Below are 72,089 nucleotides of genomic sequence, written 5' to 3' on the forward strand. Positions count from 1 at the left end.
AGTGCTTCTAAATTTTTTCATCAAAGAACTCCGAACGGAAGAGAATACTGGGAAGCTGTTTGCTTCACAGAGTTTGTGCTCTTGCAGCATTTCAGTGTTTCCACTCATGTGCTGGGCAGTCTGTCATCAGCTCATCAACACTGCTCCCTCCTTCTGTAGTGTCCTCTGCATTGCAGAGAGTCAGAAACTACATTTCCCAGACTTTCCTTCGCTTTCTGGTTCTAAGTTGGAGTCCACCAACGAAGGAGAGGTGTTTCCATGAGATTAGGAAGGCAGAGAAAAGGAGAGGTCACCCTTCCTCAGTGGCTGCGGCAGGCAGAAGTGTGGGCAGGCAGCAGACACAGGCTTTGCAGAAGCTTCAGGTCACCTGCTCTGCTTGCTATCAACAGCCAAGTAGGTCTTTGAGACCAAGTGGCATCCGTGCTGCAAGCTGAGGCAGCAGGCGTTCCGGACGTTTCGAGATTCAGTTTGCCGCGGGCGGCTCCCAGGACGGCTCCTGAGATCTACCCTTGTTGGTGCTGCAGATGAACCTTCCCGCAGCCTCCCCGCTCTGAAGCTGGTGGAAGCTTCTCAGTTCCCACATCGTAACCCTTTTTGCTGCCCCCCCCCCCCCCCCCCCCCCCCCGCGCTCTTCCCAGGATTTCACAAGGGAGTGCCTCGGCAAACTGAGGCCCGATGGAGAGATATCGGAAAAGCTCCTTTGAGGGGAAGTCTCAGCAAACTGAGACCCGATGGAATTATATCGGTCCCTCCTCTTCAGTGGATTCCTTGGAGATGTGCGTGTGTGTGAAGGCAAAGTCCAGGCTGAAACACAATGGGAACTTTCGGAGAGATGGCCAGCAGGCTACTAACACACAGATCTTGAGATTAACAATCATTACCTCTTTAGAAGTTTACCAATAAAAACTACACGGTGGCCTGATTCGGGGTCAGTCCCTGAGACTGTTCCCCTTGGCCCCGCTTGCACTCTATTACTGGCTACTGTCTTTTCTTAGCCCTGCGCTGCCCTTCTCACTCCCCACAACCCACATTGTGCTGGACATGACAACTGAGCACTGATAGAAATGTTAAAATAGTTTCAATTACTGTTAAGAGAAAACAAGTTTTCCAAATGCTTTGTTAACTTAGCTTCCTCACTGTGTCTCAGATGGCTTTGCATGTTTGCATCCAGGCAGTTTCTTTAATATTTCCTGTGTTACAGTATTTCAGGACACAAAGTCTTAAATATGTAGGGAAAATGGTTTTATCTTCATTGACTTATGAACTATGACTGGACAGTTGTTAAATAGAGATGTCATGTATTTTGTCAAAGAAGTGGTACCTTGTACAAGTTCCAGCTCCTGTTCATTTTACTAAGTATATTTCCTTACTCAGAGGTCAAGCTCCTCAAATCTTATGGTAGACTAAAGAGGTTTGGAATCCACAGATCAGTTTTTTCAACTGATCATGAAAATTCGCTATTTTTTTTTTTTTAAGGAAAAACACTTGATGTTATTTACCACTAATGAGGAATTTTCATCATATTTAAAAGAACTAAAAACGTTATTTAACTCATAACTTACCCAAACAATTCTCTTTATCCCATTCTGAATTTTTTTTTTTATTGCAGAAAACTACTATGTAAAAAATTGTCAATTTTTATCTTTCAAAAAAATAAATGCTGAATGTTGCCCTTGTGAACCACTCTTCGCTATGATGATGGACAATGGCTTTCTTTATACGGGCTTCATCTTTTATTATGACATTTTTTCTATGTGAAGAAACAAAAGTTACACCAATTACAAAAATGATTCTGCACTTTCCTTGCTAAACTAAACTAATTCTGTGCAGGAAGATGCCTCCAAGTCATTTCTTTTTTTTCCAATATAAATTTGTCTAAAACGATTGATATTTAAAACTTCTGTTGTGTACAAAATTTTACCATTTTTAGCAAAAGCAGCAAAGACCCTGAAGGACCCAGTGCAACCTAGTCAAGGTGCGCTGTTCACAGCCAATGCAGATGCTGCCGACCAGGAAACCGGGCCAGGTCAGTGGGCCTAACACGAGGTGCTGCGTCCAGGGCTGCTGTCCTAGCTTGAGCTCCAAAGTGCCTGTATCTCTGTCTTCTTTTGGAGGTGATCTCATGTCTACTAAAAAAAGCAAGCTGCATTATGTTGAAATGACTCTGGTTATTCTTTTACCATCAATCACTATGCAAAACCAAAACACTGTCATATTTAATGACCAATACAATGGTCAAATACTTCATGCCACACTGTCATTTAATTTAAGTAAAGAAGCTATTGAAGCTCAATCAACATCATTCAAGCATGTATGTGAGGCACAGTAAAATAAACAATACGTGTTATATGATAAAATAAACAGTATGTGTCTTCTTCAGTTTGAGACTCTATTTGCCTCACACAGATTCAGATATGTTGACAATTCTAATTTTATTTTCCACAGTGTACACTTCTCCACCTTCAAAGTGATTCTAAAACTAACCTTAAGGAGAGCTTTAAGAATTTTTAAAATTTGGCTATTGTACTGTTTTACATTTTGTTTTTTCTAATCAAGATTACTCTTTGTGTTCTAAATATTTGTGTAAATTTCCCCCTCAAAATTACTGATTCTTAAAAGAATGCAAGCCACTCAAGTTCCTGTTTTTAGTCAGTCATTGATGTGTCCCAGTTTTAGAATAATTTATAAATGATTACCCTTTAAATAATGGTGCTAAAAATAAAATCCTGCCCCCCAAAATTAAGTGTGCTTGTTGTTATTGGGAACTTACCATAAATACAAGTAAATGCATTTACCTATATGATAATAACATTTTACCAAGTACAGCTGCGGGGAAAAATTGAAGTGATTTGTGGACTTTCATAGCCATGAGACAGTGGTATATCACATGAAACAGCATGCTTCTCTGCACTTACAAATAAAAACCATGTCCGAGAAGGCAGTATGGGCTTGCACTGACTTCAGCACAGATAGTAATTGTATGAATTCTCCTCCCTGCATCACCTATCCTGTTCACTAAAGCAACCCAATTCTGGTAAACGCAAAGTCTAGTTTCTGATTACTCACAGAAAAGTTTTGTACACTCACTTTTGTGGAAAAAAGTGAGTTCTACTGACATACAAAGCAGCTTTTAACTATTAGTGGCAAAACCTCTTAAGATTGCCAAAATAAAAACTTTGAGTAACCAGTACTCCAGAAAGATGGAGCATGGCTGCCCTGTGCTTACATGTCCTCCGTTGGGATTTCAGGTAGCACGGTGGCAAAAGTGTGAATTAAGTGTCAAGTGTCGGTCCCATGGAAACAGAATCCTCATAAAACAAAACTATACAGACACTTTCAAAATCATCTTTATTTTGGTTGTAAATATACAATTTACTTAATTACTTACTATTTCATTTGTTCCCATTTGAAGTTTCATAGCTTGCCATGTAAAACACTGCCCTCACTATCAAACTGCTTGCTATATAAGAACACTATAAAATACAAATTATAAACTAAGACAATCCTCTGTACAGTATTCAGATTAGTGCATTAAAACAACATTGATTTTAAAATGCAAGTGAGTTAATCGGCAAATATCCAATTCCTTTTCTAACGAAGGATAGTACAAAATGATATGCAAGGTAAACACTAAATTTTAAGTGCTGGGTGCTGAAAAACAGTAATTGTGGAAAACTTACTTCCCCCAAATAATTATGATCCAAGGATACAAATGTAGCCATTATTCTATAGGGTATAAGAAAAAGTAATTAATTTTCCATTATATAGCTGTGGAAATACACAGTGAAATAACAGGTTAGGATCTTTAGAATTCGAACACAATAGGTACTGATTTGTCATACTTTTCCTCCAAATCACATTAAACATTTATAGTGAATACACATTCCCCAGTAACTGTCAGACTTAAACAGAGCCTATGTAAAAACAATCTACTCTTATTATTTTACTAGGCAATCTACAGCAAATCCTTACTATATACACATCAGGTATATGAAATACAGTAGGAAGTTATTCACTGATTTCATTGAGAGTAATCAAGGGTCATAAGAGAAAACCAACAATAAAAGTTAAATATATAATATATACTGCTCTGAATGAGAAAAACAAAGCCAACACAAGCAATTATGTTAATTTTTTTTTTTTTTTAAGTTATTGAGAATATTTCTTTCACTGGCCCAAATCAAAATTAAACTTTAGAATTGTAATTGAAGTTACACAAATCTGGGTGCATATTAAATGTGACAGAGACAGATGCCCACAGAACACACCTTTAAATTTACTAATTCCAAAAACTAAGTCAACAACATAAATAAATTATAAATGAAAAACATATACAATGTGGACAAAAACCTAACAGTTATTACATCAAAAAGCATGGAACTTATGACAGCAGTGATATTTAGAAAAGCTTTCAGTATTAGAAAACATCAGATTTAATCGAAGGAAAACTTCCCCCCAATAAAAATAACAAAGTACGGGAACAATCATTTATGAAATAGCTTTAAAATAATAATAATAATAAAGAAAAATGATTACAGGAACCTTCCTACATAACTTAGATAATGTAGTGCAACAGTGTGCTCCTTTGTAATTTTAGCCTTTCACTCCCCATATAATTAAACCAATAATTGTAACTCCGACGACAAGGATAGAAATGATGATGCACAGGGTTTTTCTGGATTTGCGCTGCAGATGCAAAAACAAACAACATGTTTACAGATGTAGTGCAGCATCTCCATAGCAACTGAAAATCATTTTGTTCATTTCTAAGGTAAAATCAATAGTCATTTATTGCCCTCAAATTTTTGGCTGTAATTTTTTTCCTTCTCAAAAATCTCTTCAATATATATGACATTATTCTTTCAAAAAATATTCTTCTTGAGTTAATGGTACAATTCAAAGGGTAATTATTCAACTTTTGTTGGTAAATTTTCTGGGATGTAGTGGGCTTAAGAAGGAAGATACAGAAAATAAAAGTTACTGATCTAAGCAAGAGACTGAAGTTTACCTCTGTATGAAAATGAAGAGCAGCTTAAAAGTTTATACATTTTTAAGCTTTCACAAAAAGTTCTTCAAATTGCCAGTTATAAAAATAGTCACGGGGATATAAAATAAAGCATAAGGAACATAGTCAATAATATTGCAATAACTATGTATGATGTCAGATGGGTACTAGAATTATTGGGGTGACTGCTTCATAAGGTATATAAATGTCTGATCACTATGTTGTACACCTGAAACTAATATGATATTGAATGTCAACTGTAATTGAAAAATAAATTTAAAAAACAGTTGTCTTCAAAATGTGTTCTCCGAAAATATCACCAAATGTAAATGTTTGGCAATTTTTCCTAAGGTAAATTTATTCATTTCCAAAATCATTCTCATTGTTTAATATTGACAGAAACTGCATTCAAAATCTCAACATACAAATAAAAAACAGAGGCAAAAAAATTATAATATGTCATTTAAAATATAAAGGTTAAGAGTTTTGTTCCATTCTTCATTCCTGGTTGTAGATTTCTATATTTCTTTAATGCCTTGTGTATCTCACAGCAACATGCAGGAACCTTTTTTCTTACAGAGTGGAAAAATTTGTAAATTTACTTTGTGTCAACCAGAAGTACCGTAAAATATACAAAAAAAATGTATTTCTGACTCTGAAATTACCCTGCAAACCATGAATACTTTCAGTATTCCACATATTCACCTAATTTTTCAACTGAATACTCCTCATATATTAAACACAATTTCTCTCAAGTTTCAGTGTCATCATGCCTACGTATCTGCCCAGACTCCCCCTGGTTACCACTGACACACTACACGTAATGGGCCTCTGCGAACAGTTACAGGTGTTCCATTCCAGTACACCTGTTACCGAGGGCACCCTCCCCAGTGTGGGGTAGTGAGGTCCTTGGGCTCTGCAGTGGCAAGAGCACTTACCACCTTCCTTTAAGCTCCTATATAGTCCACCCAACCTATTTAGAAGCACCATATTTTACAAAGGAATGACTATTATCAAGGCTTCCAAGTAGGACAGTTGGAAAACTGCTCTCTTCCCAGCATTTGCAGCACATGGCCCTTTCCTCATCCCTTCAGGGCCTATGGAATTAAGGATAAGCACAGCGTGGGAAAATGTATTTCTTTTCCTCAGGGTGGCTGCCGGCTTTCCCCTCCACAAGGAAGAAGAAAAGTAAAACTTTTATTTATCTACATCTCCCCAAAATCCAAAAGTAAAAATAACAGTATGTAAGTGATGAATCCTGTTAAACACGACGTTTGAGTAGTCATAACTGTTGGCACTTACAGATGACCAGGTGTGTGTGTTCAACTATTTATGCATAATACCTACAGTGTATGACACAGTGACATTAATTCTGCAGAGCTGCATATCTAAATCGCATGCACAAAGACGGTCAACATGAGTTACTCTGCCAGTGAAGACAATGAGTTGTCACTCAGCAGTCTCTATATAGCTTCACTGTTCTCTACATACCACTAAATATGCAGTGATTTGTTCAGTGAAAAAAAAAGGCATTGAAACTAAAGCAAACTTCTAAGGTTAGTGAGAAAAGTGAAAAGCAACCGAAAATATCTAAGATGGTACAAATCTTGATATTTTATAAGAGGGTAACAAGGTCTGAAAAGATAATTATGAACAACAACAAAAAATGGAGTTTTAAAATGGCAGGCAAAAGCTAGGGTGCTATTTAGGGGTTTCTTAGGAGCCTGGTCTCATCCTTGTTGAATAACACAGGTCCAAATATTAAACAATATATTAATAGTTCATGGTCCCAATATTTATACAGTACTTTACACAAACTTTATATTTGACACAAATATATGGACCCCTTATATTAACCTGATTCACTTAGGAAATCAATTCACTCTTGGTGAAGGGTCTGCTGAATGCTGACAGAATACATACCCAATGGTCGAGGCCATTGCAAGCTAATATAATTTCCACAGGAACTGAAGAGATTTCTCTAAGACAAACATCTTTAGCTCTTTAAATCTACAGTGTCATTGACAAAAAAAAAAAAAAAAAAAAAAAAAAAAAAGGCGGGGGGGGGGGGGGGGGGGAAGAGGAAAGAGGGGGAGCGGGGGGAAGAGAAAAGGTAGAAGGAAAGTGAGAAAGGAGGGAAAAGGCTATCCAAGAAGTTTCTGAGTTGGAATGTCACAGTGACATCAGAGGCTGCCAGAAGGGCCTGGAGTTCTCTATTGCTCCCCTCAGGATTAAACACTAAACTTCCTACCCCTGTGGACCACAATTCTCGTTCAACCCTGAGAATAATCGCACAAATCCAGTTCTGACCCGACTGGCAGATTTCTGACCTGTCCTCCACGGGATCTGAACATCTCCACCCACTGATTACATACACATACAGTAAAAAGGCCAAGATGTGCAAAACATTGATTCCATTTAATATTACCTGATATTCTGCTGCCCTTGACAGTTGCTGGTTTGCTTGTTGAACATGCACCTCTGTAGTTTCAACGTTGGCTTCTATGCTATCTTTAAAAACAAAAGACACACACACACACACACAAACACACACAGAACTGTTAAACATGTGTTGGTGTTACAGTAATAGAGCTGCATAAATCACTCGATGTTATTCAAGGTAAGATTAAACATGTTCACTATTCAAAGGTTAATATTAATATCTGAACTTGTATTTAGGGTAAATATAGAGAACCGAAAACCATCATGTGTTTCGTGGCCATCCTTAACGTACTTCTGAGCCGACACCTAGCCCTCCCTCTGTCCATGCAGTCTTCTCAGGTGCTGACAGTTCTCCGCCTCACCCTCCTACGGCCTGGACCACGTGTGGCTGTGCAGCATGAGTCTTGAGACACAGCTTCAACTGTCAGTTTTAAAGCTCATGCTATCATACTTATCCACCCCTTCTTGTTACAGACATCTACAGACCTCATGGCCTTTTCTTCTCTTTCATTGAATGTTTTTGGCCCCTGACTCACTGATGTTCTCTTCAATCCTTTTCCTGTTATACATATTGGCCATTTCAATATCCAGTTGCCTACCTTCTAATACCCTGGCCACTCAGTTCCTTGAGCATACATTTTTCAAAGACTTTGCTTGTTATTGTTACCTTTTCTCAGACACTCACTTCCCTGATCATATCCCAAACCTTGTTATTACAAATAACTGCAGCTTCGTCATACTCTTCATTTCAAATCTCACGCTCTGACCACCACCTGCTATCTTTACAGTTCACTCCTTCTAATACCCCACTTCATAGATCCTAGTACTTTTCCACTGTCCCTCACATACTTCCTGTCCTCACTTCCCTCCTTACCTAGCTTGGACCCCATGGGCAGTCATTTATCATGACTTTGTTGCATTCATCCTCAGTTCCCTCATCCGTATACTTAGGTCACACTTCACGACAAAACCCCAACCTGTCTCATGCAGCTGAACATAGATGCAAAAGGGAATAACCTTCTATTTGTCAAAGTATAGGTCTTTCACATCCTTGGTTAAGTTTATTCCTGGGTATTGTATTCTTTTTGTTGCAATTACCAAGGAACTGTTTTTCTGTTGTTGTCTTTTTAAATTTCTTCTTCTGAGATTTCATTGTTAGTATATAGGAATGCAATGGGTTTTTGTACATTGATACTGTAGCCAGCAACTTTACTGTATTCGTTTATTGTTTCTAATACCTTTTAGTGGAGTCTTTAGGAGGGTAAGGGGGGAGGAGAGTGGCAGATGAGGGCAAACGGGGTCAAATATATGGATGAAAGGAGAACTGACTCTGGGAGGTGAACATACAATGTGATATACAGATGATGTATTACAGAACTGTATATCTGAAACCTATGTAACTTTACTAACCATTGTCACTCCAATCAACTTTACCAAAATAAATAATGAAACAAATAATCTATGCTGATTTATTTCCCTTTAAATTTGAGACTGCCAAACAAGCCTACCTCGTTTCCCTAACTCCTGAAAGACTATGTTACACTTTTGAGCATACTTTCTCCTTTCTCCTCAAACTTCTCATGCCTCTTCATGCACTTTCATTCTCAGCCAGTGACCTTGATTCTAGATCACTGAGACAAAAGAACAATCAGAAGACATTTCCACATTCTCCCTGGAGCCTACCCACCAACGACGTGCAACAATATACCTGGACTCTGACTTCCCTCCTTTGATGAGGGAGGACCTGTCCACGTTCCCAGCAACAGCCAACCTTTCTGTTTGTGCACTTAACCCCATTCCTGGTCACTTGACTCAAAGACCTCAGCCCAGCACGTTTCCTCTCTGTCACTTATCAACAATATTTCTTTCCCTTATGAATTATTCCCTTCAATCCTATAGCTGCCATCTTAAAAACAAAAAGCCAAACACCTCTCATTTATTCTACATCCACTGACAACTATGACTTCATGCTCTGTTCCACTTTCCAGCCTGACTCCTTAAAAGAGTTGTTTATACTTGTTATCTCCAGATGCTCTCTTCCCATTCTCTCTGGAGCCTACTTTACCATGCTTTCACCAACACAGTTCTCATCTGAAGTCACCTATGTCCTACACACTATTAAATTCAGTAGTCAATTCTAAATCCTCAGTTTACTTAACAGTAGCATTTGAAACAGCTGATTGGCCATCACTCTCAAAACACTTTTTCTACGCCACTCCAAAACAATACAGTCACTTGGTTTTCCTCTAAAACACTGGTTATTCCTACTTAGTCATTTTGCTGGTTCCTCCTCAGCTGTATGGGTTCTAAATCTGGGGTCAACAACTTTTTCTGTGAAGGGGCAAATAAATAGTAACTGCGGTTCATGAAATTTCTGTCATACCCAACTCTGCCTCTATTGTACAAAAGCTGCCATAGATAACACATAAACGAATGGATGTAGTTTGGTAATCACACTCTAAATATTTATAGGACCCAAAGTTAAATCTCAGGCCCCTTCTCTTCTCCATCTACACGTTCCCTGGTGATCGCATATAATCTCATGGCTTTAGATACCATCTATGTGCAGAGGACTCGAGATTTATATCCCCAGCCTAGACTCCTCCCCTGAACTCTACCTTCAACGCCTACCAAACCTTCAGTTGGGTGTCAAATGGTGCCTCAAACTTAACATACCCAAAATTGATTGATTTATATACCCAAACCTGCTCCAGTTACTGATTTCCTCATTTAAGAAAATGGCAACACCATTACTTTTGTGGGCCAGGACAAAACCTTAGAGTAATCCTCGAATTAATTCCATTATATCCATATCCAGCTAGTCAATAAATTTTTTTGCCTCTACATTTTCCAACTACCCAGAATTCCATCACTTCTCACCACTTCACTGCTTCCGTCTGATCCAAGGCAATACCAGTTTTCACCTGGATTCCTGTAATATAGCATTTTAAGTTGTCTCTCTGCCTTTAGTATTGCCCCTTTACAGTCTGTTCTCAAACTAGCAGCCAAAGTGAGTATTAAAACCTAAGTCAGACTGTAACACTGCTCTGTTCAAATCCCTCTGTGGCTTCCCATCTCCTACTAATAAAAGTCCTTGCAGTGATTCAAGGTTCTACATAATGGCATCCTGACATCATCTCCATCTTCCTCTTCCTCACGTCACTCACCAAAGATGTCAGGCATGTTTCTGCCTGAAGGTCTCTGCACTTGTTGCTCCCTCTGCCTGGCACACTTGCTCTTACTAGCTCCCTTACCTCCATGAAGTCTTCACCAAAATGTCACCTGTCAGTAAGGCCTTACCTGACTACGCTATGTATAGCAGCAACTTCCTCCGCTGCCAGCAGTCCCATCCCCCTACCCTGGCCTTACTTTCCCCATAGCACTTTTCACCATTGACTTACTTTTCTTTCTTTCTTTTTTTTTTCTTTTTAATTGTTTCTCTCCTTCAATTAGATTTTTAAGATCTAAGAAGGCAGGGTCTATTCTCTGTTAATTTCAGCTGAATCCCAATGCCTAGATTTCTGGCTAGACACAGTAAGCACTCAATAAATATTTGCTGGATGCATAAATAGTCTCTGAAATTTTATACTGTGATCTACTGGGGCAACAGAAGACTCTAAGAATGGACACATATAACAGCTATATTAAAGTATAGGTCTACGTCTTTCAACTGAACCAAATTCAGAAAACATGTTAAATGTGTCTTTAGACATACCCACAGATAGCTTCGTATTTCAAAACGATAAAAACAATCAGCATCTTGATCAGTGCTGACATTTACACCTGAAACGAATACTATTATTTAAAACTTAATAAAATAAAACTTAACGGGAGTCTTAGTCTCTGACTTAAAGACATTGTTTTTTTAAAAGAATTCTTAGTATCTAAGTAATATTACTAAATTAATCTACCAAAAAGCTCTGAAAACGAATGATCAGGGAAATGGCTACCTTTTCCCCCTAATCTAAAAGGCCAGGTAGCATGCAAAATTATAAATAGCACACATTTCACAAAACGTCCTTGTTGTGATGAGAATTAAGTTGGGCTAAGATGAAAACCAGAGGTCCTGGAAATAAGCTAGAATGATGTTACATGGTGCCTTCCATGACCTCAGCGGCAGGAGGCCTGATTCAATTTGAGGCTTCTGAGATAAATGAAGGTGGTCATTTCAATTACGAGGAGCCAAAAACAAGATCTGTTTTAGATGATACCAAGGGTGATGCTTTGTCTGTTGTAGACTTTGCTTTTGATTCCAGAGTGACCAAAAGGCAAAGAGGGAGCAGTAACTCTTGTCTGAGAAGTCACGACAGGTAGATCGTATGTAGGTTGCTTGCTCACACCTCATGAAATCTAATCCGTAGGGCTTACCTATCATATCTCCTTGCTCATGAATCATCATTCCCAAATCTTTAAATATTTCATTAATATCCATAATATCAGCCTAAGAGAAAAAGACACATATTATTATAATCAGAAATTCCGTCTCCAGTCTACAAAAGGGAGGAAACAACAACAAAAAACAAACCACCACTCATACAAAGAGCACTGACACATTAATTGTGACAATATCAGAAAACTATTTTACTATAAGCAATCCCAAGTAAGTAGACCTTGAATAACAGTACCCCGTTCTCTAAAATAAGTTTGTAACATTAAAAATATCAAGCAAAGCAGGATGAAAATGAAAGATGTATATTAGGGGAGGGCTATGGTTACTAAGCTTATGTTATACAATCTGATTAGTTTTGTTTTCACAAGCAGCATTTCCTTACAAGGGTATAAAATATTCTTGTTATGATATACTTCTAGTAAAAATGTACTCATCAATTTGACAATTTAAAAGCATAAAACATTAGGTGTAGATTGAAAGTCTCACATTAACAAATTTGAATATGCAATGGAATAGTGATGGATAAAGAAGTTATAAATTTACTTTTCTTCAATATATGATAACTATTATTTTACCTGAATAAACAGTAAAATTAAAATATTTTATTCAGGAGGGTTGGGGCAATTTGCACACTTGTCCTATGTCTTAGTTTCCCCACTATAAAATGGCAATGATAATGACATAGTTATAATCACTTCACAGAGTTTTTATGAAAACTCAATGAGACAATTAAGATAAAGAGTTTATTACATAGTACTTGGCACATGGAAGCCCTCAATAAATTGTAGCTATTTTTAGCTATTAGTAGCCCACCCTCTAGGGAATAGGTAAGTGCCATAAGAACTAAGGCTTTAGATCATTTTGCTGTCATAAACATAAAGATAAATTAAATACTTTTAAAGCCTTCTTCTTCATGCAGATGTAATGGGTATGAAGTGTCCTGGAAGCCATCTAGACTCACTGAACAGACATTTATCTCTAGATTGTTATTTTTCTTTATGCTAAGGTGATCTGAGATTACTTAACAAAGATAATATTTATTTTTAAAGGAATTATTCCAATTTATATGAGACATGCTACCAAATTGATATATTTATTTAGTTTTCTTTGTCAACCTCTTCCCCAGCATTATTTAAGCATCTCACAAACTCACTAAGAACAGAGCAGGGGTCCAACTCTACAATGTAAAGCTTACTTCAAGTTGCCTAATAGAAGACTCTCTCTCATGAATAAGGCGAAGGTCATCCTCTGTAATTTCATCATCCTGCACTTGCACCTGTGGTTGAGTTTGGCTAATAAAAAGAAAAATATATGGGAAAAATAAAGATTGTATTACAACAATGGGACTTCCTTCTTATTTAAGAAATACCAAGTAGAATAATTTTTCTTCAAAGTCAGAGACTTGCTCATTTAAATTCTAAGAATATAACAGAAATATTAATCAATTTTTATTCAGGTTTCATTTCACTAATACTATCTTTTAGAGTTATTATGAAATTAATGAAAGCTATATCTGATAGCTAGGTTTTTATTGTTGGCTGATTTAAACCTCACACAAAGGAATAATCTATATCAAATAATAATTAAGTCAATAATATTTATTTGGATAAATAGTTATCTATAAAGTATTATTCCTATATTGGAATATTTTTATATATATATTTTACAGTAAGTACTGATTTCAAAAAAAGTTTCAAATTTATTATTTATTTTCTATTTATAAGTAACTTAGGATAGTCATGATACAAAATACTAAAAGCTTTAAATCTGTTCCAGGGACCATAATGTATAAAATGTATTTGAAAAAGTTTCTTTTGATCTATATAATGTTTTATACTTCTTACCTTTCCCAGGATACAAGATTCCTCTCTTTTGAGCTCTCCTCAGGAAAACCACCCTGAATTATTTAGTAATAGAATGGATTGAGAAGGGGAAAGAAAAACACACAACATTCACATTTTCCCTTATAATAATCTAGACTGATTTATAGATGCAGGTGAATACATGTGTAAAGAAAAGAAAAAAATTTTGATCTAATATTTTTGGTCAACTACTTGAACTAATAATAAAATATAAGATGACAAGGAAGGAATTTATGAAATATTCCCAAGAGCAAAATAATAATTTTCATTTAATTACAATGTAACATAGTCTTAGAAACTCTACCTTAAGAACAAGAAAATAACTTGTGATAGTTTCTAAGGGAATTTGAAATTAGATTAAGTCATAATTCCATGCTAAATTATCCTTTCATTCACTTTCTACAGGTTATATTTCTCCAGCTGAATATTCTTCAACATTTGTACAATATATTCACTCTGTTGATTTCCAGCATCTTCATACAACCCAGGAGTAAAGTGCTCTGCAACACTGGCATGAACACAACGTAACAGCTTCACGTTCAAGTAAAGCTTCAAGTTCAAGTAAATATGGGAATATTATTTAGGATTTGACTCCTAATCTTTTCTGACAAAATATTTCTATATTTTTATATAATCTAATCTGTTCCATGACATGAACAAAATAACCACAGTAATACATAACTACAAAACTACCATCCTTCTTAAAAACTGAGCAGAAACACCTGAAAACAAATATTCAAATACTGATTTCCCAGCTATTCACAGATCTTTATGACTTAAAAAACATGCCAAAACATGGTCTTTTAAGGGATCCCTAGAGAATATCGTGTTCATTTTTACAATGCCTTTTTAAATACTTACAGATACTCTGGAACTGGCTCTCACTCGAGCAACAAACTCTTTCTCTTTCTCAGCAGCTTGCCTCTGGACCTTCTGAAAGTTTGTCAGTGATGTTGTGAATTCAGCCACTAGGCGATCCTTCTGTATTTTCCTTTGACGCTAGAGGAAAGGGGGATAAAAACCTACTAGAATCAAGCTGTGAAATTCTACAGAATTTGCAAAAGTTGTTTCACCACTAGCTGCTCTTTATTTAATTCTGAAATTTTCACTCACTCTCCAATTATAGGGCCTTACTAATTAACTCTCAATAACACTGTGACAACTGTATAAATTTACCTTGAGGCCAAAGGTCCATAATGCTGAATTTCTTATCTCATGTTTTCATCCTAAAATCTAGGCCATGATTTTGAGGTTATTTTAAAGTGTTCTTTTTTTTTTTTTTTTTAAAGAAAATAAGACCTTATACTCTTACCTAAGTAATAATGTCCACTAAGTGAGCAAGGAAATATGTGCCCCTAGGAAATGTCACATCTTGAACGAATGTGCATGTTATATGGAGTCGGTCCTGGAAGGCCAGGAAACAATTACTCAGGAAGCATTTTCTGAGCACTTACTTAATTATGGGTCGGGGCAATTGCATGGAAATAATTTTTGCTTTACTGAACCACAGGATACTACCTGGGCAATTAAATATAGTTTTGTGTTCTGTGAACTAACCTCAAATAGAATTCCCCACCCCTACCCCTAATTTCGTTTCCAGCCTAACAGTGCAAACGTACTACAATGCATTTGACTTCTTTCACACTCAGTACATCAACAATGTGCTTTAAAATTTGATACCTGTTCACTGGGGGTGGTGGGCAGAGATCCAAACTCTTTAATGTACTTATCTGTTTCTTTGGCAAGCTGGTTAGTATACTGCTGCTTCTGTTGCCTAAAGTGAGAAAACACGCATTATGGCCAAAGAACTCATATATTTCTTGAAGCTACAACTCTGCCACTTGAATCTATCCCGATGAATAGTCTTATAAAAATCATTTTTTTGTAGACTGGCTCCAAATTTTCTATATGAAAATAAAATTTTCAGGTTCTATTCTTTGGTAAGTATTGAGCAAATATTACGTGAAAAGTTCTTTACTCACACGAGGGTAAGTAAGCTTTAAGAATCAATTATCAATAGCCATTTAGAAAGAAAGACGATTTAAGCCAATAGGAGAGTGTGAGATGCCTAAGGTTTGAGATATGGGAGTGTGGGAGCCTTTTATCTGCATCCCACAATCGGCAGGTCCTTGAGTGAGGAAAGAGGATTTGCTTCCTTAAACTTTGCCCAGTGCTCAAGTCCTAAGATACATCTGGCCTCGTATTTCTGTACCTGGGTATATATATCCTGCAGACACTTAAAAAAAAAAACACCAAAAAACCCAAAAACGACTAGTGGGGAAGAGTAGTAAGTTATACTACAAATTTACTATTATTTAAGTTTGCTGTAGAAAAAAATACCACTTCCCCATAAATGGAACAGGACACAATAAAAGAAGTAAATTATATCGTACCTACATCTATCTTGTTAGCTAACTCATAAGTAAAAAGAGATTTAAAGAACTTGACACTAAAAAGCTTGTATTAATGTGATGTTTTATAAGTTGACTGCAACACTTGTACCTCTCATGTGTATTATCTCATTTTAAAAACATATTAGTCACACTTAGGATCCTTTAAAAATGAAATACTGTATAAGACTATGTTTAAATATAGATATCTGTATTTGACTGAGAAGGAAGAATTATAATCTATTTGTATATATTTATTGAGTATCCTATTTTTAATATGCCTTTTAAAATCTTTAGAAAATATAATTAAAATTCTAAAAAAAAGACTTTACTGATGGCTACATATTCAGAATTGCCATTATTAACCTTAGCAAAATTCTGTAACTATTAAGAATTATGTGTTTCTATTCCATTTTACTTTATTTTAATAAATGATGGTTTATTATTTAGATTTGCGACATTTTTATCACTCTGACATCTATGTACTACAGAAAAATACAACATAAATTAGAGATAAATGTAAATTCTTCAAATTGTACTTCATAAAAAATATGAATTATTATTACCTTTTAATTTCTTCCTCTACATTTTTTCCTTCCATAGCTAATGTTGTTTGACATATCACTTATTACATATATGTTACTTGAAAATTTGTAGCTATAACAGTGGTGAACTAAGATTTAAAGTTCAGAATGATGTTGGGCAAATCATGAAACCCCCCAAAAGACATATTTTCCTTATGAACAAAATGAAAACAGTTCTTTTGGTCTCTCGATTTAAGTTCAATTTTATAAGGTTCAGGTGAGAAAATGTATAAAAACAATCTAAAACCTGTAACACCATGAAGTTATTGCTGCTGTTCTAATAGCTTATTAACTTACAGAAATATATATTATATAACTTCGTTATATCATTTTTCTAAACAGAGACCAATGCTTTCTGAAATTCAAATATGTAGGTATAAGCTTTTGGGGGATAGTTCATATTATAATAGATATGTATTAGATCTAAACCAAATAAAAATATGGTCACTGTAAGAACTGTTAACTATGGAAAGTAAATCACAGACACACACACACACACACACACACACACACGCACAAAGCTTAGAGTACCATTTTTCAAAAGCCATGAAAAACAACCTATTTAAAAAGTATAAGAAAAGCAACTACAGAAGTTCTGCTTTGATAAAGTAAGCCAGATCTCTAAGAAAACACACACACACACACACACACACACACACACACACACAAAAAAAAAAAAAAAAAAAAAACCACAAAACAATCTGCCTGTTCTGGAAAGGGAAAAACTTACACAAAAGCTTGATACAAATGAGATAGCAGAAATACCTTATTAAGTTTCAATTGTTTTCTCCAGTAAACATAACACTACACACTATTAAAGGAACATAACAATAGTTGTATTTTCCCACTTTTTCTTTTTTTTTAAATTAAATACTTACAGCTGTTGCCTCAATTCAGGTGAATCTTGAGGTGTTCCAAGTTGATTCAGAGTCCTTTGTATTTCCACAGCTATTATGATGGAAAATAAATGTATAATTGTTACAAATGTTAGGGTAACAGAAATTAAGTTGGAAATTAATATAAGCAATTGGGCAGTTATAAAAAAGAGAAAAAGATAAATATAGAAAATATCAATTGAGAAAAAAGAAATAAATGGTTTATTTGAATCTAATTAGTAACAATGAATTAATTTTCAAGAAGAAATTGTATGGAGACATCACCGTATGAAACTGCACTTCATGATCCAAAAATATTATCTTCTTCCCTCTCTTATCAGAAGATTTAATACAAGGGCACATGGACTTTACTGACATAAAGATTGTGAGAAGAATAATTGTAACAATTTATATTCCAATGAATAACAATGGAATATAAAGTAAATGAATTATAGTTAACAAACAAGGGAGGGATAACAGCACTAGAAAAAAATCATTTTTCAATTATCCTGTAATAAATGATTCAAGTAAGGATGATCAAAGAATGCTAGAACCACACAATATTCACACGACCTTAAACTGTCACCACATTGCTGACATTAATTATAAAAGAATGAACTTTATCATAGGTAAATTTGTTGCTTAAAACAAAGGATCAAATTTAGAACTACCAATGGTACAAACTGGCACTACGAGCATCCTGACATGATGCAATAAGAAAATCACAATACGACCTATCCATTTTCCTTGCCAAAATACTGAACCTCAATCTAATCGTGAGAAACAAATCAGACCAAGCTAGATTGTGGGATAATCTACAAAAGAACGAGCTTGGACTTTTTAAAATGCAAATGTCACAAATAGAAAAAAAAAAAAAAAAATTAGAAGCATTAGAGCTTTCTAAGTTAAAGAACTGAAAAGCCCCAAATAATAAAACACACAAAAGGTAATACATGATTTTTGACTCTGAATCAGAAAAACGAGAATGCTGTAAAAAAAATTGTGGGAACAATTGGAGGAATGTGAGTTTGGAATTTGAATCTGGAGTGAGAGATATCAAACAAAAGTTGAAAAATGTCAACAACTGGTGAACCCGGATGAAGGATATATGAAAAGTTCACTGTACTATACTTTTACTTTTCTGTAGGTTTAAAATATTTAAAATCGAAAGGGGTTTAAAATTCATGCTAAGCTCCCAATCCAGAATTCTATTACCACAGCACAACAAACAAACAAAAAAGACTCTTTATAACAAGGAAGTGTCCTATAGTTTTATGTATGTGTGTACACAAATAAAACGTCAAGTAGAAATAAGTTGAAAATCCATCTCAAAGTACTTTCACATTTCCAAGAATAATCCAACCCATCGTTCTTTACATTTAAAATAAGTGGTTTATTTATATAGCTTAAATGCTTTTAAATAGCCATTATTTATTTATGGAATCAAGGGAATAACTATTTCAAAACACAGTATAACTTTTGTTCACTGAGGATGATGTAATGAACACTGCTTTCAAGTCAAAGATGAAAAATATAAATACTGAAGAGGAGTCATACAGCAACTGCTAACTCTTCAGCTAATTTCAAAGGAATTTCTTTTCCCGTTTATTTTGGCAGATTTGTCCTTTGTAGGGTGGAAGACTCTTATTTGCTGTTTTTAACTTCTGGCTGACTGCAATTAGTTATGTATTTCCTTCTCAACCTCAACAGATTTTCTTGTACTACCTTACAGGGCTTTAAAGCTTTTATTTTTTTAAGTATGTTAGTAAGACAAACTGCAGTGTAAGCCTCTATGGGATAAAGACAGGCATTTATCTCATCCGGAGAGGGTTCTTCTTGTCCTTTAAAAACATCATATTAAGTGAGAAAAAAATAAACTGCTCAATAAATGACACCAGGAGAGCTCGCTGATCATTTGCGGGTTAGAGAACCCTATCTCAACTCATGTAGCAAAATCAACCTGTAATACATTATTAATTGAAACATTAAAACTGAGACCATTAAACTGTTACATAAAACTATAAAAATGTATTTATTACATGATCTTCTTTATGATCTTGGCGTGAGGTATAAAATATTATCTGAGTATGACACAAAACTAAAAACCACAGAGGAAAATATGACAAACTGACAAGAAGAAAATTTTTAAATGAAAAATATGTATCTATGTTACAAATATATATAAAGAGCATATACGTGTGTATACATGGGAGAAAATATCTGTAGCATATGATGAGCAAAGGGGTTAATATCCCTAATATAAAAAAAACTTTTACAAATTGGTAATAGAAAAATATCCTATAAAAAAAATGGACAAAATATATCCTCTTAAAATTTACAACAAGCAAATAATTGTGTAAGAAATTCCACTTAACTGATAATCAACTTTTCACATAGCATATTGATAAAAATCAAGAAAAATAAGCACGCAAGAATATAGTAATTACAACCAAAAGCCTTAAAAAGAAAAGGTAGAGATATACATAAGAAAGAAGGGGCGGTATCCATAATGTATGAAGGAACTAGAGATAAGTGAGCAAAGGTCAGGAAAACCAGTACAGAAATGGACCAAGAGCAGGAAATTTAATAATGTTCACTGAAAAAATGAACAGCAAAAACAGGTTAAAAAGCATACTAATCCCGGAAAGGATAAACCACTTTAGTGTATGAACGCTATATAAAATTGTTTAGGCGCTAAAAAGAATTAAGTCGACCTGCTTCTGAAAGGCCCAGTGGGAGCCTAAATCCACCAAGTTGTTATTTCCCTAGGTTTTTTTTGTTTGTTTATTTTGTTTTGTTTTTTAACAGATGCACTCTGTAACCCCAGTTTTCATCCTTTCTGCCTGAATGAGGGCTTCAGGGAAAGGAAGAGATCACTGGAAGCCTCTGGGGGCTCAGCACTCCTAACAAAACAACAAACCAAGAGCAGCTCCTATTCCTGTGACATTGCTCAGAAACGCCACCCACGACCTGAGCAGCTCAGAGAGACAAGACCTCTCCTCGTCTCATGTAACTGGCTTGTCTGGAGGACGCAGAAGACAAAAACAGTCATGGTGGCCAGCAGAAGCTTATTCAGAGGGCGAGTCCAATTGTAATGCTCTTAAATACGGGATCTGTTTACTGGAACAGATCATCACATCTCGGGCACTTTGTATAAACCTGCTGATACAATACATACAGTTTGCTCTAGCCTAAAAAGCAGGACACTTGAGAAGGAGTTTGCTTTCAAATGGACAGGACAGCAGTGAGCCTTAACAGTCTTATTTCGATTATACACACTCTATCTCTGTAGTACAAGCTGGTTTCCAAGGATACTGATCATCTCCTGTAGGCCACTACACTAGTCCAACACATTGCTTACATCTGCTTGTAGGATCTGAAAAGCAAGAAGCAACATGTACTGTTAGGTGCCTTGGAAGGATGTTAAGTATGCCAGCAGGTAGAAGATAAATTCCATGGAAACATAGGGTCCTCAGTGAAAAAATCTTGGTCCATTAATCTGTATGGATTGTTGACATGCTTCTGCAAAGTAAATGATAAACTGCTTTTCTTTGCAGTCTCAATACAAATAGGGAAAGTGCTGGATGAGAGCTATGCTGCTCCAAGCATTTTACTGAATGCCCCAAAATATTGCCAGCTCGGGTTTCAACTCCCCCAAAGAAAAGTCTACCCAGCTAGTTCAAGTTCAAGTAGCAGTGCAAGTAGCTCTACAACTTGGTTTTAGGGACCTGGTGGACCCAGTGGCAACTCAAGTGACAGTGTAATACCAGGATTCTGGATAAAACTAGTCACGAGTCTCAACAGATAAAAAACATAGCAGTCCCTTAGAATCATGAAGCAAAATCATGCTGTCTTTGGCAAACCAGTGTTATCCTTTGGAGGAATAGTTTTGGTCTTGCTACTGAGCCCTGGATAAAAAGTAGATAGTGGTATATCTACTAGCTTAACCAAGTGACCTGAGCTGCCCACTATGCATTAGGTGTTCTGTAACCCTGTTGGTATATGTTTCTACATTTTGTTCTATGTATGTCAACCAGCCTTCCCCTCACTCAACTCCTATAGCGCTTGTTCAATGTGAAAATAAACTAGCAATGGAGAAATAAAGAGCCAAATGGGCTCACCAACGTGGACTTCCCCTTTCTCAGACTAACACGATTAGTGGCAATGCCATATACCAATTTGCAGCAACAGCAATCACAAGTAAATATATGTGACATGGCACCAGTCCCGGGGGTATCGGCAAGCCAGTGGAGAGATGACTGTACTCCTTCCCCTTTGGTGGAAGCAGAATTTTACATTCACTGAAATAGAAACACTGTAGATTTTACTATGCTTCCTCTACTCCCCTCACCCCAAGATTCTAGCAGGTTCCTAATGCATGTATTAGACCATCATAGTAGTCCACACACCAGTGCTTCTGAGCAAGATATGCACTTCAGACAGAGAAAAAAAAAATTTAACAGCTCTTCCAAGAACAACGGGATTCACTGCTCTGCTCGTGCTCCGTTATCTAGGACGTGCTGGACTTCTGGAACGTTTAATGGCTTCCTGAAGACTCAATGATGGCGTCACCTGGGAAATAATACCTTGGAAAGCTGCAGCGCCATCCTACGGGATCTTTATGGTCTCAAGGAACAACCATTCCAGGGAGCTGTCTCACCCACAGTCCAAAAGCACACTTAGGTTTGAGAACTACGGGACGAAAGTGAATAGAGGTTTCCCATTTACAGCTTGATTACCCACTTACCGATTTTCTTCCATCCCTGAGGTGATTCAGAAACAATATCCATGTAAGGAATGGAACCATGTCTCCACCTGAGTAGAAGCTGAGATTACACCTGCCCATCTGGGACCAGGATAGTATAATGTCGCTGACCGAAGTAATTACAGGGGGAAGTACGGTTATGCCCACAGCAACATGAGAGGGAGACCTGAAAACAAGTTTGAGGATGGAAAGAGAACTGACTCTGGGTCAATTGATAGATACACGATGAGCATTACAGAATTCAAGCATTTCAAGCATTACAGAACTGTATGCTTGAAACCTATGTAATTTTACTAACCATTACACCCCAATAAACTTTAATTTAAAAAAAAGAAATCAGTAACAAAAAGGTAAATTAATTAACTAGTTAATTAATTAGAGGTAATTCGCTGGGAGGAACTAGCTAGTACTTCCATCTTTAATAATGACAGTGAGGGTCATACTGCACGTGAGCAGGAGCCACGGGGACCCAGGTTGGAACGTCTGGGTTACTCCAAACAGCCAAGGTGTTGAATAAAGGCCTAAGGAACACGGAATGGTTATTCAGGGAGAAAAGAATTAATATGAACTGCATCCTTGTTCCAGCTGTAGAGCGGCAACAATAGACGACAAAGAGGTTTCTAGATAGATGACAAACAGGATGATCATATGGAAAAAGTGATAATCATTCGCAGTTTCTCCCAAATCAGGTCTAAAAGGTTTCATTTCACTATCTAGCCTGGGGTATTGCGAACGTATGGAATAGTCGTGTTCAATTTTAACTGGCATATGTCCAACTTTAAAGGATAAAAAAACCCTCATGAAACATGAAAATTCTTTCCATAATCATAAAGAGTTTCTTGAAGAAAAATTGACCTAATACATGGAGGTAGGGATTAAATTAATATGTACCTCTACCAGAATGCAATGAACAAACTGTTTTTACATTATTCACAATTTGGAACTATTTGCACCATTGCTTCTAGAAAGGTGACTTTAAAGACTATCTTACATTTTTTCATAGCATAAAAAGAATCCTATTTCCTACACATCCAAAAAATCTGTATTGTTATTTTCTAAAAACCCAAACAGTCCCCTTTCTGGCTCTTGACTTCACTACAGGAGACCCATTCTGTTCCACATGGATTTGCTGCCATCTAGTGGATTACTTTAAAAATGCTTCATAGCAAAGAAAATATATTTATATATATATATATATACAGTATATAAATATATGCATATATATACACATATATATGGTCATAAGACTGTAGGCAGCTGTTGGTGTCACAGGCTATGCAATGTGACAACCTGTCAGAGTTCACCGAGGAACGGGGAAGACGCTGTCCAACCAGCGCGAGTGGCGCGCCGCGGGCACCAGCCCTAACAGGTAGACAGAGCACCTTCAGAGAACTGTCTCCATATAACTGAGAGCAGAACACAGCTATCCTGTCTTTTAGCACAAAATACCTCTCTTGCAGAACCCCAAATAACTCAGAGTTGTAAGAGCCAATCATAGAAAAACTAATGGTTAGTAAAATCCTTGAGATTTTTGACTCCGCCCCCCCCCCCCCCCCCCACCTCACACTGAGAAAGAAGTGGAGTTGAATGCTGACCAGCAAGCCTGGAGCCAGGCAGCCCGATTTGGAAGCCTGACCTCACTGCTTCCTGGCCGCTGACCGTGGCCAGTTTTCCTACTCTCTCCAAGCTCTAACTGCCGCAACAGTCAAGTGGAGAGGAAAATCACTTCCTTCTCAGTTATCACGAATTTCCACTGAGAACAAGGTACGTAAGCACCGTGTACTGGATAATAAGAGCTCGATAAAGGAGAACGGACAGTATGAACTGGTTTAGTTTTTCTCTTGAAAGTCAGAAATGAATAATAAGAAGATTCTTATTAACATAAGTAACTACTGTGAACCATGCTTTAGGAAGGTACTAAAGCTTAATTTCTGATATAGTTACGGCAACTGCAGAGATGATGATAAATACCAACTGACAGGAGATAGTTATATCCCACGTTTAGGAGGGAAGTTAGCTACCCGTCAGTGACAAGCATCTAATAATTAGTAGGTACACACAAGTGATATAATTGAAACTGAACTAGAAAAAAAAAAACAAGAAACAGACTCTGTTTTAGACTCAACTCCTTCCTCATCTATTAAACCCTCCACCTGTTTTGAACAGTGGTTTGGAGTACTACAAGAGATGATACGTATGGAAACTGGAACGTTGACTATAATTAGAGAATCATTAGGTTAGGCTCATTTCAAAGTACAAGGTGTATAGGATAATATAGCACGAGAAAATACCTATATCGTCTCACTGAAAATAAGTATCAACACAAAAAGTTTCTAAGAAAAAAAAATCAAGTAAATTCGGTCTATTTCATATATCAAGAAAAACCAAAAAAAGTGTATTGTAATTCCAAAAAGCACATCCCAAGTGGAGAAACTCCTAGAGAATCTGAAAGAAAGCTACTAAAATAATTATGGGCTTTTTTCCAAACAGGCGCTATCTCATGCTCTGTCTTGTGACCGGAACAGACGGCTTATTTTCTTCGTAAAAGAACTGACACAAATTATGGACAGGAGAAAGGGCGGGGAGGAAGATGAAGGATCTTCTAAAGGATGCGTCCTGAGTGGAGAAGACCCAGGGCCCGACCCACTGGTTTGCCGTGCTCTCCTCCTTGGCACGCAAACACCTGTGGGCCTCCCCTGCTTCCACGAAGCAATCTCACATTTAGAACATGCTTAATTTTAAATTTCTCATTGGTTTTCTTCCTAGATACTTCAAAGGTATAAAGGCACACAGGTTAACAAAATGGAAATTCGGGGCATCTAAAAGCTATTGTAGAATACAGGGTTAGATCTGAAGGTGTGCTTCTTAAAAATAAAGTACAAAAAAACAAATCATTTGAGAACTATATGTCAATAACACTTTGGATTTCTAAGATGGCCGGGACACTGCAAGCTCTCTCTTAGCAAAGATACTCAATCCTAACATTTTATCACACGGACCTGCTCAGTTAAGCGGCTGAGACTCTAGAATCAGAAGGCCCAGAGGAGGATGTGGCTGCTTGAGAAGGGGAGCTGTGTAAGCAGCAAACACAGGCGAGGACTTGGGGAAGCAGGTTCAAAGCCCGCCCCGGAAAGAAAACTCTTATCCAGGCTTCCCCTGTGCCTCTTAAGTCATGTGTAAAAGAGACAGTGCTTTGTTATAATGTTCTTGGAAATACAGTTGTACTGTCACTGGTGCCTCAATCATATGGTTCTTGAAAAGAAAACCAACCAACCTGTGTGAGTTTTAGACTATGCAACAGATCTATGCTCTTAGCAAAGTTAGGTTTTCAAAAACATGAGAACAGTACAAAAGAGCAGAACCACATTTTGTTCCCTCTTCAAGGCTTTCTTGTACGTGCCACTTGAAGACCTGTGAGTTTTCAGTAATTTTATTTTAAAAACGGCACAACTTATGATTGTAAAGCATTTTATCATGTTTTCTGAAAACAGTTGTTCTTGGTTTGCTTATGTAGAGTCCTGCCTTATTGTTTTTCTTTATTTATGACAGAATGTACGGAATCTGTTTTGTAGTTTTAAATTTTGAAACAATCCTTTATATAGTAAAATAAAGGATCTCAAAAAAAAAAGAGGGGAGGGAAGTACGGTGAACCCTCACTCTTTCCAGTTCCCCAACCTTCTTGATCCCTCCTTGGCCCACCTCCTTGAAGAGCTTCTTTCCTGTCATCCACCAGGCGGCCCAGTAATTCTCTGGCTCCCAAAGCAGCCAAGTATCAGCCATGTCACGAAGTTCACCTCCAGTTTATATGGCAGTGACTCCCAAATCGTTACCTCAGTCCTAATTTCTGATCAGTTCTGTCTGCTGAGATTCAGATGTTGCTAAAACACTGAAAATGGATTTCGGCTTCCTATAGGAACATAGTAGAAGTTTGTTTCTAAATCTTCCCTTTTCTTTCCTCCTCAAGTCAGATAGAACAAGCGGGTAAGGGTGAAGGAAACCCACCAAAGTTGCATTTTCAGAACCATTAACACAATGAAAAAAAAATCTGAAAAAATATGTACATGTGGCCAAAAGTAACAGAAAAGAGCCTCTCCTGAGTGGGAAGAAATATGGGTGCGGCAGGGAATAGGGGAGTTTGCAGAGGGGAGCTAGGGGAGACAGAGCTCCAGAAGTCACCAGTAAATGTCCACTTCCAGAGGATAATCGCACCCTGTGTGGGAGCAGGAGCAGGAGGAGGGCTGGGAAGGAACCGGCCACTCTGCTGGGGGAAGTGGGAAGGAGAGGCTGGGACCACACTCAACAGAGCGAGCGCCAGACTGCTGATCTCTGAAAGTGTCATCTTCCTCTAAGGGGAGGCAGATGCCTTAGAAAGAGGGGCCTGTGCATCTTGGGGCCAGTGGAGTGATGGGGGCACATCAGGACTGGAGGGGAAGCCCTCCTACACCAGGCTAGGTTCTGAGAGGCAGAGGGGGAAAGAAATGGTGCCTGCCTCAGGGCAGGACAGAGAGGAAGGAGTCCTTGAGCAGAAAAACGGGGCACTTCCCTCTTCACAGCGCTCTCCTGCCAGGAAAATCAAACTTACTCTACTGGATAATAAAAAGATATAGCAGCCACACAAAAGAATGTATAAAAAAAAATTATAGAAAAGAACAGCAAACTCTCTACAAAGAAAATGCAGCAGGGAAACAATGTTGCCACAAAGCAGAAAAGGTGAACATTATAACTCAAAATAGCACCACGCATTTTTTCTTAAGCTCAATGAGGCAACTGCAATTTTCAGAGATCACAAAAGATCTCACAGATGTCATGGCCAGATAATCGGCACCCTCGAAGTGGAAACTAGAAGAACTTAAGAAAGAAAGAAAGAGAAAGGCCAAGTCAGGAATGAAGAATGCATGCCAGGAAGCTCAAGAACGGGACACACAGAAGGCAGGGGCCCCCATCGTCCCCGCCCATTACAGCTGCAGTCATTTTCGGTTGCTCAGGCCATCACCCCACACACATACTTTCTGATGGTTTTAGCTCCTGGCTCACCGTCACTTCAACTCTTGTCTCAATTCCTCATGATTTCACTCACATGCCTATGCTACTTCCACCATCCTGGCCTTAGTTCTTTGCACGCTTCTCCTCTCCCCAAATTATCTTGTCCTCCACCCTACCTTCGCCACACACTCCAAGTTCCTATCAAAAGCTTTCTCGTTACCAATAACTGTAACGCTCCCCTAACGTCAGTTTCATGCACCCCAACACACCAGTCACCACCTCCCGTGCACCCAGCTCGTGCTCACTGGTACCCAGACTCCCACACACCTCTGACCCACCAGGGCCTTTGGTCCTACCACTTTGCCACTTTCTCCCATGCAACCTCCTCACGTCTTCACTTGTCTCCTGACCCGACTTAAACGCCTGTCAGTCATCACGTCACTCTCTTGCACATACCCCCAAGTCCCTCACTCTATTCATCTCAACCACTTAACAAATCCAAAACTTTGGTTGAGACCAACACTACCTCCATTACATGAATGTGCCATATGTCATTCAACCAAACCTCCTTAATGGACATTTTACCCTAAGATTATATATTTAAAAGTTGGGGAACTTACTATTTATGCTGCCTCCACAAATGAACCCTTCTGAGGTATATCTATTTACAGATAAAGTATGATGCTGACTATACGATAAAATTCTCCTATCTATGTTTCCACACATGTATTTAAATGCTCAAAACCTGTGTTCTATCCAGAGTAAAACCCGAGTCCTTCCGATTGTCTGCAGCTCCGACTCAGGGCTCCAAGGGCCTCCTCACCACTCCTCTAACACCCCAAGCACATTTCCACCTCAGAGCCCTTGTCTAGCTGCTCCCCCATCTAGAACATCCGATCCCCAGATAAAGGATGCATTCCCTTACTTCTCTGAATATTTTGTCATCACATCGGTAAGGCCTATCTTGGCTCCCCGTGTACCCCACTTATAAATGTAATCCCCTCTCCAGAATACAAGTATCAAATCCCCTCTGGGATGATTTTGTCACTGCTTTTCATGACACTTAACATCTCCTTCCAACACACTATCTAACTTACTTTATGTGTGTCTTCTCTCACTAAAGGTTAAAAGGCAGGAATTTTGTTTATTTTATTCACTGACATAGTATCCAGACACTGCCTAGGACATCATGGGTATTTAATAAATAACTTGTGGAATGAATGAATGCATACCAATGCCCCAGAAACCTCCTAGTACAGTAGAAAACATGATCCAAATGCAGTGTTACGTGAATCCGATTGTCCCCCATTCAAATACTACCAGCCTCCCCACTTAACAGCTGTATGAACGTGAGCAAGTGACTTAACCACTCCCAACCTAAATTTTCTCATCTGACAGAGCTGCAAGATCAAATAACAATGTACACAAAATTGATACAAAATACCAAATACAGGGCACAGAGTAACCTAATAAAAGTTAAAAGATACTTCCCTCTCAGTAAGAGGTTTTTGAATAAAGCGGGGTGTATACACAGGCAGTGCCAGACAGCTAAAACCGCGGGCTGTATTTGGGCCACTTTGCCCAGCTCTCCTCCCACTCCCCGCAGCACCTCCGTTTTCTGCGTGTTCACAAACAAGCAGGCCTCTGCGGGACTTTTAGCTAAAGCCTGCCACACTCCCCAGCAGGAAAATAACAGTCCACGGGCCAGGAGGGTCTCTTGATATCTGTGGGCATTTTCCCGGACCAAACTACTCCAAAGAAGTACTTACGGGTATTATGCAATATCAGTAAAATGCTACTGCAGCGATGGCTTCTTCAAATCATGATCATGATAATGACACTATAACAAGAAGGAACACTGGAAAAAATAAGTGTACCATGATGTACAGAACGTACAGAACATTATTTTGTATGACCTTTGGGTTCTTCTAAATCAATTAATAGGCAAACTAATAACTGCTTTAAGCAAAATAAATCCAGTCTGGACTAAGTATGAAAGGCAATTAGTCTTTAATGAAAAATACTGCTCAGTAGTTGGTTAAAAAAAACAACAAAAAAGGATCAAAGAGATGAAGATAAGAATTGTGGAAACCTCTTCCACCTGACAACCCTTCAATTATATGAAGCAGCAATCCTTGCCCCGCCCCCGGCCCCGCCCCCACCCCCGTGAAGCGTTCCCAGTGCTTTGAAAATGCTGCACGTGACCTCTTTACCCTTCTCATTCCTCTCCCATTGTTCACATTCAATAACTGTTTCTTTTTAAGAACTGAATTCACAAAAAGGTAATGTGCCTTTCCTTTAAGATTTCTTTATAGGTCTTCTTTCTCCTTCATTAAGGTAATTTTACATTGCAGTCAGGATAAAGGAGAGCTTCCCATCTTATTCAACAGTCTTCCTTCCAGTGTCATATACTGGAATCACAACATTCTCTTTTCTGAAATTTTCTGTTCTAGCTTTTGTCAGCCAACAAATCCTTAATTAGCCTCTGTATACACAGCCGTTGAGGAATATCATGCATAAAGACATGATTCCCTGCGTAGCAGAGATTATAGAACAGGTTAAAAAAAAATGTTGGCACTTAAAAATATATATAAAGACTAAAAGATGAAATAAAAAATTCACAAGCCAGCATCTTATTACCAAATGAATAAGAGTAGACTGCTGCCATAAAGTCAAAGGAAAGAAAAATAAGCATTTAGCCAATGGCACACTTACCTCACTTTTTGAAAATAGATAAATGTAGTGTAAATACACTGAGTAAGCTACTTGAGCTCATTTATTCCAATTTTATTGAGGGCTGACTCAAGCCAGGCAATGTTCTTACAGTACAGAAAGAGCTTTGAACAGATATATTAAGCCCTTTCTCTTAAGGCACTGACATTTTAGTAGGGAATGCAAAAAAACTCAGTAAATAATGACTGATAAATGGCATTATAAAAATAAAACAGGTTCATGAGAAAAACAGTAACTGGAGGAGACAAAATGATAGGTCAGGGAAGACATCTCTAAGGAGAGAAACTCAGGGCTGAGAACTGCCTGCCAAGAAGGAGCCAGTCACGTGGAGATCTGGGAAGATGTCTGAAGCAGAGGAGGAGCAAGTGCAAATGCCCTGAGGTAAGAATGATGAGAGGGCGGTTCAAGAAGCAGAAGAAGGCCAACGTGGCTGGAATGTTGCAGCTGCCGGGGGAAAGTGGTAGGAAATGCCAGGCAGGGGCAAGAATCAGATCATGGAGGACGTTGTGGGAATGGCAGGGATTGACATTTGATTCTAAGTCCCACCGGAAGTCAGTGTAGAGTTTTGAGCTGTGCGACACCATGATCTTCTTTACAGTTTTAAAAGCTCACCTTAGCAACTGTGTGGCTACTATTCACCAGTGTGGAGAACAGACTGTAGATAGGCAGGAATGGAAGCCGGGAGGACAATTTGGAGGCTGCAGTCATGTAAAGAAGAAATAGCAGCGGCTTGGACCTGGGTGGAAACAGCAGAGTTGGAGAGAAATGGACACATCTGGCAAGTCGAACCAGTAGGACGTGCACTTAGACTGAATGTGGGGAATGAAGACAGAGGACTGGGGTTTGGGGTTGGAACCAAGAGTAAGAAAGTTCATGTTCAGGGCAGAGGCATGCAGACGACTCACTGAGTGGATAGGAGCACTGAGGGATAAAACTCCTTGAAGCGCCATTATCTTAAAGTTTTAATTTATAAAACAAAAAGGGTTCATTCACATTTGGTCACAAACAGCATTCGTGTCTGGCTATGTAGGAGAAGTCACTGGAGAGAAGAAAAAGTCACTCTCTGTTAAAATTCCCTTGGATAGGACATTAATTTCCATACCTGTCTCTGTTCAATGTCAACACCGCAGGCATGCAGAAAACCACAGCAATGAAATCAAAGCTCCTGAAGTTTTTCTCCTCAAGGGAAAAAAACAAGTATTTTCAGATGTGTGATACTAGAAGTAGATCTATCTGATCAATCGATTGATCCAATTGATCTATTGGATGGATCTATATAACAGCATTTTAGGAGGAAGAGGGAGGGAGGGAGTGACGGAGGGGGGAGAGAGAGAGACAGAGACAGAGACAGAGACAGAGAGAACACACAAGTTTTCCACCCTAGGAAAAAAAAAAAAACTCTTACTCTTGGGTAAATTACTCTTGGGTAAATACACACAGTTCCAGTCAATTCACATTAACTGCTCAGGACTGAGGCTCTTTTTTTAAGAAAAGCTTGCCCTCGCACCAAAAGAGAAGTCGCTATTAGCTTCCCCTTTGCGCAATCATGAGTGAAGGTAAAAAAAAAACACAGACTCGAAAAGAATTGTATTCATTCTCGTAAGTAACAAAAGGGCTCACATTTCTATATAGACTGTATTTCGTCTCACAGTCCTATGAACCTTATGGGGACAAGAGTCAAGCACTGATCCTTTATAATAAATAAGGAATGAGAAGCTAGTTGCAACGCAGAAAAACCAACAATCTGTTTCCACTCTAAACAAGTCTGTGTTGGACTAAAAGCTTTAATATATAGGATAAAAACATGGAACAATGAAGATTCAACATAAACATTTTTCAGTCACCTTCTCTTAACCTTTATAACATGGGCTAAAGTTCACACATTTTATGCCTCTCTAGAAAGTTCTGCCCTCCAAAATCGGGAAAACACACACACACACACACACACACACACACACACACACACGATAAATAATGCATATTTTAGCAGAAAATTTCTGAACTGATAAATTCAGATGTGTATACTTTATATTACCAATGGATATACTTTGCTCATTTTCCAAAGGCTGTTAGCCACCCTATCTTCCTCCTTCAGATTATTCTTAAAAAAAAACAAAAAACAAACAAAAAAAAAACACTCAAATGCCAGACTTCTCATAGCACTGGTGGGAAGACTTACTGTAATATGTTTGTATGGGAAATTTTTATCTCAAGGACTATGTTTCATGGTCAGCTGTTATCATTTCTATTTATCAATTTGCTTCAATTCACTTAGTTAATTCTGACACGATTTACACTGGAATCCCTTTTGATTGTAACTCTCCCACCTCTCAATACTTAGAAATAATACCTACGTCTTAGCGGAACTCTAAATGGTCTTGTGGATGACTGTTTCTATTATGGGACTTTAAAAGTATGCACTACGGATTCAGATATGGCAACTGGTTTTATGATAACAGAGAGAATGATCCTACATGTATTCAGGATTCTTTAACTTTGGTTAGAATCACAGCCTGCTAAAGTTGGAAGACCACAATCCAGTCCACAGAAAATAAATATATAAGGAGACCAAGTCCTAGGAAGTTAAACAGCGTATGCAAGGTCACACTGCTATTTGGATCTGATTTCAGGAAACATGCATGCACACACATATAGCATGCTTTATTAGAAACTTTTCCTATCGTCTCATTGATTTTCCTACCTCAGCGATAGTCTGAAAAGTCTGATTCAAACCAGGAAATAGCAATATAAATCACCATGAGCTACAACTATGGCTAAAATTGGTAAAATGCAAAAACGTAAATGCCAAATGTTGGCAAGCAACTGGAGCCAATACAAACTCTGACACATTGGTGAAAGTATAAGCTGGTACAACTACTTTAGGTAACTGCATAGCTGTATCTACTATAGCTGAACATACACATATCTTATGACCCAGCGACCCAGTTCCTAGGTACACACGAGACAAAAAAAGCTACAAGAATATTCAGCATTGCTCATAATAACAAAAAACAAAAACAGATCCAAATGTCCATCAACCGTAGAAAGAATGAACAGAGTATGCTATGTCTGAATATGGAATATTATACAGTAATGAAAACAAATGACCAACAGCTACATACAACATGAATGAACTGCACCAACTGGAGAAGGAAGTCCAATATAAAACATATTCCTTGATTCTATTAGATAATTAATCACTGATGATGTCAGAAGTCAGGACACTGATTACCTTTCGAGAGCATGGAGGGGAGGGGTATTAGCATGAGGAGGGCTTCAGGGGTCTTGTAATTTCTGTTCAATTTCTTGACATGTGTGGTGTTGTAGGAGATAATTCACTGAGCTATACGCTAACAATTGGTGTACTACTATATATCTAAAAATGATCCTTTTTTAAAAGTTAAAAAAACATCTTTAATTATGTGATGTAGTTCAATATACTTACTCTGCTTCTATCAAAAACATGAGTTCTTTCTGTGTGTCTTCTTGTCCTGAATACATTTTCCTATCTTGTTTGTGTTTGTGCGAAGAGGAATAGCCCCTGTGAAAATACCCTCCTCTGGCTTATGTTATAGAACAGGCTCAGCCATGTCAACCCACAAAGGCTTGCTTATGTTTGCACTACTGTATACCTCACTGGTAGGAGTCTGTCTCAAAGGAAATACAGATGCTAAAGAGGAAATGGGTGTATGTCTCATTTCCAGATACATACTGCTAATAAAAATGTTCCTTTTGAACATCTCAAGCCAGAGCTTGAGAATTAAATCGAAGCATTTCTTTGGTGTATGACGGTTTTCTAGACCTGGGATAACAAACAGTTTAATTTACATGCCAACCCCAGTGCACTGGGAATAGGTGCCTAGAGCACTGGGTTGAGAAAGCCTGGAAGCCATGCTGAGGCCAGTAACAGAATACCACCTATGCCCTGGGCAAGGATGGCGCCCCAGGCGCGTAAATCCCCTGCTGACTCCATGACAGAGTCAACAGGACACTTTCTCTCTGGAGAAAGACATTGTCTTGATCATTTTAAATGCTCCACAGAGAAATCCCTAATAAAGTTCCAGTTTGTTATGCCTATTTCTTCCTTATTCTTAAAAAGTCATTTTAATATAATCTTTTTTCTGTCTAATATATTTTATGCTTAAGTATTCCTCTTTAAATGTTTTGTTTGATATAAATTACATTACTGTAATATGGTTTAAATACTTTGCTGGTATAGAAAATTGGTAAGACTATATTTTTAACAAAAAGTAGTTTAAGGAAAAAAGTTTTCTTTCATTTACGCTATTCTTTGCAAACCAGAACTGCCAGAATATAATACTAGTTAAAAAAACGACAATAAAAATACCCCCCAAACTCCAATTCTCCAGTTTTACTAAATGTTATCCTTGGGTTTCTCCAAGATTTAAAAATCTTTCTGATTGCTATTTTGTTTTTTGGTATAAACTAAACCATACAACTCAATATTTTGCAAGTTTTCATTGATCTATATCAAAACTAACATGAAAATAAACTTCCCACTGCAGTGATCAGAAAGACTTTAGTTTTAGTTCAACAGACGCTCATGTTCTAACTACAGGGTATTATTACCTTACTTACATCTTCCCTTTAGGTTTCTTTTGTAAAACCAGGTCATTTGTACAGACACAAATTCAAATATGCAAATGTAGCGTGAAGAGAGCACCTAAATGTGGTGCCAAGAACCATTTTATTCAATCACATCCAGTATTATTAGCATTACCAGATGGGGGGAAAAGTGAACTGAAATTTCACACTTCTGCCTTTCACTTCCATGTGATATCTTCACAGCCCGTATCAGTGACACACACTGGATACTAGGTTAAATTTTTAACAGTAACTAAGTCTATCTAAATCTAAACTTCCCTTCATTTAGACACTGAATCTCAGAATTAGAAAAAATACACAGTGATGACTGGTTTCACTAAATTCATGTCGCCAAATCTCAAATGAATACTCAACCTTGTCAAAACTACAAGTAATCACTTTCTCTCCTTTCCATACATTTCCATCAGCCTTCCTTCCCCTTCTCTATCCAGGGCCTTTGCCTGCTATTTTGTTTATAAATAGTCCATTCAGACAGGAATTCCCCATCTTCACACACCATGTTCCCTGTCTACACCACAGGACTCTGCACAGAGGATGAAAGGCGAAGCAGACCCTAAAGATCCATTCCCCTCCCCTCTAGCCTTCAGAGACATTTCTATTACAAATACGTATACTCACTAGAATCTCCTTTTTGGGGTGGAAAAATGCAACCCTTTCTTTGACCCTCTTTCTATTTCTATGGCAGAATCTACCAGCTGCCTACCAAGTATTGATTTTTCCCTTCTCTCTCAAATGAAGCAACAACCCCCAATCTTAGTGTGCACAATGCAATCCAGCCTTCCCCGCAGCGAGGTGTGGCCATATGACTACATAAATTCTGGTCAATAATATAAGCAGAGGTCAACAGGCTTCTGGGAAGTCTCTTTACATGAAACGGGTTGGTCCTTCTTCCTCTTTTTCTCCATCTACACTTGGAACATGGATATGAGACCACACTTTTCAAAGTCACCAGTTCGCCTGATCCAATACTCTGCTTTTCTCTTAGTCTCTCAGCAACAATAGACATAGATGATGCCTCCTTCAGTCTTGAAACACTATTTTTATTTACTTATTTTGTTTGCTGTCTGGAAATCTATTGTATCGTGATTTTCTTGTTATCTCATTGGTCATTCTTCTGATTCTTTATTCTGCTTTCTTCCGGCCTTCCTGACCTCTACATTTTTTAATATTCCAGCCCTCTTCTCTTTATTCACTCTTTTGTTATTATTTTATACCCATGGTTTTAAATGCCATTTATATTCTGATGACATACTGATCTCTTAATTCATGTATCTAAAACAGATGTTTGACATCTTCACTTAGATGTTTAAAAAACATCTCAAAATTTACTTGGCCAAGTGTCCATCGGATACCCTATAAAACCTGTACATTATTGAGTATATTCCCCAGATCGTCTTTCGTATCCCCGTGGCCATCTTGTGGTTACCGACTGTGCTTTCTCATCCCCTCACCTTCCCCTCATCCCCACCCCCCTCCCATCTAGCAACCCTCAGTTTTTCCTCTATGTCTCTGATACTGCTTCTGATTCGTTTGTTCATTTATTCTATTCTTTAGATTCCACATATAAGTGAGATCATATGGTATTTGTTAGGGAGACCACTTCATGGACGGTGTAGGTGCCTGACCACTGCACTGTACACCTGAAGCTGAATACTAGTGAATGGCAACTATAATTTAATATATATTTAGTCACAGGATGTGGAGCACAGCATAGGAATAGAGTCAGTGGAAGTGCAATAGCTATATAGGATGTCAGAAGGGTAGAAGATTGGGGGTGAGGTGTAAATGTCTGACTATTACATTGTTTTGTACACCTGAAACTAATAATACAAAAATAATTTTTTAAAAAAAGATAATACAACCTAACATATATATACAAATTATAGATATCTACTAAACTGTAATTAGTGTTTACCTTTGGGATGGGAACTGGGATGGGAAGAGTTGGGGGTTAAATGAAGAATTTTACTTTTCAACTCAAAAAAAAAAAGTTCTTGACCAAAACGAAACTGTCCTCACTTCTCGCAAAGCGTAGCCCTTCCCATCTGAGTACACACTCACCGCCACCCACTTGGTTGCTCAATGCAAAAACCATGGAGTCGTGCTGGAGTCCTCTCTTTCTCTCTCAGTCCACCCACATTCATCGGGAAGTCCTGCTGCCTCTGCTTCAAAGAGCATGCGTCATTTCTGCCCTCCCTGCTACCACCCTGGGGCAAGCTGCCATCTCTCTCATCAGTACCCTGTGATGGCTAGCGTGTCCCCCTTCTAGTTCCCCAAAGCAGCGGCCAAAGTAATCTTTTCGAGGTGCAGATCTGATTAGGTCTCCTCCTGCCTCTCCGAGTGAAATCTAAACTCCCTGTCCGGCCTCCAAGGCTCTAGGCGATCTGCTCAGCCTGTGTGCTGATTTCATTCCTGGCCAATCTTGCCTGAAGTGCTGTGTTTCAGCCACACTGGATTTTTCATTTCACTTTTTGCTTTCTATTTTCTGAACACACCAAGCTCCTCTGGACTGCTTTTTTTTTTTAATAAAAAAGCTGTGGCCTCCATCTGAACGCTCTTTCCCAGCCCCTTCTCGTCCTCACTCAGGGCACCATCTAAGTGAAGGCAGCTCCCCCTACTCTCTTGCTCTCATATTTTATTTTCTTCCGAGGAAATTATGTTGTTCATTAATTAATTAATTCTTTTTACCCTCTGTTTCTCCTTATACCGCAAACTACAGGAGAACAGAGACACGGGGATCTTGTTTACTGCTGGATTCCCAGGGTCTGGAATGGTGACTAGCAAGAAGAAGGTGCTCAGTAAATTATTTGTGGCATGAATAAACACAGACTGTCAAAATCAAGAGTCACCGAGTCTGAAGCCTGATTCCAGTGTTTAAAACTTTTAATAACAGACCTGAGGAGTATCTGACCACCACAGTCTGGTCCTTAATAGCAGGGATCCACTCCGCCTGAGGTAGGCAACCTGGCTTATTCGAACGTTTTTATTCCTTCTCAAGCCGACATCTGACTCCCATAGCGTCCATCCACTTGTGGAGGGCTTTCTGATCACGCACAATATGTTCCTTGGGTTTTGCAGCAGACAGTGCTTCACGTATCTGAAGGTGGTGACTGTACCTTCTCGTGGTCGAACACTCCTCATCTTAGCAGGTCTTCACAAGGCAGAGTTGTAGGTTTTATCACCACTCTCGCGAGTACTCCAGGACTGCCCTGAACTGTAATGTAGCCACATACTTAGCTACCAACTATGCCACAAATATGCAACTCTGGCTCAATTTATCACTTCTCATCTGGCTGGATCAACTGATCTCTTTCTCAGGGAACATGACCTGATTTAAGTTAAGCTTTACTTCCTGTCAGTTCAAGCTCACATACACTCTCTGATCCATGCAGATTTCATACCACTAAGTGCTTACTGCCTCTATAACCTCAGCACACCACAGCTATTTCTCCTTCTTCCCAAAACTTCTGACACCATTTCGCTGGAGGAGGCCTGCCCTATTCTTTGGAAGAAGGTCTCTTGGCCTCTTTTCTTCCTTAACGGTCCTGATTTCCCACACAGGTGAATTAAAATTATAAGCTCTCTTAATTTACGCACAGGGTAGCCTGAGGCAGACCAGCACTATTTCTAAGCAGCAGCAAGGGAGCTACAAAAAGAAGAGGCCCTTGTGGCTATCATCAGAACAGGTGTGAAGCCAGAAGGACAGAGGGGAGCCAGTGCCCCGGGACTAACGGGAACAGTCCTTGAGGTACTATTTCTATAGTCCCTGCTGTGGACAACATGACGCCTCTATTCACTGCCTTGCTCCTCTAAGAACAGCCAAAGAAAACAAAAAGAATTAACCCAAATAAGAACAAGGGTTATTTTACACAGCTGTGCACAGTGGCATGTTTTTAGAACCACGTGTAATTTAACTTTACTCCCTTTGTCCCAAAACACACTGACATCTCATTTAAATCATTCACGGAGAGTAATAACTGTTGGGAAGTTGATTAGATAAAGAAATACACTTTGGTTATCTGAAAATGTTCCTTATTTCCTCAGTATGTTAGCATCTTGGTAAAGAGAGAAGGCTTAAAGAAGCAGACTGAAGAATGAAACTATATTAACACTCTAGCAGAGTTCATGTAATGCCCAGAGGGCCAAAATACTGACCACAAGATGACTCGAACCATCCAGGTCTGTGATTAGGTGTGATTCAGGAACAAAAAAAAATAAAGTAAAACAAAATCTGCAGGCTCAAATCTGCTACAGTGACTTTTTTTTTATTCTTATGTATATTCTGAGGAGTAATTATTTTCTAATAAAACACCACATTGGATCAGTCTACTAGTATTCTGTCTTTGACAGTTGTAGCAAAGGATGACTTGTGCGGAATCCAGATAGTAGTTATTTTGTATAACTGCCTCAATAGATAAAAATGCCCCCTCCTTAGTTCTCCCCTGCTCCATACTAGTGTGCCATATATTTACCCTTTACAAAATTAGTTTAAACCATATCCAGTCAGATTTTATTTTTAATAAACATATGTTCTTTAAAATTTTGATAGCACTTCCCAGTTCCAAAACTATGAGATTAAGTCAACAAGTCTCATTACTCTCATTTAGACCCAGATACCTTTAAAGCAAACATAAGTATCAACCTTTTAAAATCTTAATTATGAATGAAATTGTGTGCTATTATGTGCCTGATTGTCTAAAGAAAAACGCAGTTAAGTGTTATGTCGTCTCATGTAATCAATTCTTATATTCACTCCAAAGAGTTCTAGCCTTTTAAAATCTGTTTAGAGAAACGCTCCTCCCTCTCCCAGTAGTTGTCCTTTTATAAATCTCCACCAAGTTCAGTTAAGAATTGAAAACAAACAGTGAAGTCAATTGAAAACTCAACTCACAACATTGTGTGATCTTCTGGATATTGGAAGAGATACGCTGGGCCAGCTGGGTGGAGTCACCAACAATTCCTGGAGTGTAAGACATGGTTGATTTGCTTGTGCACTAATTTCATCAGCTGTTGATGGGCTGCGCAGTTTGCTAAGCAGTCACCTACGTAATATAAAAGAAAAGTCACATAATTGTGTTTTTAGTTACTGGCTTACATTTTCCACAGTCAATTTGGGAAGTCACAAGTACAAACTTGATTAACCAACAGGATAGAAATCTATCAGAGGGGCACAACAAATAGTAAAATGCTTATGTCTATCAAAAAAAACTAAACTTTAAAGGACAGAACTGAGTTAAACATGTTAAAACAAAATATGGTTCAAATTGTACACTCCCTTTGAACTTCTCTGATCTCTCTAAGGAAGAGTTATTAAGTCCCTTTTCTGTGTATAGTTTTAATTGTTTCTATATTTTCTCTTTAAACTGCGAGCAACTATAAGGCAGGCCCCACAGGCCACTTATCTTTCTCCAACATTTAACATTGAAAACAATTCCTGGCACAGACAGGTATTTAAATATTAAAAGGAAAACAGACTTCAGGCTATCCTGAGAAATTTCACTACCGTATCTACTTTAACACAGGTAAGAACAGCTCAGGAACATATGATTAATGGATCTGTAATTTTAATGGGAAAGAAGGTCCAATTTGAAAGAGCAAAGTCAACAAGTGAGGAAAAAAAAAGCAATGCCCTGTAAAATGCTCATCATACATATACCTTCCTGACAGAGCAAGGAGAACAACTCTCCTCGTCCAGAAGCCAGCGTCTTAGGATAGGAAGCTAAGCTGGGATACTGCTTTCGGGAGGAGGTAAGATGAAATTCTTTTCTTCCTCAATCCACCCCACACCATTCAGTTTGCAAAGACAGGATGAAAAGGGGTGCCCTATGTATAGGACCATGTCCAACAAAGAATTTCAACTATTCGTACACTATCTTTTCACTGAGTGTGCACTGAATACTGCAAAGTTGTAGGAGGTCAACTTGTAATCCAACTCTGCTACGAGTCTGCTACCTGCCCACCATTCAAAGAAGCACTTGGGAGCTGTAAGCAAATAAACAAAACAACAAAGATAAAGGATCTTCCCAAATCAAGTTTATCATTTAGGAGAAAGAATAAAGTTAATAATGTAAGAACAACAGAAGCAACACAAATCAGTAAAGGGTCACGTGCTACGCAGAAATGACAAGGAGTATGAAAAGGAAATATCACTATTGTCGCTATCTAAAAAAACTTATGAAACAAAAATATAAGACTTGGATACCTGAGTATGACTGGTGTCAAAGACATAAAGCCCAGGGTGGATATACCCAGAACATGTGGACAGGGCAACCACAGGGTGTCAAAGTTCCTGGTCAACCCTGTGTCAGATGATTCGTGGCTGGGGCAAGTGAGAAACAACACAGAAAGAAGGAGAGAGGGATGACCTAACATTTATTGCACATGTGTGAAGTGAAAAGCATTTCACATAGATTGTCTCATTACATTTTTAAAATCTCCCCTTTAAAGTAGGTAGTGGCCAATAAACTGTTTTAATGATAAGCAAATTCTGTGGCTTATAAAGATTAAGTAACTGGAAAGGTAACCCAACCCACCCACCAGGTGGAGGTGGGATTCAATCCCAGGGCTCTGGTTCCAAAGCTACCCATGCTTGGCTACCACACAAAGCTAATGTCCCAGAATAGGGCGAGCCCTGGATGCTAGGTTTGGTTTGAATATGTTGCGATAAGAAACCACTGGAGATATCTGGTAGGGGAGAAGAGGCCACAAGGAAATAGGTGTCTTTGTTCCAAGGGTCAGCGCAGGCAGAAGGTGCAACAGTTGACTGTTAAGATAGGTAAACAGTACTGATTCCATGCCTGAAATTCTGGTGCATCGTGGAATGTGCCTGGCCACCCTGGAATTCCTGGGCACTTTTAGATGCTCTCCACTCTCCTCCATCAATCCACAAGTCCAATTTATCTATTCTGAGCCTTCTGGACCTCATCAAGACCTATAGACCCAAAACCAACTTCATAAAAGAGTAAAATCAAACCTCAACTCAGACAGCAGAATCACTGTAGCAGAGTGGCAGGAATAAACTTCCTTCCAGGTAGCCTTGGACTTGGGCCTGCAGCCACCTGCAGTGCTGGGGCTCACACAGAACAAGGCTGGACCTGGGGATTCAATGAGACCAACACTCTCCCAAGCATCCTACAAACCACCAATTGGATTTCTAAATCCTGCATCTTTTCTCTTTTTTTAGAGCTTTAGTGAAATATAATTCACATATCATGCGACCCACCAATTTAAAGTGTACAGTCCAATAGAGTTTGAAAATATTCACAAAGTTGTGCAACTATCGCATCACATTTAGAACCCTAAAAATAAAGCCCATACACATCAGCAGTCACTTCCCCTTTCTTGCCAACCTTCCGAGCTGTAGGCAACCACTAATCTACTTTATGTCTTCATAGGTTTGCCTATTCTGCACATTTCATTTGAATGGAATTATGTAATACATGTTCTTTTGTACACTGGCTTCTTTCTCTTAGCATGTTTTCAAATTTCATCCATATTGCATCATGAATCAATACTTCATTCCTTTTATTGCCAAATAATATTCTACTGTATGGATAGAGACCATTTTCTGCTGGCTCAATGACATTTTTCTTTTTCCTTTCCTTCTATCAACTAGAGCTCTAGAAAAACTGGCACACAGCCAACACAAACACAGTGAATGAGGAAATGTTCCTTTTCTTATTTATGTACTCTCTTAGATGGGCCCTCCATCGATATGCACAAATACATCTATACACAAAGCAACAGAAAAGTCAGTTTCACTTTCTTAAGCATGAGGACCAGCGTAAAGAACTGGCCTTCCCTCCACCTCATGTCCCAAAGTGTGAAAATATATTTCTGTCAAAATATAGCATTTGACGGAAAAAGCAATGTTTTTTTTCTTTATATCTGAATTTAAAGAAAGTAATAATCTAAAAAACAAGAAGAAGAGGCATCTTGAAATATTTTATGTGTTTTTAAAGGTCTTTCTATAAACCAATTAATGAGGGGCAGGCAGTCTATTTTGTTGACTGCTGTATTCTCAGTACCTGGCTATATAATAGGTGCTTAATAAATATTTGTAGAATACTGAATACAGGTACCTATTTCCTAAAAACACACAACCAGTTTGAGGGTAAATATCACCATTTCTAAGACACTGAATTCCAGCACCTTCTTTCAGATCCTGAATGTCCCAGGCTAATTGCTTCCTTGGTGCCATTTCCTACCCCTAGAAAACTCTTCCCATGACCTCCATGTGACTGGCTCATTTTTTCCCAGCAAGGTCTCATCACATGCTAGGGAAGTCTTCGGTGACCACTCCCATCTGAAGTGAGATGTCACCACCCCGGCACAATCTGTTGATCTCTCTAACTTACTGTATCATAGTGCTAATCACCATCTAAAATGATCTAATTAGTATATTGCTTATTATCTATCCCCACCTCTGGAATATACATGAGAGAGAGAACCTTGGAATTTAGTGTCAGGTGCATGGCAGATGTTCCATGAATGGAAGGGTGATTACTCTATGGACCTGAGCATTCTCCAGATCAACTAGATTAACCACGTTCTTTATCTCAGCTCTTCCATCTGTTAAAACAGTATATTATTTGGCTTTAGTTCACAATACAAAGGATTATTTTTCATCCTTCCATACACTAAGTTTCCAAATTAAATAGAATCACGGCAAACTTTACTCAGACTTACTTCAGGTTTTACACATTTTTCAACCACTGGCACTTGGCTAACGTTTGTAACCCTAACCAAAACTACATTTGACTTTGTTATGGGGAGCAGCCCAAGTGAAATATCTAAAGAAAAATGATGCAGACGTTAATGAGTTAACACGGTATCATATCAACTTCTACAGAAACTTTGAAACTAGAGCATAATTCTGAACTTGTCACAAGTAGTTTGAGACAAACTCCTCAAAGTGGCCTGTCAAGCAGAGGTCTGTTCACATCACAATGCACAGTGTAACCGTGCTATCAGTTTATGCCGAGTGAGGTTCAGGCCACCCCTCAGAAGAAACCTGCACTCCCAGCATTACTAAACAGAACCGGACTTCATAATCATTTCCTTTTCTTTCAGATTCTGTGCAAGTTAATATATACATTTACCGGAATGAAACAAAAATGAATGTAAGTAAGAGCCAAGCAAATACAAGGCACTTGAGAAAAAAAAAAAAAAATATATATATATATATATAGCATTTGACCAGAAAAGCACTGTTATTTTTTTCTCCAAGTTTGATTTGAAAGAAAGTAACCTGAAAAACAAGAGGGGGAGGTATCTCGAAATATTTTACGTATTTTTAAAGATCTTTATATAAAGCAATTAATGACATGTACTGAGAAGACCAAGTTAGCTTTATCAAGCCAAATAGAAAATCAACAATGAGTCCCTGAATAAACGTATACGGTTCCTTTACTGTAGCCATATGTTTTTAGTTCCTTTATATCCGGGAAGAGAACTTTAAAATGTGTTTTCTAAATCCGAGAGTTAAAAAGAGGAAGAGGTCAACTCGTCTTCTGCTCGAGGCCGAAGCTGGATTCCTGGATTCCTGAGCAGCAGCCGGAGTCGGCTCCCGGGCGGGCTCCGCACGGGGGCGCGCAGCCCGCAGGTGCGCCTGAGTGACCGCGGCACCGCGCGCCCGAGGGGCGGCCGGGGAGGCGGCCAGGCTGCCGGCGCGGGGCTGGCCCGACGGGCCGGGCCTCCAGGCCGCGCCGCCGGACCCCGCCGCGCACCCGCGCCGAGCCGGGGGGCGCGGGGAGCGGCGGGGGTTCCCAGAGCTGGGGAGCAGCCGCCCTCCGCCTCCCGAGCGCCTGCAGCAAAGAGCAGGGCGGCGGCCACCTGACATCCCGTACAAACAGGGAGGCGCGGCAGCCGCTGGGACACTGCGCCTCCGGGACTCCCGGCCGGTCACCCTCCCTCCCCCAGGTTCCGCTTACCCCAACTTCCTCGGCTTCCTCCTCCTGCTCCGGCCACGGGCACCCAAAGGCCCCAGAGCCCCCAGATACGATTCTAAACTGAAGGGTGCTGGAGGTAGGCCGCCCACTGCGCATGCCCGCAGTACAGCCCAGGAAGGAGGCGGGGCTCGCTTCCCTCCAATTGGCCGCGGGATGAGTGACCGCGGTCCTCTCCCGCCCCCTCGTTCTAAGCTAAGGAATGGGGGTATCAGCAAAATTGCAAGGGAGGTGTTTTTTGAGGCCTGACATACAGATGGTGAACGCCTTAGCTTGCGTGCAAAAAACGAGGAGGGAATGGAGGGCAGCTGTCTTCTTTATTGGGTGATGCCGGCCTCTCTTGATGCATGTCTTCAGCCCGCCCCATCAGCTCATGCCTGTCTTGTTTCCTAACCCTTTACTCTGCAGTAGACCATATTCACAGCTCCAGTAAAAAAACAAGGGGGGGGGGGGGACACACAAATGCACAGTCCTAGCAGGAACAATGGAAAATAAGTGAAGAGTCACCTTTATGTGCTCATTTAGTAGACAAGTTTTCACAGCATGTACAAATCATTCCAAGCATCCTTGAAGGACAGGACACAGTTTTCATATGTTTGAAAAGAACAGAGTGTTATAATAATATTCAAACATAATGTCATTGTTAGATAAAAAGCATCAGTTTCTTCAGGTGAAAGAAATACCTCACCAAATTAAGTAGAAGATAGATTGGCTTGGCCTTTGCTTATATTAAGGCAACACTATTTTCTGAAAAGATCATCAGAACATCAAAAGTCCAGACGCACTTAGGTGGGAAAAAAAACAACAGTATTTTGAATTGGTACCACCTGAGCCAATTTTAGGTTGTTTGGTATTACACATACATAATCATATCGTACATAAGTCAGGTCAGCCAGGGATAAGAAACACAAGAATCTTTCAGTTTATCTTTCATTTTTCCACCTTTAACAGAGAAATGGGAGCAAGAGATATTTTCTATTTCTCATCTTTATTGAAGAAAACTACACTGCAAGTGTGATAATAAGCAGCAACTTACACTCTGCCTCTGTAAAGAGGGACCAATAGAAAGAGGTGGGCATGCTGGCCAAGCAGGATGAATTTATTGATAAATGAGAGGTACAGATTGACTTCTGAAAGCTTGTTTTTGATTTAAAACACAATGGGAAAACACAGATGCTTTCTTAAATCTGTGCTATATTAAAAGTCAGCTAAAGTAATACCTAATAAACAACAGTTGTTTTGTTATGATTATTTTGGAGCACCTCCGAGCTCCCTCTGCAATCTGCTTGTTTTCTTTCTAAGACCACACAGGTGCCTAGTGATATGTCAAGCACAGAACAGATGTTGCTCTGATTTTTAAACACAGAGGTAATAAATAGGCATCCCACAGAAATCTTAATGGACATTTAACCCATGGTCGGTACGTTCATTTCTCATTTCTCACCTCCTAAATATTGTTGATATGTGCCCTCTACTCTCTATCCCTCACGGTGTCTGGATCCACTTCAATAGCCTCCTCAATGGCATCTCTACCTCAGGTTGTACTCGACTTTATTATCTTCTGAGTCACCACTGAGTATTTGAAGCACAAAACTGAAAACATCACTCCAGGCTTCATGCCATCCCCATGGTTGCAACATGCCCCCAAATGTACTCCTTAAAAAAACAAAAACAAAACAAAACAAAAAAAACACTCCTTAAAAAAAGTAGGGGTGCTTACTGGGTTGTATAGGTTGAGGAAAGGAATTAGGGAAGAGTGTGTATGGAGAAAGGTCTGGAAACCCATGGTATAATACATTCTTGAAGATTCAGAGTGCATGTTTGTAAATTATAGGCTCTGAGAAGTTGTTCAGTAAAAAAAGAAGAACTTTCTTTAACCTGGTATTTTCTAAATGTATTTGACCATGAAATGTTTTTATATTTAATGGCTATAAGTTCCTGCAGAATATACATTGTGGAAAACATTGCTTTCAAAATCAAGTCCAAGCCCCTTATTATAGCATATAAATAAGGTGATCATGCGTCCAGTTTTTCTAGGACAGTCCCAGCCTATGCTTGTCCCAGCCTCTTGTCTGCAGAGAGCACCCACTTTCATTATCAAAAGTGTCCCATTTCGGAAGCGATGTTATATGGTCACCTTATATACGAGTATAAGGACCTACATGATCTGGATCCTGCCTTCCCCTGCATGAAAATTTATGCTTTGGAATATGCAAGTTTAAAGAACTTCTTCATCTCTTTCTGCTCCTCCCTTCCTCCCACCAGCTGTCCAACCACACACCAGAGGTTATCTTATTTCTGTGCTTTGCTTATGCAGTCTCCTTCAACTAGAATATGTTCTCTCTCCCTCCTCATTTTAAAGTAAACTCTTTATTTTACAATAATTATAGACTTACAGAAAAGTTGCAAAGATAGCACAGAGTTCTTATACACACCTTACAGAGATTCTTCTAATGTTAACATCTTCCATAATCATGGCGCATTCGTTAAAAGTAAAAAAAAATGAACCTTGGTAAAGTAATATCAACTAAACTATGACTTGGTTTGGATTTCACTAGTTCTCCATTAATGTTGATTTTTCTGTTCCAGGATCCAATTTAGGATATCATGTTGTATTTACACAGCTTGCTTTCTTGGTTTCCTACAATCTATGACAGTTTTCTGTCTTCCCTTTTTTCTCATGACCTGGACACTTTTTAAAGACTACTAGTCAGGAATTTTGTAGAATGGTCTCAAATTAGGTTTGCCTAATGTTTTCACGTGATTAGACGGGGTCATAGACTTTTGGAAAGAATACCATGGAGGTAAAGTGTTCTCATCATATCATTTCATGTGGTACATGAAACTTGCATGATCTATGACTGCTGCTGTTAACCTTGATCACCTGGTTAATACGATGTCTGTGAGTTTTCTCCAATGTGAAGTTACCATTTTCCCATTTCCATACTATATTCATTAGAAGAGAACTGAGTTCTATTCAATCAAGAGAACTGAGTTCCACCTCTGGAATGAAAAAATGTAAAAAAATTTATGGACATATATTTAAACTACCACAGTAAATAAATATTGGGAGAGAGATACTTGGAGGCCGTGAACATAACCTACATTTCCTTAAAGTTTTGCCCACTGACTAGCATTCATTAGTATATTTTGCCTACAGCAGTTATTACTGTTGTGTTTTAAAGGTGACTTTCTACTTCCTTCAGTTCTTCTGTAGGGAATATTTGTCTTTTCTCCCAAATTCATTTATATTTTAATCATTTATTTATATCAGTATAGATTTATGGATATTTATTTTATTCTGTAGGTTGTAATAAGTTGCCTCTCCATCACTGGGAATTTTTTTAAGTTGGCTCCTGTGTCCTTTTGAGAGCACCTCCCTCCCCTTCTCTTCCCCAGCATTTCCTTACTTGTTGGTACAACAAGATGCTCCAGGCTTATCTTGTATTTTCCCTGCTCTGGCTCTAAAATCAGTCATTTTACAATGAAGCCATTGTTTCTTTGACTGGAAAATGGTATTTGTATTCAAAGATCTGCACTCTAGCTTTCTCATTGCTACTGGGGTGTCGATTGCTTCTATGCCTTCTCAGTGCACAGAGCTAAGAAATAAATGTAAGTATATTAACTCATGTATACACATGTATCTATAATTTTATCTGTATATATATATATACATACACACATATATACATATATATATATATAAGTGTATATATATGAGTTCATATAGATATTTCCAACTGTAATCCAGTTCACAGGGTTCATTCTAACATTCCCGGCTTCATTATTGTTCACTTCCTCTCTCTAACAGTGAGGAACCTAGCTCCCATTATCTAATTCAATTACTTATTGTACAATGTAGTTTCAGAGTTGCTAACTCACGCTCCGGTGAGAGAAAAATTTGAGTACAGTGTTTATGAACAATTCTTTTGTCTTTAGCCTTACAATGTTTTTCAAATTACCAAGATCAGCTTTTTTCCCCCACTTCCATCAGTGAAGTCATGTTTGTATTACAGTCAAGTTCAATCATCATATTGTCTGCATTCTGTCTGGTGTTCACCAAGCACACCTGGTTAAATTTTTTTTTTTTTCAGTTTGAGTCAAGTTCCCTCTTTATGGTATACAATTCTATGGAATTTTGATAAATGCATGGAGTCATCTATTCATCACCCCAGTACCATACAGAACAAGAACAGTGTCATCTGCCTAAAATCCCCTTTTGTAGTACCTTTAGTCAACTCCTTCCCCAACCTTTGGTTTTCTGTCCCTACAGTTTTGCCTTTTCCAGAATGTCATATAAATTGAATCATACAATATGTAGCCTTTTGGACCTGACTTCTTTCATTTGCAGCATGCACTTAAGACAAATCCACATTGTTATATACATTAACAGTTTCTTCTTTTTATGGCTGAGTAAGTAATTCTATTATTTGGATGTAAAACTGTCTATACATTCACCTATTGATTGTTTCCATTTTTGAAAATTATGAATAAAGCTTCTATAAATATTTGCATACAGGGTTTGATAAAATTATAAGTTTTAAATTCATTTGGGTAAATATCTAGAAGTGGGATTATTGGGTTGTACATGTTTAATTTTAAAAGACTGCCAAATTGTTTCCAATTTAGCTGTATCATTTTTCATCCCTAACAGCAATGAATGGGGGATTGCTGTTGTTTTAAATCCTTTTCACCATTTGATATTATTAGATTTTCTTTTTTAATTTTATCCATGCTAATAGGCATGTAGTGGCATCTCATTGAGGTTTTAATTTCATTTCCATAATGATGTTGAACATCTTTTTATATGCTTATTTGAAACCCATATGCTTTCTTTAGTGAGATGTTGTCCATCTTTTAGAGCAATTTAAAAATGAGAGAAAAATTTATTTTACCTTCATATGTTTCATTTCTGAATCTTCATTTCTTTGAGTAGATCCAAGTTTATAACTTATGTCATATTCCTTTTACCTGAATGAGTTTTCTTATCTTAGACTGAAAAGGGCAAAGAAAGCAGAACCCTTAAGAGAATGATTTTGATTTATATTTATAACACACGTAGGAGAGGAAAAATAAAATTTCCCCTATTTGCTTAGGTTCAGTAGCTGGGGCTTACAAATGAAACTAATGAAAAACAGATTAACAGGATAAAAAGGTTTATTTTGCATGAGTATAAGAGCCAACAAAAGAAGCAGCTGGTTTGTCAAATGATTAGAAATGATGTTTATATACTTAAGTAGTGGGAAAATAGGGAGAAGAAAAGTCTTCTTTTAGGAAAAACAAATAGGTTTCTCTAAGAAAGACAAGTAGGATTTTAGGAGAACAGACTGGAGATAGGAAATTTGTGATAATGTTTGTCTATACAGGTATGAGTGGTCTTAAAACTTCCCTGGAGAAGGGATTTGGGGTAGGTTTTATTTGGGTTCTCCCTTCTGAAAGACCTTCTCTGAAGAGGAATTTTGCAGCAGCCTCATTTTTCAGAAGTTGCTGCTTTTAGTCAGATAAAAGATTATTTAGCTTAAAATAATCTTTGTGCCAAAGTAGCATATTTTAGATAGTATATTCTGATCCCCTTCACACAAACATTTATAATTTCTTCATTAAAATCATAAACAAAGTGAAAGAGAATGGCAAATAAAAAGAAAATATCTGCAAGCTCTAACACAGAATGTTTACATCCTCTTATCATTTATAAGAAAGACAAATCTCATGCAGTGGACGCTAGTGATTCCCCAACAGATTCCTTTAACTGTCATTGTAACCAAACCACAGTTGCTGTAGGAGCTAAGAACAAATCACAGCTGCCATCTCTGGAGACTGCCTTTGGCTCAGGAGGAGCTGCCCCACCCAGGAGTCAACCTTCCCTGATCCCACTGACTCAGTCAATGACCCATTGACATCAATCCAGGACTTGCGGTCGAACTAACTCTGTGGTGTAACTTGTCTTCCAGAACTCTCTGTGGGATGGACTAAAGCTAGTCTCCAGCCTAGCCTACGTTCTTAGTCTTTCCTTCTGCTTATTTCCTTATTCCCCTTCTCCTCTGAATATTCTTCCCAACTTCTCTTCTTCCCCCCTTCAGTGTCTCCATCTTGAGAAACCAACCTAAGACATCACACTAGAAAAATTAGCAAAACCTCAGAGTAGACAATTCACAGAAGTGTTAATCCAACTTTCCTAAAAAATAAAGGTCTAAGGCAAAATTTTACATACTAATGTTTTTTTAAAAAACTGAAATATAAGTGACATATAACATTGTATAAATTTAAGGTGTCCAGGTTGATTTGATACATTTATATATTCCAATATGATTGTCATTGTTGTATTAGATAACACCTCTATCATGTCAGGTAATTATCATTTCTTCTTTGTGGTGGAAATAATTAAGATCTAGTCTCTTAGCAATATTGAAATAACTTTCTAGGCCCAAGATGGCGCCACTCCTGCCCGGGGTGCCACATCAGCAAACTGAAACTTAGATAACTTTCATGTCCTGCAAAGGTTCCGCTTGACCAGAAACGCAGTCTATCCAGTCAGCCAATCTCCAAACGCCAAATCAACTTTGGGCCTTCTCACGCCAAACAAGGTTGGCTATGTGGTCCCAGCCAATCAGATAGTTTCTATTTTTCTCTTCCTTGTCCTTTATTCTTTATCCTATGAAAGCTTCCTGCCTTCTGCCCCATTTTGCAGTTCTCTGAAAGGAGACTGTACACTTCATGAAATGTTAAATAAAGTTTGTTTGTGTCACCTAAATTGCTTTCTTTAATCATTTTTTTTTAACAGCAAATTTGATGGTTATAATACAGTATTGTTGTTCATAATCACTACTCTGTGCATTAGATCTCCAGGACTTATTAATCTACTAGTTGCAAGTTTATGCCCTTAAACAACATCTCTCCGATTCCCTCTCCACCCATATTAAATCTTTACAGTAACTCTAGGGCAGCAAGAGCAAGGTGAAGAGAGAAGTGAGGCAGGAAAAGAGGGAGGGCAAATACACAGTGACACATCACCAAGGAAACATGGCTTAGTCTTAGGACCAGTGACTTGAGGCACCTTCCAGTTAGGTCTTATAGTACCACTGTTTTTGGAAGAAAACTTGGCCTTGTTGTACCACTGCTCCTTGGAAGAAAACTTGGAGGGGTGTGAGAGAAAGGGGAGAAGGCAAAGGTATTTACCTTTGCTTCCCTTCCTTCTTTTGATGCTCGTGGATCAAAGTTTACCCCACGGGGTATTAAGTTCCACTAAATGTTCAGGTTGTGTTACCCACATTTTTGGAAAATCAGATCCAAAACTTAGAACTGCACATTCTTCCAGGGGAAAGAGGTGGGAGAAGCCAGAGTCTCGGTGGATTAAACTGGTTTGGAACTGTGCGCTGGCACTGTTGGAGTGACTGTTCATGGTGCATGTTGGAGGTTTTGCAGAAACCCAAATTCATTGTATAAAACCTGAGAGACCCAGGAGTGTTGGACTGTCTTTGGTGGTTGGGTCTCCTGGGAACAAGTGGCTGAAGTCACCTAGGATTGAGCAAAGCTGAGGAGTTAATAAACTGTATGAGAAGGAACCAAAATAGCCAATAATCACACTTTGTGCACAAAAGTGCACAGCGAAAAGTAAAATAAAACAATCTGTTTTGTTTTTGTTGTTTTGACCTAGCAAATAAAAACCAAATCTGGATTTAGTAAGGAGAGACTCTATTTGGAAGTTATTGTAATGGGGGGGGAAGGGACTCTTGCAGTGGGGATAATCCTTTGACCATAAGATCTGCAGGTGTCTCGTGAGTGAGTCAATATGATTTTTCTTTTATAGAGATGAGTAAACAAGACCAGGAAGATTCGGGTGAGTTGGGATGAATGGACGTGACAAGATCAGAAAATGTTTTACTCTGAGGCCAATCTGTGGGGGATGGTGGGGCTGTGGAGGGGAGGATGGCTGCTGGCTCAGGCCGAGGCTGGACCAAAGTTCAGGCACTTGAGGAAAGGAGAGAATCTAAACAAAAGTTTGGGTAAAGAGCATTTTGTTCTGATTGACCTGTAGAGATGAGAAGTTTAGCTAATCATTTATTAGGCAAAGAATGGGAATTTGGCCTTGTCTGTCTGGCCTTGTCATAGGTAAATGGGTGTGGGGGAGGGAGGGAATTCCTTGAGTCTTATCTGTCATGTAAGGAAGCGTGGTGTTTTGCAACAAGTCATTTCCCAGAACACAAATGCGTGAGGATTTCTTTATCCATCACTGTTTTTCAAGCTCACAGGCCTCAGGTAAAATTCAGCATTGTCAGACACCTAGGAGACGGCAATATGAGAAAGAATGATAATACACAGTACTGACAGGGGTAGGTATAAGGAGGAATAGACACTACTTTAGAGTGTGGCAGTTCTACCCATATGACACAGCCTTCCTGCAAACTTTTAAATGTAATGTACTTACTTTCCAGCCCATCAACTTCATCTGTAGAAATCTATACCAAGAAAATGCTTGGACAATGTGCTGAAATAATATACATCACAATATTACTTTAAATATCAAATGTTTGGGAAAAACATGAATATCTTTTAATGAGATTCATTAAGGTTATGTGCACACATGTAGCAAAGTGGCATCAACAAAGATAACAGAGAGTTAGAAGTAGTGTGGTGGTTAAGATTGTGCTCTCTGGAGTCAGACTGCCTGGATTCAAGCCTCAGCTACAGCACGTATAAACATATAATCTGGGACAACTCAATTTCTCTGTGCCTCAGTTTTCTTGTCTGGAAAACAGAAATGCAGCTACCTTTTAGGCTTGTTGAAGGAATTAAATGAGTCACTACATGATAGCATGTAGTGTCCATACTGTAATATAAATGTAATATTTATATTATTGATATATATTATTGATATCCAAAGATGTCTTCTATATATTAAATATGAAATCCAGTTACAAAATGAAATATGTGTTATGGTACCATTTTAAAAAGAGAGAGAGAGAGAAACAATAATATGTAGAAGAATATACATTCAGACTTTAATTTTTTAACTTTTTACTTTACATATTTTTGAACTGTTCAATGTTTTCTTTGAACAAGATCCATGAGAATAAAAATAAAACCATCTCCTATTTGAAAGTAAATAAAAGATTTGTAGATAGTCAGGAAATGAGGTGGAAGAAGGATACATGGCTTAGGGTTGTACTTGGCCCAAGGATCATAATTCTTTGGTCTTTGAAGTTGAATAGAAAATGATTTCCATAGATTCAATGTGTAGTGAGATTACTCTAGAATGCAGCCTTTAAAAGCTTAAATATATAACTATGTTACAAAGCCATAGCAATCAAAACAGTAATCATAAAAACATGGATCAATGGAACAGAATAGAGAATCCAGAAATAGACCTATGTGTGTATGGTCAAATAATTCATGATAGAGGAGACAAAAATATACAATGGGGAAAAGACAGTGTATTCAATAAATGGTGTTGGGAAAACTGGACAGCCACATGCAAAAGATTAAACATAAGACCTGAAACCATAAAACTTCTGGAAGAAAACACAGAAGATAAGCTCCCTGACATCAGGCTTGGCAATGACTTTTTGGATTTGACACCAAAAGCAAAAGGCAATAAAAGGAAAAGTAAACAAATGGGACTTCATCAAACTAAAACATTTCTACCCTGTTTTCTTGAAAATAAGACCTAGCTGGACAATCAGCTCTAATGCGATTTTTGGAGCAAAAATTAATATAAGATCCGGTCTTATAGTAAAATAAGGTATTATAATATATAGGTCTTATAGTAAAATAAGACCGGGTCTTATATTAATTTTTGCTCCAAAAGACGCATTAGAGTTGATTGTCCAGCTAGGTCTTATTTTCAGGAAAACACGGTATACAGAAAAGAAAACCATCAATGAAATGAAAAACAAAAACAAAGAAACAACCTACAGAGTGGGAGTAAATATTTGCAAATCATCAGATTTCTGATAAGGGATCAATATCCAAAAATATGTAAAGAACTCGTACAACTTAATTGCAAAAAAAAATTAAAAATCCAATTAAAAATATCGGCAAAGGATCTGCATACGCATTTTTTCCAAAAACGCATATAGATGCAGATATATGAAAATCACTAATCATTGGGGAAATTCAAATCAAAACCACAGTGAGACAGCGCTTCACACTTGTTAGAATGGCTATTATCAAAAACAACAAGAGATAAGAAGTTCTCGTGAGGACGTGGAAAAAGGGAACACTTGTGCACTGCCAGTAAGAATGTAAATTGGTGCAGCCACTATGGAAAACAGTATGGAGGTTCCTCAAAAAATTGAAAATAGAATTTCCATATGATCCAGCAATTCCTCTTCTGGATATACATCCAAAGGAAATAAAATCACTACCTCAAAAAGGTATCTGCACCCCTATGTTTATTACAGCTCTGTTCACAATAGCCAAGACATGGAAATGATCTAAGTGTCCATAGACAGATGAATGGATAAAAAATACAAAAAAATGTCACACACACACACACACACACACACACACAATGGGATATTATTCAGTCATAAAAATAAGGAAATTCTGCCTTTTGCAACAACATGGATGGAACTTAAGGGTATTATGCTAAGTGAAATATAGACAAATAAAGACAAATATAGACAGACAAATATAGACAGATAAAGACAAATACTGTATGATATCATTTATATGTGGAATCTAACAACAACAACAACAACAAAAACAAACCACAAACAGATATATAGAGAACAGATTGGTCCTTGCCAGACGCAGTGGGGAAGGTGGAGGCAGGTAAGCAAAACGGGTGAGGGTGGTCGAAAGGTACAAACTTCCAGTTATAAAGTAAGTAGGTCCTGGGGATGTAATGTACAGCCTGGTGACTATAGTTAACAACACTGTATTGTTTATTTGAAAATTGCTAAGAGAGTAGATCTCAAACGTTCTCATCAAGAGAAAAAAATATTATAACTACGTGTAGTGATGGATGTTAACTAGACTTATTCTGGTGATCATTTCACAATATACACATATGAAATCATCATGTTGTACACCTAAACTAATACAATGTTATATGTCAATTATATCTCAATTTTTAAAAATCTGATGTTAATTGTAATGAAAGACTATTGAAGATTATAAAAAAAAGTGTAAATGTGAAACAAAAACTCATAGACACAGACAATAGTTTAGTGGTTACCAGAGGGTAAGGGGGGTGGGGGGTGGGAGATGAGGGTAAGGGGGATCAGATATATGGTGATGGAAGGAGAACTGACTCAGAGTGGTGAACACACACTGGGATTTATAGATGATGTAATACAGAATTGTACACCTGAAATCTATGTAATTTCACGAACAATTGTTACCCCAATAAATTTATTTAAAAAAAGTGTAAATGTTAAAAATATTGAAGAACTTCCTATAGCAGTTAATCAGCTGATATACAATTTAGGAGATAACAAGCTAAGCCTTGGCTTGACTATTCCTAATTACGACCCCTAGCTGATACTATCTTCAAAACTTGCTAAACTCCCCCCTCCACCTACCCCAAGTTATTTCTTTCTTCTTGAAGTCATCAGTATAATTTTGGTGCTTCAGTTTTCACAAGCCACTATATTGAGGAGAATAGAGAAAGGAGGCGACATAGCTGACAAAGAGTAGAAGACAAAGACACAGGTTCATTTGAATCCCAGTTCCATCACATATTCTCTGTGAATTTGGGTAAGTTACTCAAAGTCTGTGTAACTCAGTTTTCACGTCGAGAAGAAATCATAATGTTCTCTCATATTGTTGTAATGATGAAATGAATTAACAATGTTAAACATCTAGGAGAGTAAGTAGCACAAGGTTAAGTGCTCAATAAGTGTTAGTTCTCATTGTAGGAGTCAGGGGCAAGATACAAATACCTTGCATGGATGGTGACTTTGTTTTAGGAAGGACCTTGAGAGGAGGAGGCAATTGGGGAGCTGGGCTGTGAAAGAGGAAGAATTACTGACATGTGGAGGTGGGGGAGGGGATCACTTCTCTTGGTCTTTCTGTCCTTGACCTTTCGCTGCATCTCTGTCAATCCCATCTCCCCTTGTCTCACTCTATCTCATTCTGTTTTCCATTTGGACCTTACGTGGGTTTAACTGAAGATCCACGATCAACAACAAAACTAAACAAAAATGCATTATAGATTTCTGCTTGGTAGATCACTGTGAAATTATTAATGGAATTCAATGAGCAGTGAGGCTCTAATTTGTTTTAGTTGGAAGAATAGCAAGCTGCTCTTCATAAGACACCACATATGTAAATAGGACCTTAAACTTTGGGTGGGAGCTATTAGGAGTCAGTGAATCGGGTCAGTTATTTTACTTATTACAAACACTGTAACCCCTGTAAACTATACGCACACTGTCAAGGAAAAGTAAAAGCACCAGAAACATGTATGTAACCTTTCTTTCTCTTGCATGAATAACAAATCGAAGCTCAGAGAGTTTGGAGTTGTGCGCAGTGTCACAGAAATTAGAAACTTGAATACTGTTTGTCCTTACTAACTCACTTCAGAGTCTCTTTGACTGGAGAACTTTCTATAATAAATACCATCAACCTAGCTCTCCCGAATGCCCTCACGTCCCCCACTTCTTATCCCGGGGCACTTCTCCTTCCTCTTTCCAGAGTTCTTATCTCAGAGCACTCTAATGGTTTATTTGGCCTCTCCCAAACTAGGTTATAAAATTATTCAGTCTATGGATTGTGGCTTTTATCTGCATTCTTTGCATCTAGCATGGATGCCTGGCACTTAGAAAGTGCGTAGTAGCAAGTGTGAGAGAAATTAATGGATTTTTCTGACTCTCAGTTTATAGTACTTTCCTTTATAACAGTGCTACTTCTCCTGGAGCAGTATTTCTCAAAAAGTGTTCTGTTGAATGCCAGACTCAGTTGGGCTGATTTAAAAAGCACATTTTAGATTAATACTTCAGTCCTAGAGATTAGAACTTCTGGGTGTAGGGCCTGAAAAGTTAAACAAGCACCTCATGTGATTCTAATGAAGACAAATGTTCAAAAACCTTTCTTTGAGGGTTTTAAAAAAATTTATTATTATTATTATTATTATTATTATTATTATTATTATTATTATTATTATTGAAGGATGGCTTGGAAGGGAGAGAGAAGATAGCCATATTACAGGCATGCTTTCAAAGTGTTTGGTGCCAGGCTATTTTTTTTTTTTTTTTGGCTGGGGTGCTCATTTTTTAAATACACACTTCCGTTCCAGCCATTGACCTTTTCATCTTTTGTGTTCTCTTACCATTTGGTCAGCCCAGCATTGCTCAGAGTGACCACTAAGGGGCAGCAGAGTATGGGAAAAATAATAGGGCCATGCCGCATGGCGGAGACATTATTATTATACCTTTGAAATAGTTCAGTAATAAAGACATGCCAAAAATTAATAAGTAGTATGCCCCAATCCCCTTGGGGCATAATAATTTTACCTACTATTTTAGGTGTCTTACTTTCAAGCATCATCATTTATATTATCATTAAATTATTTCTAGATTATGAATTAAGTTTCCTCAAAATAAAAAAAAAAAATGTTTAGAAACACATTTTTCTTAAAATCAAAGAAACTATCCTAACTGAAGATATGTTCTGACACGGATTAGTCCAAAAATGGAAATTCTTTAAACTTGAAAAAAACTCATTATATCATTTGAAGTATGTGATGGAGAATACTGTATCAACAATGTTTTGGTCAAAAACAACCTAATAATGGAAATTTCAGACACATTATTACTCATAAATTGTTCAATGCTTTATAAACTAAATCCAAGATCTTGGACAATTTCAATTTTATTCTGGTTATAATGTAGAATTGTAAAGTCATTAATTGACTTGCATGTGATTGGCAAAAGCAATTTTATTGTGTTATAGTGACACTTAGTAGATGTATGACACATAGTGGATTCATAATAAAGTGTTCATTCCTTGGGTGATTGATTATAACATGATTATGGGCCCCCAAATAACTCCCTCTAGTTTTTGAAGCTCTATGCAGGTCAATCCATTCATCCGCTGGACAGTTCCCAATTTGACCGCCTGTAGGCATCTCACCTTCAACAGATCTCAACAGGAAATCCTTTCCCCTTCCCACCACCTTAGGTAGCAACTAAGAAACTGTCGTAACTCTTTTTCTCAACTTCATGTACATATCTCATTTTGTTTTTGTAATTTTGTATTATTTTTCTGAAGGAAGATCCTGTCCATGAATTTTCCATCTAGGTCTTTATACCTTTGAACTTCATTTCTGTCTTCTTCCTGTACTCATATACTTTTCTGGTAGTGTTTCAATTTTCATAGATATTAAAATGACATTTGATTGAATTCTCGCAATTGCTGATGGCTTTTACATTATGATCACTGAACAGGCCAACAATGGTTGGGCTCCTTACATGAAATTCTGGTTCTGTAGGTATAGGATTCTATTCTGGGTACCCCCCAAAACCACTTCAGAGCTCATTAATTTGGGGTGGGGCAAAAATCATTATTTCCCTTTTTCTTGCTTCCTAAGTTCCTCCACGACTCACAGCTCAGCCTCTTAGGCATATGATGGCATAAGAGTCTGATACAGAATAAGGTTGTCAGTGCAGACCACGGCTTCTGCATTTTCTTCCACTAGCCCCTCTTCATTTGCCACCACTTGATCACTCCAGTGCATTCTACCCACCTTGTACTTTATGCTAACTCCTACGCTCAGCCTACAGTTTGGCCTTTAGTCTTTAGGTCTCACCTTGCTTTTCTGACTTACCCTCATCTGACTTGCTACTCATTCTGCAGGCTATTCCCGTTCATCACTTTAGCAGATTCTTCCATGTTCCAAGTCAGCCAAGTCAGGGTGAAGCTTCAGATTGCACATTGCACAGGAAGTAGGACAAACAAATTTATTGTGAGGAGTTTCTCTTTGATATGATGGAAATGTTCTTCTAATCACGTCACTGTGTCACCTTTTCTCAACTGAAGGAAACCAAGAAGCAGTGACAAGAAGGTCGCTTGGGTCCCACAAAATCCAAGAAAAAGAAAAGGATGAGGATGGTATAAAACAGTAGTTACAGTCATATTGTTCTTGAAATGTTTGCATTTTCAGCTGTTCATTTTATTCCTTTTTAGTATATCTTTTGGATGATTTGTATTGATTTCTCTGTGGTCAAAAGTTTTATCTTCTATTATTCTCCTTCTGAACATGACAAATTGGGTTGGCAGATTTGTGGTAGTTAATAGATAAATTGGATGAGCAAATATGAGTAACTGGACTAGGAGATATGTGGGAAATTCCATACCTAGTTAGGAAGGCAGTCAAGCCTAGAGTAAAGAATAAGTTAATGAGATAGAACTAAGTACAAATCCTGGCAGTATGATCTTAAATAACTGAGAAATTAATAAAAGGAAAACATGAACAAGATAAACGAACAGGTCAACTAATCCAAGAAAGAACACAAATAATGTAGAGAAAATAAGACATCTTTAAACAATTCTTATTAGTACTCATAGAGAGATTCAAGTGTGAATTGTATAAATAGAACAAGAATAAAGGTAAAATCAGTGAACAAGAGAAATGCTTTGAAATGTAACATATGACTGACATATTTCTTTTAATTACTGGGTAAGATCCAAGAGATAAAACAACTCTTTCACATTTTGGATATAATCAAAAGGCAGCTACTAGAAGGCACTGGAGAGTGAACACAAGCAAACAGATTTTGGTGGGAAGTACATGTTTGAAGGAAGAGAGGTGTACAAAAAGTAAGTTCCCATTTTCATGGTTTTCAGCCTATGGCCGATCTTAGCATGGCAGACGGGTTGGCAAGGGAACTTGTAACAATTCAGTCTTTCTGGCTGAAGAACCAGAAACCGGAATCCAGAGTAACTATGGTCATTGGGGGAGAGTGTGGGAATCTTAGAAAGGAAAGAGCCAGTTTTGAAGATCTCTAAATTCTGTCTGCCTATAGCTCTTGTTTATGCCTGAAGGACACATGTGCCAAGCCAGTTAAAACAGTTTAGATAAAGATAATGGCTCTGAATTACCAGGAGCTCTCACTCAAGAAATAGAGTCCACCAAATAAAAATACGTAATATTCAGCAGATAAAATTATGGATTTTAGAGTGTTAAAACCAAACACAAACAGAGACTGGCCTCGAAAATTCCCTGAGCAGACAAAAAACCGTTTTAGTCATACTACATGCAAAGTTTAACTTAGTTTATTTTGAAAGACTAATTTGACCTGGGTCTTTCTTGCTTATGCCTCTGGAAATCATAAACAAAACTTGAACTGTTTCCAAAACTGGTATGAGGTAACCACTAACCAATTCCCTATCATTTAAGAAAATTCTAGTATTATAACCAATCACTGTGAAAATAAAGTCACTGCCTTTGCACTACATAAGCTGCTTTATTACAATATACCCCTGAGACTCATTCCATGTTTCAGTACTCTTGGTTCATGAAACATCTTTTGGTGTGTGCCCAATAAACTTTTACTAATTACTACTTCAGTGATTTGTGGGTTTTACTTCTGCTATTTCTGAATCTTTGACAAGATTCTCCACAACTTAATACTCATAATGTCCAGTATACAGTCCAAAATTATCCAACATACAAAGAGCCAGGAAAAAGAGACACATCCTCAAGAAAAAAATAAAATCAATTGAGACCAACCTTGAGATGACAAACATGAATTAAGAGATAAGGGTTTTAAAGCAGTTCTTATAGTTACCCTCAACGAAGTAAAACAAACTATGCTAGCCATGAATGAAACATAGGACATCTCAGCAGAGATTTAAAAACACCAAGTGAAAATTCTAGAACTGACAAAAATATGTTTGAAATAAAATATTGTTAGATGGACTTAGCCAAATGGAAGTTACATAGAAAATAGTAGTGAAGTTGAAGATAGATCATGAAAAATTATTCAATATTAAGAGCAGAGAATGAAAAAGAGATTGAAAAAAAAGAGTATAGCCTCAGAGACTTGTTAAATAATATCCAATGGTTTTATATAGTGTTAATTGTAATGTTAGAAAGAGATGAGAAAGATTACAGGGCAGAAAAAATTATGTGAAAAAATAATGGCCAAATATTTCTCCTCATGTCACGTTTAGGATTTTTTAATTTCTAAAAATTGGGGCTCGGAGTAATTAAGTACCTTATTATATAGGTGGCAGAGCTACAATTTGACTATAAGTTTTCCTAAAGCTAAGGTCTGCATTCTTAATTACCCTTACTGTTCTGCTTTAGTAATAGGTGGTTATTAAATAAACAAAATAAAATTTGAAAAGCAAAACAATCTTCCCAGCACCATTTATTGAATAGATGTTTTTACCCCAATGTATATTCTTGTTTCCTTTGTTGTAGATTAAACAACCATATAGGCATGGATTTATTTCTGGACTCTGTTTTGTCCCATTGATCTATGTGTTTGTTTTTATGCCAATACCATGCTGTTTTGATTTCTCTGGCCTTATAGTATAGTTTGACATGAGGTAGCATACCTCCAGTTTTGTTCTTTCTCAGGACTGTCATGGCTATGCGGGGTCTTTTGTGGTTGCATATACATTTCAGGGTTATTTGTTCTAATTCTGTGAAAAATGTCATCACTGGATGTAAAGTACAGCATAGGGAATATAGTCAATCATGTATTAATAGGAATGAATGTACAGCATCAGATGCATAGTAGACTTGGGTTATCACTTTGTGAGCTGTGTAAATGTCTAATCACTATGGTTTGTATATCTGAAACTAATGATAAATTTTTAAAAGTCAGTTTCTCAGTCACACTAACCACATTTCAAGTATTCACTAACCACAGGTACCTAGGAGATATCATATTGGACAGATTATAGAATGTTTCATCACAGAAAGTTTTATTAGATAGCTCTGTTCTAGATTGTCTGAGATTCAAATTAACTGTCTCTTTTTCAAGAGCACTGAACCAGCAAGGACACAAAATCTTGTCTCCTCTGCACTAAAGCTTCAAATAGTGTCCAAGAATATTATAAGGACTCATTAAGATTTGAGAGCAAATGTTAAAAAAGAAGTGTAACAATATGGACCTGACACTTAGCAAGCGTTTTCTTTGGCATCCCTACTCTTAGGTGCTGGCCTGTGACTGTTCTATGTTCAGGATTACCTGACAAACTTTCTGACTTTCCTGAACTTTCTGTTGTACAATGTCCAATTTCCCATTTACTCAGCCCAGTGCTTATGCTAGGCAAGAATGGATTGTCTATGGGTATAACGTGATACTAGATATGAAAAATAGTCTGCTACATTCCTCCTCACCGCTAAAACACACTTTCCAGACTGCTCTTAAATGAGAATTTCCAGCATCATGGAAAGTCAAAAAGAACTCAAGGGAACTTTTTATCACATCTTTTTGAAGAGGACAGGTGGCATTTCTATATCTGTGCTTTTCCTAATTAATCATTTATATCTGTAGACTATGATTCTGTTGTATTAATTAAACTCTATTTCTAAATATTTTTCCTAGACGCAAGTGTAACAGATAGTACCAGTTCCCATTTTCAGATTTCACTAGACCAGTGCTCTTGGACTTCTTCCCATGCTCTTTTTCTTTAATTCATGGGATTATGTTACTGGGACAGAAATATTTTTAACAACAATTCTTATTTGTCAAATGGCTTCAGAGAGAGGCATAATTTGGAGTGGGGATAATGATAAAGAAAGACAGGTAGACATGAGTATATAAGCATATGTTCAATAGATAACCCTGCTTAAAAGTAGACTGTAATTTTTGTAATTTTGATGACTTACTAGTGAGGTAATTAAGACAGGGTTTTGGAGACAGGAAGCAAACACTCACTTAAAACGTCCAATTAATTTTCTGTTCCAGGAACCAGAGAATCAATACATCTTTCGGACAAACTAGTCTTCCCTTTTGAGGAAAAATAAGTAGAATAACAACTGTAGGTAGATACTGAGATATACTGTAATTTTATGTTCTTTGTTGTTCTCAAAGAAATCGTGAAGTTACCAGAAATACGAATGTAGACATGAAGTCTTGTACTTTGGGAGTGTAAATTGTCATGTTGTACTGTAACAAGAGTGCATCTGAAGGTACTTTAAATAAAGTAATGGTGGAGGGGAGAGAAGAGGTGAATTGAGAAGGGAACCTGAACTACTGCTTGTAGAGAAGTTTTATTTGGGTGAAGTACTGAGGTTTCAGAGCGGCTTGCACAAGCTGATAAATGGCAATGGAGATACTAAAGTTCCAAGTTTTTAAATTGCTTTTTGTAAAAGAAAGCTTTTATTTGGAAATAAATTTAAACCTACAAGAAATTTGCACAAAGATGTACAAAGCACACTTATATACTTTTTACCCAGATTCACCTATTAAAATTTTGCTCCGTTTGCTTTAATATTTGTTTTTGTCTGTCTCCCTCTTTGTCTTTCTGTGTGTGAATATTTTTTGTCTGCACCATCTGAGAGTTAAGTTGAATACATCATGGCCCTTCAGCCATATTTCAGCAGATTAACATTGATACTATATTTTTAACCAACTACTGTTTTGTCAATTGACCCACTAATATATTTCATTCTAGGACCACATATTTCTGTTAGTTGTCTTGCCCTTTAGTCTCATATTCTGAAATAGTTCTTCAGTTTTTTATGACATAGGCATTTTTGAGCAATACAATCCTCCCCACCATTTAAAAACAGAATATTTCTCAACTTTGATTTGTCTCAAATTTCAGGATTAGATTCCGGTTATGCATTCCTGACTGGAATGCTATGTATATTATATAGTGCTTCTCAGGATATCATATCCAGAGGCATATTGTCTCTCACTGGTGATGGTAATTTTGATCACCTGGTCAAGGTCTTGTTTGATTTCTCTACTATATAGTTACTTTATTTTTTTCTTTTGGAACTAAATAATCTCTGAGAGATGACACTTGAAACCATAGAAATAGCTCATCTCATCAAAATCCTCCACAGCCCGCCCCCCTTCGCCCCCAGCCAGATTTGCCATCCTTCGTGATTCTTGTCGGAATCAATATTAATGTGATGATTCCAAAATTATGATGTTTCAACTCTAGAACTCTCTCCACACATACCAGTTGGAACTTGGTGTTTTACTGTAAGGGAAAGTCCTCCCCAATGTAGGTATTTATGTGTGTGTGTATATGTATGCTTGTATGTATAGACTATCTATCTATCTATCTATCTATCTATCTATCTATCTATCTATCTATCTATCTATCTATATATATATATATATATATAGCGTCTATCTATCGCTAATCATTATGGCCTCATGCCTCATGGATTCCCAGTTTTTCCCCAATGGCTTATAATTTTTTACTCTTCATAATTATCTTGCCACTGAAGTTGTCCCCTATTTGGCCAGCTGGAGCCCATTCATGCTGCAGCAGTGTCCTTATGAAATGCTCCAACATTTCAAAAAATCTCTTCCTTAGTTTCTGATATAAAAATATGTCCCAGTTTCTTACTATCCCTTCCCTGTCCCATTGCTGGGATAAATCATGCCTTTGAGAAACCCTAGTTCTTTTTACTGGTGAAAGGTATTAAACACCAATGTGTGAGTGTTAGGATTGCTCATTGCTCCTCCACTGTCTTTGCTTCTAGGGAAAGGTAAGTTTTAAGACACTCTATAGGATGGAAGGCTGCTATTTTAAGGCCTGAGTTTCAAGACCTGAGGGTGTGTGTGTGCAGCGGGGCGGGGGGCCGCCCTTCATTTGTATAAGAGTAGCATTACGTGGGCACCAGAAAAGTGGGGAGTACTGAAACTTGGAATGACAGCATCTTTTACAGAGACCCGCAAACTCTCCCGCAGAGTACCGTCTGTGGTGGCAGTGGTGAAATTCCTTCAGCCAGCTTGAGAGTAAAACAAAAGATGAGACGGACTTTATCAGGACAGCTGGAGTAGAAGAAGAACCCAGGGCGTGGGGGTATCCCATGGTGATTTTATTGGGTAAGCAGACCTGTGAGCACATGGATAGGTGTTCTCATCTGAGGACTCCCAGTCATAACTGGGACAGGGACATATTTTGTAACGAGACTTAGATTTATACCACCAAACCAGTGAGAACTGATGGAAGTATAAACCAAGAAATAAAAGGAAAAATGAATTGATTTAAAAATCCCAGACGAGTGAAGCCTGAAAATAACACAGGTATATTCATACACACCACACATACACAAACATTTAAAATTCCCAGACTAGTGAAGCCTGAAAATAACATGGGTGTATGCACACACACTGCACATACACAAACAAATTTAAAATTCACAGACTAGTGAAGCTTGTTACCTAGGCAGTGTAGATACATAGCTAAAAGATACACATACACACGTGTATGCACATAATTTTTTCTAGGATCCTACAGTTTCAATAGAGGCCAAACCTATGATATGAGATAAATGGCAATAAACACAGTCCAATCTGTCTAGTTCAAAGATTAAGATTTAGATACAAAGTTTTTCGTTAATTATTCAATATTGTTTGGTCTCGATCTGAACCTTGGGTGACTTAGCATAAATCTATTCCTTCCAGACATACCTATCTAGATAAACCCCTCCTGACCATCCCAGGTGTTGTCTACGCCTCTGTGGTAGATTTTAAATTATACTTTTTTTTTTTTTTAAGGATGGAAAGGTGAAGGGCTAGGTGATTTACTATTTATTTTAATCGATCTTGCTGATTTTAGACATCTAAAACTGGCTATTACCATGGAAAGTACACTCATTATATTAGTATCAATTTGGTAAGAATAGTTCTCCAAATCATCTCAAGTTGTCCAAACTATGAATGAATATATAAAAAAAAACAAACAAAAAAAAAAACTTCTGAAAATGTTAACAATAAAAGAAATTATTCCCCAAATAAGTTTAGCAAGCTATTATGAGTAAATGTTTCGTCAGTCTTCACACTCTATACTACAGGGGTTTTTGAGGTTATAATTTGAAGGAGATGTAATTTATTTCTTCCTTCTTGAAAAAAATGAAGTATAGTTTGTCATTACTGCTGAAGTGGTTACTCAGGGGAGATAACCTAGTAAATAAAACTCAGCTTTTGGTAGCCTAATTATTTCTCAGGTGGTTACAGGTGAAAATTCAAAGGTAAAGTAACACAGTAAAGGGATATTTCTAATGATTAGCCAATTACATTATATTATATATATATATACATATATATAATGATAAAATGTATCATTGGGCTAAGTATCTTGCCAGCCATTTTTCAGTACTAAATTTGACTACAATTTTAATGACTCTCTGCAACAAGTTCCCCTCTAAATATATTAAAAACTTGGGAATAAATGTTTTTTGGAAAGAGCAAGACGTTATAGTTAATATGCCAAAAACAAAACAAAACAAAAGTACGAAAGTGTCTCACTTTCATTGAACTAGAGATGTTTTTCCTCTTCCAGAGAGTTTTACATGGCCATCTCCTTCTTGTATTAAATTGCTGAAAGAGGAAATCTGAGAACTGTAAAATAATTCAAACAAGAAGGCAATGATGAACACTTTCTCCCAACCTGAAGCTGTGGAGCTGTGCTATGAGAACGTGAATGGATCCTGTGTTAAAACTCCTTACTCTCTGGGACCTCGAGCCATTCTGTATGCAGTCCTTGGTTTGGGGGCCGTGCTGGCTGTGTTTGGGAACTTCCTGGTCATTTTTGCCATCCTGCACTTCAAACAACTGCACACACCTACAAACTTTCTCATCGCCTCCCTGGCCTGTGCTGATTTCTTGGTGGGAGTCACTGTGATGCCCTTCAGTGCAGTGAGGTCTGTGGAGAGCTGCTGGTACTTTGGGGAGAGTTACTGTAAATTTCATACCTGTTTTGATACTTCCTTCTGTTTTGCTTCTTTATTTCACTTATGTTGTATCTCTATTGATCGATATATTGCTGTTACTGATCCTCTGACCTATCCAACCAAGTTTACTGTCTCGGTGTCAGAAATATGCATTGTTCTCTCTTGGTTCTTTTCTGTCACATACAGTTTTTCTATTTTTTACACTGGGGCCAACGAAGAAGGAATTGAGGAACTAGTAGTTGCTCTCACTTGTGTAGGAGGCTGTCAGGCTCCATTGAATCAAAATTGGGTTCTACTTTGTTTTCTTCTATTCTTTATACCCACTGTTGCCATGGTGTTTCTATATGGTAAGATATTTTTAGTGGCTAAACATCAGGCTAGGAAGATAGAAAGTACAGCCAGCCAAGCTCAATCCTCCTCAGAGAGTTACAAAGAAAGAGTAGCAAAGAGAGAGAGAAAAGCTGCTAAAACATTAGGTATTGCTATGGCAGCATTTCTTGTCTCTTGGCTACCATACATTATTGATGCTGTGATTGATGCTTATATGAATTTTATAACTCCTCCTTATGTTTACGAGATTTTAGTGTGGTGTGTTTATTATAATTCAGCTATGAATCCGTTGATATATGCTTTCTTTTACCCTTGGTTCCGGAAGGCAATTAAACTTATCCTAAGTGGCAAGTTCTTAAGGAGTGATTCATCAACAACTAATTTATTTTCTGAGGAAGCAGATACAGATTAACAAAATTACTGCAGGGACTTCAAAACTAACATGGAATTAAGTTCAAGTGCAAAATTAAACATTTAGATCTAGAGAGGAAAGTGTAATCATTTGACAAGTAAGAGGATATTACATTCAGCAGTTAGTTGTTCTAAAGCACTTTTCATCTTCATGTATTTTGGCTTTTTCCCCCCAGAATTTAGTGATAGGTTAATAAGATTTTCTAATTACTTTCTATTTAGTATTTTTCTGTGGTAATTTCTAATACTTTCTCTGAATTTCCTATTTGTTTCTTCCAATAATTTAAAGCTTTGTAGTTTCTCCCACGCTCATTACCAATGTTCAGTTGTTTAAAATACAGACAGGGGGAAAATGCTCCTGACTAACTTGGAAGCTAGATTATTTGGGGGCAAAAATCTCCTTAAAAGCATATTTTTTTTTCCAGAGGTAAATATAAGATTATAAATTCTTGAAATCATTTTAAATCTAAAATGACTTTATAGGAAGCTGGAATGTGGAAATTCCTAGTAATTGAAAATTGTCTGAAAAACACTGGAACTCTTATGTTTTCTGAACCTTAGCAATGTTTCTCTCCATTTTAGAGAGACTGTGTTCACAAACAATATGTATAGTGATTATGTGATTATATACTATATCTCACTTTTGGAGAACATAGTTTATTATGGTCAAATACATATGTTGACAAAAGGATGGTTTCTGCATTTTTAAAAAGTATTTTGAAGTAAAGTATTTTTTATTTTTTTATTTTGGAATTCTTTCTTTGTACCAGACACTTTGTTTGGCATTGAAACTAAAAGCTGAGTGACCGGTATACAACCAACGATTATTTCAAAATAGCACATACCCAAACTGGTATTATACATTCTAGGAGTAACTTCAGTTTCCTCATCCTGTAACATTTCTTAGTCACTTAAGTTTTAACTTAAAAATATGCGTTGATATCTTGAGTGTTTTAAGATAGAGTAAAAATATGAAAAAAAAAGTAATAGGGTCATTTGCCTTCTCAAGTCTTTGAATCACTGCCTTAAATCTTTGTTTAGGCAGCTGATTTTCACAGACTCATTTTATGAAATGAAAAGAAGAAATAACTAAGCAAATAGAGTTACATAAACATTACATGTTATGTATTTTATAAATGAACCAGTTTGGAAATAACTTTATATAAGATAAAGCTGTTTCATATTTGTCCATTAATACCTTTCAAATAGAGCTGACAACATTTAAGAGGAAAAAAATTAAAGATAAAAGAGGCTAAAAGGAATTTGAAAGTCTTCGTAGCAGAATATCTGCTTGTGATTCAGACCCTACGTCAAGGAACAGGGCTACTGACTACCTTTCCAATGATCACCAGTAAGGTCTCCCACTCACTCCTTATGAAGAGCTCCAAGTTTGTGTCCCTTTGAAGGTGAGTCAGTAATGTTTTCTTCGTAGAAACATGTTTCTTCCCTCAATTGCAAGTATAAACTTACAATGACACTCATAAATAATAAGGAGAAACATTTGGGGGGGGGACTTAAAAAATATATACTGTTCTGTCCATTTGCTCTGTATAGAGCGTAATCTTTAGATAGTAACTGACTAAAGCGATAAATACTGTCCAGTAATATTTTTAAACTCATTCATATCAGTAAGTGGAAAATACACTTCAAATGCACCCTTTTAGTTTATTTTTCTACTCTTCTTGTAGCCCTTCACAAAGGAAGTCTTTTGATTAAAAATAAAACGCTTGATTATTTCCCCCAAACTAACTAGATCATCAGCATGTAACCACTCCTCTCTTACACATCTCATTGATTTATGCAAATAAGCTATTATTGGCCAGGTGCATGTAATTGCTGTAGGGCCATGGCTATATTTAGAACAGCACACACTGAAGATGACTGTCTACAATGTAAAATTTGACCTTGAAACATTTTGTTGAGCTCCATCTCTTAATTCTGGTGAGATATGCTTCCCAAATTGTCTGCTTCAGCCAATGGGAGGCTGCAGAACTATTGCAAAAAAGTAATGAATTTACTTATGCCCCAGGTTGTACAACTACATAAATACTATGTCTCTCACATATATGTACTATGAGTAAAATATGTGTATTTTAATAATGTATACATTTATTTAGAAGCATTACTGAAGTCATAATAGCTTTTGTTCACATGTACTTTTCTCAATCAGTTAATACTAAAAGTACGACGGCTACATTATGTGGAGCTTTTTGTATTTTTTGTTTTTACTATTAAAATGAAGTGTTCAGACATAGAAAGTTATAGAACAATGGCTCTAGTTTGCCTCAGGATTGGTTGAGATTAGAGCAACTTTATTAATTTGTGGCAGGGCTGTAAGTGAGCCATCAACAACAAATTATAAAGACAGAGTAAACCATCATTATTACCTATGTCCTCTTAGATAGCTACCAATGTAACTGGGTGTGCTTATAACAACATTTATTCATTACCGATGTCATAATTAATGTTTACCTCAATTTTATGAATGCCTCATGTGTTTACAAACTGGTACGATGCTATGCTTATTTGTATTCAGCTACCATACCCTTAACTTATGTTTTTGCTCTTTATTTTTGGTACATTACAACCTATTTAAACATCAGTCTTTAAGAATGGTTCTTCAGCAGTATCTTTGTATTTGCAAACAGCAGAAATATACTAGAAATATTAATTTAAAAATCAAATAAATTTGAAGTGAGAGTTAAAGGCAACATATATGTCCTTTGACACAGGAAATTTATTCTAATTACTGTACTTTAAAACTGAGTCTATTACAGTGCATGAACAATATATTTTTAGATATTTTCAGCCTTTGAATAGATATATTCCTACATTTTACGTAAAGTAGTTTGGTCTTTAATGTTAATACTACATTTCTATGTAGTTTTTATTTGTTAGTAATTGTTCACATTATTTTAATACCTAATGCACTGCTTTGCACTTAGTAAATCCCAAAAGATAGTTTTCAAGCAAATGAATATTTAATTGTTCTTTATTTTCACCCATCAAATAATGGTCTATTAGTCTTTCACATTTAAAAAAATCTACCTCCTTTTTCTTTATTTGGTTTTCTAAAATAGAAAATTTTTAAGAAGTAAAGTTCAGGAAAAAACCCAGCTTTCGGTTCTTGATAAGTTTTGTCTAACCCTCTCATTAAAAATAATTGTATATTTAATGAGAAAAAGTGCTAGAGAATTTAAACTCCTATAATATTCAGTATCCTTACTTTTTGTTGTTGTTTTTCCAGTTCTTTGCTCTGAACCTGAACGGCCTATTTACATTGAGTTTTAACATCAAAACTGGGTTTGTGTCAAATTCATTATTTGTTGTTAAGAGAAGAATGATAGTTTTAGATTAAATAATGACTTTTCTAGTTAAAACTTTTAGAATTCAACTATTGCTGTTAAGGCTACCATACAGTTAGAATTTTTGCCCTCTGTCCCCCTAGCACTTTTTCTATTATCTATTTAATTATTTATTGAGCTTTATGGGGACTATCTTCAGGCTTTGTGGTTTTTGAATAATTTTGCCAGGTTGTTTCTCTGGTTTTTAATATTTTATGCCAATGCTTACATTTCATATTGGAAGAGTAGGAAGAATATTATGATTGCATAAGATGCACTTCTTCATTCCAGACTTCTAAGTTTGTTTTTACTTTTCTTTCAGTGCGTTCAAACAGATAAAGCCTTTATTTTTTCCAGCTCCAATATTGTGTTTTTTGCTGAATTTGACTTTTGTATTTTAATAAATACTTTGGTATTCTAAAAAAAAAAAAAATGTGGGAATATATGAGGAGATACCTGAAAGATTTACTGTGAAGATTGTAAATGTCAAGGTGTTTTTGAAAACATGCCCCTTCTTTTATCTGCAAAGGCTTACACAATATCAGAGTCCAGAGTGAGGTTTGAAAGGCAGGCTATCTGG

At 37.5% G+C, this 72,089-nt stretch overlaps 2 protein-coding genes across 3 annotated transcripts; one reads left to right on the forward strand and one right to left on the reverse strand.

Annotated features, from left to right (window-relative positions):
* Window positions 1-4,409: 4,409 nt before the first annotated feature.
* STX7 (syntaxin 7) lies at window positions 4,410-44,728 on the reverse strand. Of its 2 annotated transcripts, none has more exons than XM_033103285.1 (10): window positions 44,588-44,728; window positions 39,547-39,697; window positions 17,552-17,621; window positions 15,380-15,473; window positions 14,561-14,698; window positions 13,682-13,734; window positions 13,033-13,129; window positions 11,816-11,888; window positions 7,434-7,516; window positions 4,410-4,686 (listed from the first exon to the last, which is right to left on the reverse strand). In XM_033103285.1, the coding sequence occupies exons 2-10, from the start codon at window positions 39,629-39,631 to the stop codon at window positions 4,594-4,596; spliced, it is 786 nt and encodes a 261-aa protein (XP_032959176.1). In that variant the 5' UTR covers window positions 39,632-39,697; window positions 44,588-44,728; the 3' UTR covers window positions 4,410-4,593. The 2 variants fall into 2 exon arrangements, with proteins under 2 accessions (XP_032959176.1, XP_032959177.1); XM_033103286.1 differs by lacking the exon at window positions 4,410-4,686 and adding an exon at window positions 5,232-5,577.
* A 22,389-nt stretch (window positions 44,729-67,117) lies between these two features.
* Window positions 67,118-68,166, forward strand: TAAR9 (trace amine associated receptor 9). Its single transcript, XM_033103093.1, has one exon. It carries the CDS (start codon window positions 67,120-67,122, stop codon window positions 68,164-68,166), a length of 1,047 nt encoding a protein of 348 aa, XP_032958984.1. The 5' UTR covers window positions 67,118-67,119.
* The last annotated feature ends 3,923 nt before the right edge of the window (window positions 68,167-72,089 follow it).

This window comes from Rhinolophus ferrumequinum, chromosome 3 (assembly GCF_004115265.2).
Source record: "Rhinolophus ferrumequinum isolate MPI-CBG mRhiFer1 chromosome 3, mRhiFer1_v1.p, whole genome shotgun sequence".
NCBI lineage: Eukaryota > Metazoa > Chordata > Mammalia > Chiroptera > Rhinolophidae > Rhinolophus > Rhinolophus ferrumequinum.

What these genes read in the sequence shown, in the direction of transcription:
- TAAR9 (XM_033103093.1), top strand. Translation starts at nt 67,120, where the DNA reads ATGATGAACACTTTCTCCCAACCTGAAGCTGTGGAGCTGTGCTATGAG.
- STX7 (XM_033103285.1), bottom strand. Translation starts at nt 39,631, where the DNA reads ATGTCTTACACTCCAGGAATTGTTGGTGACTCCACCCAGCTGGCCCAG. An exon ending in GAGCCAGTTCCAGAGTATCT is followed by an intron (nt 13,735 to 14,560) that starts GTAAGTATTTAA and finishes TAAATAATTCAG; the next exon opens with GGTGGTTTTCCTGAGGAGAG. An exon ending in AATCTTGTATCCTGGGAAAG is followed by an intron (nt 13,130 to 13,681) that starts GTAAGAAGTATA and finishes TCTTTTTATTAG; the next exon opens with CCAAACTCAACCACAGGTGC.